The sequence below is a fragment of the Colobus angolensis genome, unplaced genomic scaffold (assembly GCF_000951035.1).
Source record: "Colobus angolensis palliatus isolate OR3802 unplaced genomic scaffold, Cang.pa_1.0 Scaffold281, whole genome shotgun sequence".
Taxonomy (NCBI): domain Eukaryota; kingdom Metazoa; phylum Chordata; class Mammalia; order Primates; family Cercopithecidae; genus Colobus; species Colobus angolensis.
Window position 1 is genome coordinate 2,496,005 of NW_012116055.1, and position 72,089 is coordinate 2,568,093.

Genomic DNA, 72,089 nt, shown 5'->3' on the forward strand with positions numbered 1-72,089 from the left:
ATGTTGCAAAGAGATTTTTATCTTTTAACATATATTTTTGCCTTCTTTATGACTAGAAAAAGAGGAGAAACTGCAATCAACTTAACTACTCTTAAGCTGGCTGCTGCTTAAGTGTTGCAAAATCAAATTTAAACAATTTCCTCTTGCTGTCCTCTGTGGGTGGTCTAGCACTTACTATCTATTATCTTTTCGTTCTCCTCCTGGTGCCTCAGCAGAAATTTAAAAAAAAAAAAATCTCCTTCACTTCCTTACTATACAAAGTAGAATATCTTATAGATACAATATTTTGTTAGAAGCTTTTTAAAAAAGTGTCTCCACAGTAGCCAGTAAGAATTGGCTCTCTACCCATTTCTAGTCCAGGAATGAGAGCCCCATTTTTATTTGTTCATCATTTTCTTCCAACTGGCTGAGAGAACAGGAAGTTACACTGATACAATCTGACAGTGTGCCTGGTAGTATCCACCTAAACAATACATGGTTTTCAGGTATTATTAGCACTAACTTTTGCATTCCTTTTCTAAAAATAATATCTAGCTTTAAATCAGCTATTCCATCAAATATAGATAATTTAATTCGGAAAGAATGTATTGACTGAACAAGTTTGCTTGGTCACCTTACACATGGGGCTTCTGTCATCCATCATTTCATGATCCAGTAAGTAGAGTGGTCTTGTGTTTCTATTGTATGAAAAAGAGTGAGCTAGAATCTTAGATTATGACAAGTATGTGAAACATACATGCATATTATGCTCATGTAATTTGTAGTCTATTAAAGTTAATACTAGAAAATGACATAAAACAAATACCTTAATTCCTTCAGTAATGCAACAATTATTTAATGTATTGAATACTTATTAGATGCCAGCTACTGAAAATACAGAAGTAAATGGAGCATTATTTCTGTCCTTAGGTACCAAATTACAAAAATTCCTTTGATTTATTCATTTTCACTCATTGTATGCATTACAAAAGAGCAATAAAAAATAAAATCATATCATAATTTGAATATACCACCTAAACTTTCCAATGTAGCTCTAGATAGATTCTAACAAGGCCATTAAAATTTATGTCTCAATTTCTCTTCCTTCTAGGACCACTGGGATGGTGACATCACCCCATGGCTAGACCAGATGGGAAGGCCCAAAGCAGCAATCAGTGTGAACTTCACTCCCATGGTTCTGTCCAGTTCTGTGTGTTCTTTGAAACTTAGGTGGAGGCAATCGTGTCTCTGGGGCCTGTGCACTCTGGTGCACTGACTTCTGTTGAGTTAGCTGGGTTAGACCTCCTTCCCAGTGCACTTAGAAGGAAGAACATCAAACCAAAGAGGATTATTCTTGAGGCTTAAGGTCTAATGTAGTTTGTTTTTCTAGGTTTTAGACTTTTCTTGGGAACCTTCAACCTTCCCTCTTTCCTACTTGTTCCTTTTGGAATGGGAATGTCTATGCTATGTCTGGTTATATTTTGAAAGCATATAACTTGTTTGCTTTCACAGGTTTACAGCTAGACAGGAATGTTGTCCCAGGATAAATTGCACCCTAAATCTCATCTATATCTGATTTAGATGATATGTTGATGATATTTTAGATTTTACAATTGATGTTGGATTGATTCCAGACTTTTGGGGCTGTTGAGATACAGTGAATGTATTTTACATGAGAGAAGAACATGAAATTTGGGGGCAAGGGATGGAATATTCTAGACTAAGTATTTGTCTCCCCAAATTCATATGTTGAAACCCTATCCCCCAATGTGATTGTATTAAGAGTGTGGCCTCTGGAAGTAATTAGTATTAGATGAGGTGATGAGGGCGAGACCTCACGAGTGGTAATAGTGCCCTTATAAGAGTTCTAAGAGAAATCGCTTCACTCCGCTCTCCGCCATGTAAGATTACAATGAGAAGTTGGCAGTCTGCTGTATGAGAGAGAGTCTTCACCAGAATCCAACTATGTTGTCACCCTGATCTCTGACTTTCAGTTTCCAGAACTGTGAGTAATACATTTCTAGTTTTTATAAGCAACCAAGTTTATGGTATTTTGTTACAACATCCTGAACTAAAAAAGACAAATGAGTATAGCCAAGAAGACAGGTGACTCCCTCTACCCCCATCTTCAAGTTTATAGCTGTGATTTCACCTCTGAAGGGGGAGGCCATCAGCCTTTCTCATCCTCTCCCCACCCAAACAACTATTATAGAATTTCCCTTTTCCCATCTGGCCCCTGCTTGTAGGATGCAAACTTCAGTGCAAATGTGGCAGGCCAAGAACACTGTGCTCTGATTGCCCCCATTCAGATTGCTCATGAGGAAGATGTTTCACACTGAGAAAGGTATGTGAAGAAGACCAGGAGCTATTATCTCTATCTTCAGGCCTGCTCATAGTGATGGGATATTATTCCGGAGAACTGAGAAGACATCTGGTCTCCTAGATCCTTTGTGGTGACACAGATGTTCTGTCCAGAGGAGAGGAGTCATGATTTAATGAATAAGAGCTTTTGCAGTCAGTTTAAGGAAACTGACTTTATTTGAAACAGGGCATGGAAAATTCCATGCCTAAGATATGTGTCAAAATCACTGGAGATCATGATTAATAGTAATTAAGAGGGTTTTCCTAGCTCCAGAATACTAGCAGCAATCAAAACAACAGAACAACAAAACTATGACGAAAAGAACCTGATTAAAGTATAGCCAAGTGTTGTTCTTCTGGAATCACAGGCAATTCTGGAAGTCAGGAAGGTTGTGCACATGTACTAGGCTAAACTCAGGGCAATGAGAGCAGGACATGGGCAGACAGGAAAACGTCAATCTGCCCACAAATCCATCAGTATAGCCTGGAAGCCTCACTGTCAAAGGCACTGAAACACACCATCTACCAAACAAGGATAAATAGTAAGCTACTATAAACTAGGGTCAACTCCTAAAAACTAGGATTAAAAATAAAACCAAAAGCATCCTTGGAGAGGTAGAAGACTGTGTGCACGTCCAGGGCTGTCCCTACTCAGAAGTGGTCAGAAAGAGAATATCAGAGTTACTACTCCCTGGCTGAATGTGAGGCAAAAAGTTAAAATCCTTGATCTATGATAGCACCTCCAAGCCACACAAACGCAGCCAATGGTAAAACATAAAAACATAACTCACTGAAGAAGCATAAACACCATGCTGGGCAAATAAGAGGCTTCTGCTGACTCAGGAGGGACCCTTTGGTAGCCAGGCAAAAAGACGAAATCAAGGAAAACAATCTGAGAAAGGGCATACTCCAGAAGAAAGAGACTTTACAGAATTAGATTAGCCAAGTCATCAAACAAGTATACAAAGAGACAAGCAAACAACAACAATATTAACCCAACCTCGGGTGATCAATATTCAAAGTTGCTACAATATATTATCTAAAATGCTTATTTTTTAAACAAAAAATTATGAGGTATATAAAGAAACAAGAGAGAGGATCCCAGGCACTGCAGTAAAAAAAAAAAAAAATCAGTCAATAAAAACTGTTTTTGAGGAATCCCAGATGATGTTGGAGCTTAGTAAACAAAGACCTCAAAGTAACTATAATAAGCATGTTGAAATGCTAAAAGGAAAGCAAGCGCAAAGAATTACAGACAAAAAAAAAAACTTATGACGGCAATTTCTCATCAAATACATAATTTCAATAAATAAGTAGAAATTATTTTAAAATATTTCTGGAATTTACATTAAAGTAATAAAAATGTACTGGTATGGCTGAACAGTATATGGGAATTGGCGGAAGAAAAGATCCACAAAATTGAAGAAAAATTGATAGAGATTATTCCATTTGAAAAATAGTGAAAATAAAGAAAAGAAAAACAAACAGTCTCAAATAAATTTGGATTCTCATTAAGCACACCAACATACACATAATAAGAGTACCACAATAATATGAGAGGTAAAGAAATATTTTTGAAGAAATAATAACAGAAAACGTCCCAAATTTGGTGAAACACATTTATACATTCTGATGTTTGAAGTTCTTAGTAAGCTGGATAAACACACAGTTCCACACTCACACATATCATAGCCAAATTGTTGAAAGCCAAACATAAAAAGAAAATCTTGAAAGCAGCCAAAGAAAACCAACTCTTCACACAAGGAGCCCAGTACAATTAACAACTGATGTAATAAATAATTGCAGTTAGAAGGCAATAGAGATGACATATTCCAAGTGCTGAAAATTAAAAAATAAAAATAAAAAAAGTGCCAAGCAAGAATTTTTACACTTGAATAGCCTACAAAAATAGATCTTTTCCAAATAATTTTACTATCTAGAACAATAGAATAAATGTATTATAAAACATTATCCTAAGGTTAAATGAAATCTCCTACACTTCCAAAATAAATGCTCTGAATCCTAGCAAAGGAGAGAAAATAATGTAGTGTAGTAGAAGGTGCACAGAACTTTTACTTAGAGAAAACTGAGTTTGAATTCAACATCTGCCATTTCTTAACTGTCTTGAAATGGAAAAGATTCACAGTTTCAAAATCTCTGAAATAGAAATTAAAATACCTACATCGCAGGGTTATATAATAATTAATAATTATGACCCACCATATTAGAATGTGAGATTTGAGAAAAAATTGTGGTATGTAAATGATTATTATTTAATTAAAATTGTACATTTCCAAATGACTCACTCAATGTAATTCAGAAGTCCCTGTCTCTGCTTTCCACAGATAGTCAGGATACTCAGGGGATAAAATATTATTAATCAACAAAATTATTCATAGAAAGTAAATATATTTTTTTCTAATTAACAAAGCTTCAACACTTAGTATATTTTCATGAACACTCTGTTGCTAATGCTTAACTACAGTAGAATCAGCTGATGTTTGAAAATATTCTGAGTATTTCTTTGTTCCAGTATCTTAGGTAAGTTTTAAGATGTGGATATAAATGCAAATTTGTTTCAAAACTGGAATTTGAAAATGAAATCACTGAAATCCACTATATCATGACACAGAGGCAGAACATAAATCATTGTAACTTCACAAGATTTTGCAGAGGTTTTAAGTTTTCCCCAAATTATCCAGTTTCTCTTATTACTGGCCACCCAGAGATGAAGTTATCTGTCTCTCTTGAAGTTAGAATAGACCATGTAACTGAGTCCTTGTTAATAGAATATGAAAGGAATTATGTGTGAAATTTCCAGACCAAGACATTATGAAGCAAGTGTGCCCACCCTGTATTTTCTTTTGCTGCTGGCTATTGTCAAATAACACCAATGTATGCAGGAATAGCAGAATTACAAGCTTTACTTTGTTAAACATCTTGCAGCAAAAAGCTAACCACCAAACACACATATTAATATCAATGGTTAAATAAACAAGGAAGAAAACCTCTAGTGTGTTTGAGCAATTACATATATTAGGATCTTTTTGGAACTACAATTATTTCAACAGGTACAAAGTACGTATTAGCATGGAACTAACCAATAAAAGACCCTTTAACAATTGAAGTTAAACATATTTTATTCATTAATTTCTAGAGTAATTTAGTATATAGTAATTAAGTCATCTCTTTGTGTTAAACTTTGTATCAATACCAAGAATAAAATATTAATTAATGATCCCAGTTATTAGAAGGCTATATTATTTCATTCTCTGGATAGACATCTTTCTTCCAGTGGCAACTCAAATAGAAAACAGTAACAAATAGAGTAGATATTTATCCATATATATCAGTAATCACTTTGAGTATCAACTTGTCTTGTATCAATTAAAGGACAAAGATTATCAGATTGGATTAAAAATAATAAGTAAGTATATGTTGCCTATAAGAAACTCACTTTAAAGACATACATAGCTTAAGAGAAAATGAATAGAGAAAGATATATCATGCTAACACTAATCAAAAGAAAGTATAAATAACTATATTAATTTCAGATAAAGCAGACATCAAAGCTAGCTAGGTAGATAGATAAGGAAAGACACTGAATAATGATAAAGGGGTAAATTCTTAAAGAAAGCATAAGAATCCTTAACATGTATGTGCCTAACACTGTCAAAATATGCAAGGCAAAAACTGATAGAATTGTAAGGAGGAATTAGAGGAAACTACTATTGTATTTGGGTAATTCTACACCCCTCTTTCAGAAATGGACAAATCCAGCAGACACAAAGTGAGTAGTAACATAGTTAAACTCAAAAATACCTTCAATTAACTGTATGCAATTGATATCTGTGGACTAATTCATCTCACAGCAGAAGTATACACGTTCTTCTCAAGCTCACATGAAATACCAGATAGACAGCATGCTGGTACATAAAACACATATTAAAAACTCTAATGATAGACATTATATAATGCCTACTCTCAGAACACAATGGTATTAAACTATAAATTAGTAAATTAAGAGTGATTTGAAAATTCCAAAATATATCTAAATAACACATAGTTGACTTTATGTCTGTCTTTGATGAAATTTAAGTAGCACTGTGATGACCATATAAGTTGATATGTGGTTTCTTTCTTTTTTTTGAGACAGGGTCTCACTTTGTCACCTAGCTGAAGTGCAGTTGCACAATCATGGCCTACCTCAGCCTTGATCTCCCAGGCTAGTGATCTTTCCACCTCTGCCTCCTGAGTAGCTGGGACTACAGGTGCATGCCAACACATCCAGGTAATTTTTTGTATTTTTTGAAGAGACTAGGTCTGGTCATGTTGCCCAGGCTGGTCTTGAACTCCTGGGCTCAAGCACTCTTCCCACTTCAGCCAATGTGTGGAGATAAGCATGAGCCACTATGCCTGGCAACATGTCTTTTTGGTAGACCAAGTTATTTTCCTTTGGTATTCATCAATGATGGATTGAATAAACAAAATGTGGTATAATACACGATGGAATACTGCACAATGGTAAAAAATAACTAAATTATGTCCTTTGCACCAACATGATGCAGCTGGAGGCCATTATCCTAAGTGAATTAATACAGAAAACCAAATACTTCATGTTCTTACTTATAAGTGGGAGCTAAACATTGCATAAACACGGACATAAAGATGGAGACAGTAGACACTGGATACTACCAAAAAAGGGAAGGAGGGAGGAGGCATTGCATGAAAAACTACCTGTTGATACCTGGGTGATGGGATCCTCAGCGTCATATAATGTACCCATGTAATTAACCGGTACATGTTTCCCCTTAATGCTAAACAAATAAATAACACTTGGATCAAAAGAGAAATTTCGAGGATGATTTAACAACTTTGAACTAAATGAAAATAAAAATAAAATATCAAACTTTGTGAGGAGCAGTGAAAACAGTGCTGAGAGTGAAAGTTATAGAAATGAATGCATGTATTGGTAAAGAAGAAAGAGCTAAAATTAATATTTTAAGCTTCCACCTTAGGAAACTAGAAATAGAAAAGCCAATTAAATCCAATGTAAGGAGAAGAAAATAAATAATAAAAATTTCAGCAGAAATCAATGAAATTGAAACAGGAAATCAGTAAAGAAAATCAATGACTTTTAATCTGGTTCTTCGAAAAGATAAAATTGAAAATCCTCTAGCCAAGCTAAGTAAGAAAAAACTAGAATATAAATTAATAGTATCAGAGATAAAAGAGGGGCCAATGCTACACATCCCAGAAATATTAAAAGGATAACAAATGAATACTATACTCCAAACTTACACATTCAATAAATATGAATAAAATGGGCCAATGTCTTGACAGACAAAATTGTCTAAGACTCACACAAAAAGACATTCATAATGTCTATCAATGAAACTCAGTCAATAATTAATTAGTTTATAAAGCAAAAAGCACCAGGCCCAGATGTATACATTAGTGAATTTTTCTTATCTTTTATATAAAAGAAATTATACCAGTGTTCTGAAAACTCCTCAGAAGGTAGAAGCAGAGGGGCTACTCCCCAATTCATTCTGTTTTCAGCAGTACCCTGCTACCAAAATCAATCAGAGTCCTAACAAGAACAACAACAACAAAATCTGCAGATCAACATCTCTGATGAGCATAGATGTAAAAATTCCCAACAAAATATTAGCAAATAGAATAAACTATGTATAAAAATAATCCCACATTATGACAAAGTGGGATTTATCTCAGATATGTAAAGTTAGTTCAACATTCAAAAGTAAATTGTTGTAATCCACCACATCAACAGGCTGAAGAAAAAAAAATCACATGGTTATATCAATAGATGCAGAGAAAGCATTTTACAAAATGGAACATCTATTCACAATAAAAATTCTCAGTACATTCTAAATAGAAGAAAACTTCCTAACCTAATTTTTAAAACCTACAAAAAAGGAAAAACAACAGACAACATCATACATCTTCATGGTAAGAAAACCATTCCCACTAATAACAGAAACAAGGTAAAGATGTCTCCACTTGTTACCCCCTTTCAAAATCACACTGGAAGTCCTAGCTAATGTAATAAAACAGGAAAAGTAAAGAGAAGGTATACTGACTGTGAAGGAAGAAATAAAATTATTTTTGTATGCAGATGACATGACTTTTTATCTGGTATATCCAAGCAAATTAACAAAAATCTCCTGAATCTAATAAGTGATTATAGCAAAATTGCAGAATATAAAAATGTATAAAATTAGTTGCTGTCCTACATATGAGGAATGAAAGTGGAATTTGAAATTAAAAACAATACCATTTACACTAGCATCCCAAATATAAAATACTTGGTTACAAATCTAACAAAATACAAATAAGATCTATATGAGGAAAACTACAAAACTGATGAAAAAAAATCAAAGAACTTAATACGTGGAGAGATATTTTATGTTCATGGATAGGAGAACTGAATAGTGTCAGAATGTCAGTTTTTCCAAACTTGATCTGTAGAGTCAATGCAATCTGAATCAAAATCCCAGCAACTCATTTTATTTATATTAATAAACTTATTCTAACATTTATACAGAGGGGCAAAAAGTCTTATAGCCAACCTAATAATGAAGAAGAGAAAAGTTGGAGGATTGACACCACCTAATTTCAAGACCTACTCTAAAGTGCTATAATCCTGACAGTGTATTATTGGCAAAAGAGTAGGCAAAACTATTAATGGAACAGAATTTAGAGCTCCAGAGTTCTATATTCTGTTCCATTAATAGTTTTGTCTACCACAAATACAGTCGGCCAATCTTTGAACAAAGAAAATACAATGGAACAAAGATAGTTTTTTAAATAAATGGTCCTGAAACAACTGGACATCCACTTGCAAAAAAAAAAAAAAAAAAAAATGAATCTAAACACAGACTTTATACTCTTTGCAAAAGTTAACTCAAAATGGATCACAGACTAAATGTAAGAAGCAAAACTATCTTCTAGAAGATAACATAAAATCTAGGTGACTGAGAGTCTGGCAAATTTTTAGATATGACAATGAAGGCATAATTCATGAAAGAAAGAATTGATACACTAGACCTTATTAAATTTTTTAAAATCTGCACTGGGAAATACAGTGTCTAAGGAATACATAAAAAAATAAGGCACAGACAAGGAGATAATATTTGCAAAAGACATACCTGATAATTATTATTTAAACTATATAAAAAATTCTTAAAAGTCAACAATAAGATAACAGACAACCAGTTAATAATTGGGCCAAGGACCTTAACAGAGACCTCACCAAAAAAGATATACAGATAGCAAATAAACATATGAAGGGATGTTCCACACCATGTCATCAAGGAAATAACAATTAAAAGAACAAATATATACTACAACCGAACTATTAGAATGGCCAAAATACAGAGCACTGACAACATCAAATGCTAATGAGGATGTGAATCAAATTGAACGCTCAGTCATTTGATTCTGAAAATGCAAAATGGTACAGCGATTTCAGGAGACAGTCTGGTGGTTTCTTACAAAACGAAATAAACTCATACCATATGATGCAGCAATCGTACTTCTTGGTATTTATCCAAAGGAACTGAAAGTTTAGTTCTACGCAAAAACCTACACAAGGACGTTTATGACAGTTTTTTTTTGTTGTTGTTGTTTTGTTTTGGTTTTTTTTTTGAGACAGAGTGTCGCTCTGTCTCCCAGGTTGGAGTGCAGTGGCGTTATCTCGGCTTACTGCAAACTCCGCCTCCCGGGTTCACGCCATTCTCCTGCGTCATCCTCCTGAGTAGCTGGGACTACAGGCGCCCGCCACCACGCCTGGCTACTTTTTTGTATTTTTAGCAGAGATGGGGTTTCACCGTGTTAGCCAGGATAGTCTCGATCTCCTGACCTTGTGATCCGCCCGCCTCGGCCTCCCGAAGTGCTGGGATTACAGGCGTGAGCCACCGCGCTCGGCCTGGTAGTTTTAATCATAATTGTCAGAACTTGGGGAAGAAACTAGCCAAGATGTGCATGTGTATTACTAGTGAAAGATGTTAATTTTAAAAGGCTGCATACTGTTTTAACTCCAACTGTGTGACACTCTAAGGCAAAACTGTGAAGACAGTGAAAAGATCAGTGGTTGCCTGGTGTTAGAGGAAGGGAAGGTGTGATGAACAGACAGAGCACATAGGATTTTTAGGATAATGAAAATATTTTGTATGATATTATAATGGTAGATATGTCATTATACATTTGTCCAAAACTCACAGAATATACAATAAAAAGAGTGAAGCTAATGTAAATCATGGACTCTGAATGATGATGATTACAATGATGTATGACTGTAAATTCATCAGTTTTGACAAATGTACTGGGAGATGTTGATAATACAGGAGAGTATGCATGTGTAGGGACCAGGGTTATATGGGAAATTTCAATACCTTTCTTTTAATTTTGATGTGAACATAAAATGGCTCTAAAAAACTAAAGACTTTTCAAAAAGGTAATATAGTGGACTTTTTGGGATCAAATATTTTAGCAGAAACCACAAAAAGAAAATAGCTTTATTAATAATTTAGAGGCAGTTAGATAAGACTTAACTCGTGAAATGAAGAATAATAAAGTTGACAAGAATTAGAAGAGATTGGCTATGTGCAAAAGTTATCCACTATTAGAAAATGTCTGATATGTACTATCTCTTAAGAATACATTACCTTAAGAAAATAAATCTTAATAATTCCTCTGGAACATCATTAATAAATATCAGGAATATTATTCTAAGTATAAAATACCTTTTATAAAAGGGTATATACTATATGAATCTATTTGTATAACATTCTTGAACAGGAAAAATTAATCTGTGGTTAAAACAAAATTGGATTTGCCTTAGAGTAGGAGATTACATTGATGGGTTGAAAATGTATATGAGAGAACATTCTGGCAGTAATGATAATGTTCTAAATTTCATCAAGGTTCTATGTTATTTATTTGAAGGGTATATATATATATGTGTAAAGAGACAGCAGTTGCACATTTAAAATTTGTGCATTTCATTGTAAAGTTTATGTCATTTTTTAAAAGTACACATATATTAAACTTCAGTTAATGATTTGCATAATGTGAATGTTCATATCTGGCTGGTATTTACTGTAAAATTATTTCAAATTTGATGTATTCTTGAAAATTTTTCATACTAAAATACTGGAGAAAATGAATAATGAATGTAGGAATTGAGAATAAAGCAGAGGGGAAGACATACTTTTTTCACTTTAAATGGTTTTAAAATGTTATAATATGTCTATTTCACTTTTGCAATTTTTGTTTTAAGATGAAGAACCAGTCCAGTCTAACTGTGATACATCAGCAGTGCCTCAGAACCAAAGTTAAGAGATATCTGTTCCAAGTGATGTACATGAATATGCACATAAAAGTGTCTTATACTGGATAAATAATCTTGCTTGCTCAAGTGTAAAGTTAATTTTTCAATACACAACTGCACAGAAGTTTCAACATGTTTATATATATAACAATTCATTAAGAGGAGATTTAGCAACCTGTGTTTTCTAAAGATTGACTATAAAACCTTTGTTTTTCACGAATTAAAGTTTATTGAGCACAATAATAGATATGCTGAGCCTAGACATTATACAGCCAAAGACATAAACCTCTCTACTGAATTTAATTAACTCAATTGTACAGCTATCTAAGGTTGATGAAAGGGAGTCAACAAGCTTTCAGACCTACAAAATTCAAAAGCGGATGTTTTACTCTACAAAAAACAGGTGCAATTCTCAATATAGATGGCCCTGTTTATTAATTTAATGTCTCAGTACCATTATTTTTATGTTATGAATCATACAACCTGTTATGAATCATGCAACTTAAGGAAGTGAATGTAATTAATTGTCTCTATGCAATTTGTCTATAACAATGAATACATAGTTATGGGGACACATTTGAATTATAGTGAGAATAAGCCATTATAATGAAAATGAAGTGGTAGGAAAATGACCCAGACACAAAATACACTTATTTTGAAGAAATTAATTTTCTTTGGATTTGGAAACTCAGTGATTTATAGCCATCTATCACAATATTATGCAAGCTTACCAGAAGACAAGATTTGTTAAAATCTAATAAGTTTAAATGACTTATCTTTTGATAAATACCTTATGATAGATCCATAAGGTATTAGTATAGCAGAGGTAGTGCAATACTCAAAATAATTGCCTGAAAATCTTCTTAAACATTGCATTGGATGAATTTAAATAACCAAGAACTCATGTATGTACAATGATCATAATATGTAATTAAATTAGGCTGTATTTCATTAATGTGGGATAGCCAAAGTAGTATCAAATAAAATAATTTGAAGAGATCTTTGAACTGTTACAATACATTGGTAGAGAACTCACTCAGTCTCTAGTATGCAATGTATTTCTTCCAGTTTGTATGGTATTGTCATCACTACTTTGTAGAAGCACTTCAGGTTTTAAAACTGGGCTGCTCATAGTAAAATTATAAGAGCACTCATTTGATAAATAGGAAAATATTGAGAAAATAAATTAAAGGATCATTAAAATTGTATTCATTTGTAGGGTACTATTTTTGTGTCAATAAATGGCAAGTGTCTAAGACTGAAAGGAAATACATATTATCCAAGGTAGGAAAATATTTTATGTAAATATCAGATAAAATAATATGTTTCTACTAATAGTGATAAATGTAATTGTATAATACATTGAACTTTTACAATAAATTATTTTTCTAGAACATCATTAATTATACTTTAATATGCCAATGAATAATATGATAAACCTCTGAGTGTTAATAAATCATTTAGCAAATATTCACTAGTATTGTCAGTGATCACTCATCTCAGTCACCAGATATTTATGATTTGCATCCAGATTTATGAAGCAATAATACTTTAGAAATCTGAACTATTGGTTTGGCTAACTAAAAGTTTACAAACATTTAATGTCTCAATAACTAACACTCAGTGAAACAAAAGCCACTGAACTAATACCTCTAACAGAAATATTTGTAATCATATAATAGTAAAAAATCTTGAACTTAATGTGTGACACTTCTAAAAGGCAACTTAAATATTGTCCATTCTTTTATAGCTTTATACATGTTATCTTACAAATTTAGTGATTATTATTGTTACTAAATTAAAATTCAACATTGCTTAAACATCTTTGATTGATAAGTCCTAGTTAAAGCCAGGGATTTGTACTGGGATATAGACATATCACAGTTTTACAATTGCCTTCAGAAATAGGTAACTATGAGTAATTGGGGATATCCATCACCTCAAGCATTTATCATTTCTTTTTATTAGGAAAATTCCAATTCCACTTTTCCAGTCATTTTGAAATATGTAATAAATTATTGTTAACTATATTTGACCTATTGTGCTACCAAACACTAAGTCTTATTCCTTCTACCTAAATGTATTTTTGCACCAGTTTACCATTATTTCTTTTTTCCTCTCATCCACATTACCCTTCCTCTGGTAACCATCATTCTGCTTCCTATCTTCATGAAATCAAATTGTTTTAGCTTCCGCATGTGAGGGAAAACATGAGATTTTTGTTTTTCTGTGCCTGGCATAGTTCACTAACATAATGACTTCCAGTTTTATCCATTTTGTTGCAAATGACAAGATTTTCTTCCTTTTTATAACTGAATAATATTCCATTGTATATAAGTCTCATCTTTTCTTTATTAATTTATCCACTGATAGAAACTTAGGTTGATTCATAGCTTGGCTATTGTGAATAGTGTTGCAATAAATGTGGAAGTGCAGATATCCCTTCAAATATACTAAATTCCTTTTCTTTTTTGATATATACTTTGCCGTTAGATTGCTGAATCATGTGGTAATTCTATTTTTACCTATAGTTTTTTTAGTAACCTTCATACTGATCTCCATATGGTCTGTACCAATTCACATCTCCAAAATGGCATACGTGGGTTCTCCTTTCTCCATATCCTCACCAACATTCATTATTGTCTGTCTTTTGAGAAAAGCCAATTTAACTGAGGTAAGATGATATCTCATTGTAGTTTTAATTTGCATTTCTCTGACAATTAGTGATGTTGAACATTTTCTCACATACCTGTTGGGCAATTGTATGTCTTTTTTTGGCATATTCTTAATAGACAAATCAACCTTACATTGTTGGGATAAACCCCATTCAGTCTTGCTGTATTATGCATTTTATGTATTGACAAACTATTTTTATAACATTTCAAAAGTAAAGAATAAATAAATTTTACATATTTTAGGGTTGGGGCATTCACAGCTGTCTGACAGAGTCTCATTTTCAGATATATAAAGGGTGATGGGCTACAAAAACACATGTGTACCTCCTTTAGTTCAAATTATGAAAATATTTTCAATGACAGTTTTTATTCCCCTGAATCATCATAATTCCTGCCAATGGCCCATCACTAATTCATCAGAAAATGAGTTTTGCTCATCACATCAGTTATGTTTTTCTCTATACCACTTATTATGTACTCTTTGCTAAGTAGTGAGGTAAAAACATATAAAATATCTAGCACAATTCATTAATTTACAGATGAGAAAGCTGAGTCTTTGGAGATATTATTTGACTTACCCACAGTTATACAACTAACTTGTCAAAATATCAAAATCAGAATGGAGGTTTCTTCTCTCCTGGGCTCAGATTTTTAGTACTTGAAGGTAGCTCCTCAACTTTCTATGCTATTACATATCTTCTTATATAAATAAACTACAGATTTGTATTACATTGTATTTTTATGGCTATATGATAGATAAGAGAAAATGTGACTACGTTAAAAGTAAGGGTTGCTAAGATCAATTTTGTTATAGCTGTGCATTTTCATCTGAAAGTCACATTTATAGAAAAGGAATTAGGAGGAAGAACTAGAATGTAGTTGTGATATTGTACAATAAATATTTGGTCCTTTTCCCATTTCCTGACATTCAATCTCTAAGATCCTTAGAATCTCCAACGTGATGTCTCTTTGTATACTAATGAGTTAACTGATGGCTGGCAGCCTGTGAGTAGCTTCAAGATGGAGGTTATTCACTTGAAAGACCAAGGATTGATTAGAGGCTTGGGACTTTCACCTCCACTCTTCAATCTCTGGGAAGGGGAGAGGGGCTGAAGATTAAATTGATCACTAATGGCCAATGATTTAATCAATCATGTTTATGTATTGAAGCTTCCACAAAATCCCCAAAGGAGAATGTTCAGAGATTTTCTAGATAACCGAACACATGGAGGCTCCTGGTGGGTGGCACACCCTAAGAGGGCATGGAAGCTCTTTGTCCCCTCCCATACCTCATTCTATGAATTGCTTTTTCTATATCCTTTACATTATATTTTATAGTAAACCAGGAAACCTGTTTCTCTAAGTTCAGTGAGCTACTCTTGCTTGGGCCCCATGATTAAGCAAACCCAAGGACGGAGTTGTGGGATCCTTGATTAATAAGCAGCCGGTCAGTCAGAAGCACAGGTAAAGCATCCTAGGGTTTGTGATTGACCTGAGAAGTGGGGAGCAGTCTTGTGGGACTAAGTCCTTCACCTGTGAGATCTGACACTATCTCCAGGTAGAGAGTGTGAGAATTAAACTGGGTTCAGAACACGTAGTTGACGTCCACTGCAGAACAGATGGCTTGTTTGGGGTACAGGAAGAAACTGGATATTTGATAAAAGAAGGCTTCTGTGCTGATTGTTGTAGTGTGAGAGCAGACTAAAAACAAATTGTGTTTTTCCTTGCAGTAGTGATGATTCCCACTGGAATAGACAGTCAACTTAGTTACTCTCATCTTAGCCACCTGGTGAGTTACCCGTGTCAAATACTTTCATTCTTTACTTATCATTATAAATATAAATTTGTATGTAGTGTATGGTCTAAGTTTTGGCAAGTATATTTTGTTTCTTTTTTTGTGTATCAAAGGGGGGTAATAAAATTCATTAGTAGGAAGACCAGCTATAAATAAATCACATTGCCATTATGATTACTAAATCATCCAAAGCCTCAGAGGTAAAGAGTTCCTCACAGAAATACAACCCCAAATAATTCATTGTACTATTTTCAAAGGTGATTAAAGGAAGCCAAAGTCTCTTAAAATATACTATATTACAACAATAAAAAATAGATTTGTAAATTGTATTAATTGGTTAAGTCTTGAACAAGATAGGCATTCATGCTATTGTCAGTGCATTAAAATGTGATTAAAAGCAAACAGAAAATCATTCTTTCATATTTTAGATAACTTATTTATTGTGAACTAGTTTTATTTTAATTGTAGACAAAGTTAAAACAATTTTCCCCAAAAATAGAACGCCTACTGAATGTATAGAAGATATCTGTGAGAGTGTGAGTTTTCATGTGTCTGTAAAGTGAAAGTCTCCTTCAGATGAAACAAATTTGTGTCATTTAAAGCAATTTATTTCAGAATGCTTCTACAATCCAACAAAAATTAGAGAACAAACTGGGTTAAAATCTCAATTTATTTTCTTAAAGTTTATAAGTTCTCTGCTATTTATTTTGAGGATTCAGGGCATTGTGTTATAATCAGGAGACTATCCTTAGACAACTATTATGGCCTGTTACTTGGATTGGGCCCCACGATTATAGCACTTTTTAATCTCTTTCTCTGTCTGTTCCCATCTCTCTTTGTCTTTGTCTTTCTCTCTTTCCCTCTCTCTAAATATATACCCTATATCTACATCTATATCTCTATCTCATATCTCTTCTTCTCTCTATAACATCTTAAATATCTTTCTGTTGTAAACTTAGAAATCCTTGAGGCAAATCTATGCAAATATATACTTGTCCCTGCATGTATGTGAAACTTTTTTTGAGAGTTTTACTTATAATTGCATAGTTTGCAATCTCGGGAGACTTGACAGAATATTGCCTTCAAATTGTTTAAACTCTTTACCATCCTCTCCTCTACACACATATGCAGATCCCCAGCCTATAAATCACCGGGAAGCACGTGGGTAGAGTTTGGAAGGGCTTGTCATTATATTCCTCATGGGCAAAGAACAGAATCTTCATGGCAATGATAGTTGTGAGCCTTGTCTTTCCAGACTCTACTGCTCTTTCTTTTGGAGGCTTGAGTGATTGTATAAAATATGTCCAGGGAGTATAGAATCCATAGTACTTAATGTTTATTTAGATGTAGAATATGTTTTCAAGTTCATCTGCCTGAATAACTGGATGAATACTAGTGAAAAACAGGTAAAGTTAAGACAGTAGCCAAAACTGATGTTGCTGGGAAAAGGGAAAATTTTTTAAACTATCTTTCACCTCATTAGTACTTACTAGGGCTTATTTCTGAGCTCAGAACTTATAGTATGGTCATTCCAATCCGTGGTAAGAAATAACTGAGACATGAGCTATTTTAAGGCATTTAAATGATCATATTATTTTTAAAGATAAGTAGAAACTGTGAAAAGTGTATTAAGATGTCAAGAGGAATAACATTTGTCACACAGCTGTTTCTTAGTTTCATAAGAGGAAAAGACATGCTAGCTTAGACTTTATAGCCATCAATGCTTACCACTTAAAGATAGCTAATGTACTGACCATAGCATAATTGTAATGAAAAATGAGAACTTTTGTTATATACCTCACCCCAAACTTTTCTTCATTTAAGTGTACCTTTCTTGGATTTACCAGCTTTCTTAAAAATGTCAGATAACTACTGCCATGTGAGTGATTATATGTGATAATGTAAAGAACTGTAAACAAAAATGAATTATTGTTTCATGCCAGTAATTTCTAGAGTAGTATGTTATGTGCAAACAACTAACTGAAACAGACATAGGTATCAAGGGTTTGGTGTTGCTGTAAGAAAAACAAAAACAAAAAACTATAATATGTGGCATTTGTCCAGGGAGGAGACAGCAGGCAAAAGGCTGAAAGGGCAGTAAGAAAACTTTTGGTGTAGTTGGGATAACAGTGGGATTGCTGTGGGAGGCTGAAGAAACAGCAAATTCTAGTCATAGTGGTACAAAAATTGCAAAACTGTCTACTGAGTTAACTTGAAAAATAGAAAATGAACTTGTGGTTCTGACTAATAAGCTTTCTAGCACAACGTGGAAAGTGTCAATTTAATTTTTTAGCTGCATATGATAAAACTTTTAAAAAAGTGTGAAATGAACTAAAGAAGGAATTGTTTAGCTTGCAAGATGAATTTAGAATAAATATGAAGTGTGTAGGACAGATTGAGTAGAAATATAATTATTTTCAGAAATTCAGTGTTTCCTGGAAGCTTGAGATTCTTAAGGTAAAATCAGCCTAAAGATGAATTGTATTAAGAGTCTGATTATAAAAACATTTCAGTGCTTTAGAAAGTTTTAAAGCTGTGATTATTAGACCATTACAAAGGTACTTATAAAAATCTCAAGAATATTGTCCCTCACTGGCCTTGTATAACAAAAGTATAAAGAAGCCTGTCTTGGCCGGGTGCGGTGGCTCACGCTTGTAATCCCAGCACTTTGGGAGGCCAAGGCGGGCAGATCACGAGGTCAGGAGATCAAAACCATCCTGGCTAACACAGTGAAACCCTATCTCTACTAAAAAGTACAAAAAATTAGCCGGGCACAGTCGTGGGCGCCTGTAGTCCCAGCTACTAGGGAGGCTGAGGCAGGAGAATGGCATGAACCCGGGAGGCAGAGCTTGCAGCGAGCTGAGATGGTGCCACTGCTCTGCAGGCTGGGTGACAGAGCGAGACTCTGTCTCAAAAAAAAAAAAAAAAAGAAAAAAGCCTGTCTTGTGAAAAATTTTAGATGTGGTCTTTGGCACACGGAGGTAAACCCCAATAAAATTGAGACAACCTAGACAATTGAAAGGGAGTTTTCCTAACTAAATCACCCTTGTATGATCCTCTTCTCACAGCTCCACTGAACAGTGCCCCAGTAGGAACTCTTTGTGGGGGCTCTGGCCCCCTCATTTCCCTTCTGTACTGACCTAGCAGAGGTTCTTCATGACAGTCCTGTCCCTGCATCAAACTTTTGACTGGGTAACCAGTCATTTCTACAATCCTCTGAAATCTAGGTAGAGGTTCCCAAACCTCAGTTCTTGACTTCTGTGCACCTGTAAGGCTCAACACCACGTAGAAGTTGCCAAGGCTTAGGGCTTCCATCCTCGAAGCCACAGCCCAAGCTGTATGTTGGCCCCTTCCAGCCACAGCTGGAGCAGCAGGGACACAGGGCACCAAGTCCCTAGGCCGGCCGCACACAGCACAGGGACCCTGGACCCAGCCCATGAAACCACTTTTTCTTCCTGGGCCTCTGGGCCTGTGATAGGAGGGGCTGCCAGGAAGTTCTCTGACATGGCCTGGAGACATTTTCCCCATGGTCTTGAGGATTAAAATTAGGCTGTTTGCTACTTATGCAAATTTCTGCAGCAGGCTGAATTTCTCCTCAAAAAATGGGTTTTTCTTTTCTACTGCATTGTCAGTCTGCAAATTTTCTGAACTTTTATGCTGTTTCCCTTTTAAAATGGAATGCTTTTAATAGTACCCTGGTCACTTTTTGAATGCTTTGCTGCTTAGAAATTTTTTCTGCCAGATACTCTAAATCATCTCTCTCAAGTTCAAAGTTCCACAAATCTCTAGAGCAGGGGCAAAATGCCACTAGTCTCTCTGCTAAAACATAACAAGAGTCACCTTTGCTCCAGTTCCCAACAAGTTCCTCATCTCCATTTGAGACCACCTCAGCCTGGACCTTATTGTTCATATCACTATCGACATTTTGGACAAAGCCATTCAACAAGTCTCTAGGAAGTACCAAATTTTCCCACATTTTCTTGTGTTCTTCTGAGCCCTCCAAATTGTTCCAACCTCTGCCTGTTACCCAGTTCCAAAGTCACTTCCACATTTTCAGTTATCTTTTCAGCAACACCCCACTCTACTGGTACCAATGAACTGTATTAGTCCGTTTTCAGGCTGTTGATAAAGACATACCCAAGACTGGGAAGAAAAAGAGGTTTAATTGGACTTACAGTTCCACATGACTGGGGAGGCCTCAGAATCATGGCAGGAGGTGAAAGTCACTTCTTACATGGTGGCAGCAAGAGAAAAATGAAGAGAAAGCAAAAGCAAGAACCCCCTGATCTGATGGGTTCATCAGACCTCTTGAGACTTATTCCCACAACACATGGGAATTCTGAGAGATACAATTCAAGTTGAGATTTGGGTGAAAACACAGCCAAACCATATCACCAAATATATATCTATTTAATAATCCAGAAAATACAACCTTATGTACTTACTCAAGAAAAGTGAAAATATTATCTACAGAAAGACATATATATCTGATTTGTTCATAGGATGCTTATTCATGACAGCCTCAAATCAGAAACAACTCTGTATCCGTCAATAGGGAAATACATTAAAAACAAAACCAACAAGCAAATGCCCCAAACCTGTGGTATATTTGTAAAATAAAGTATTACAAAGTAAAATGATCAATAAAAACAAAAAGATGAGTGTCACAAACATGTTTTGTGAATGTAGTTTTCCATAAAAGAGTGTATAATTTATAGCTTCACTTAAAGAATTGATGAAAGTAGGCAAAACTAACCTTTTTGATTCTGTCCGAATCAAAACAATTGTAGCCTCTGTTGAAATTTTGACTGGAGAGTGTCATGAGAAAATATGTTTTTAATAGATATTCTACATGTTTATGTACACTAATGAACTAATGAATGGATAATTAGATGATTGATAGAAGATAGATAAATGATAGATAGATAGATAGATAGATAGATAGATAGATAGATAGATAGATAGATTTTTTTCCCCTACAAAGCCATTAAGAAGTATTGAACACAAGGAAGTCTGCTATAAGAGCAAGCTAATTGTAGTGGGAGAAAGGATTGGTAACTTGAAAATAATCTAATAGAAATTATTCAAAATGGATCATAGACTAAATTCAGAAAATAAAATAAAATAGAGCTATGTGGAATAATAGCTAACAGAATAAACTATGTGTATTTGGATCTTCAGAATAATAGGTGGACAAAAAGGGAGAAAAAAATATATAGAGACAAAAAATGTCAGAATTTGTTTTTTTCAAAATTGATGAAAGAACATCTATACACAAGCCCACAAAGCTGAGTGTGTCCTAAGCCAGATAGTTAAAAAGAAACAAAAAACATGTTAATAATATTTATTTTGGACACTATTTATTTAATGTTGTCTCCAGTACAAGAGAAAATAATGGATAGTGATGACTAGATGACTGTATGTGTGATAGAGCAAGTAAAATTAGAGTTTAGGTTATGGGCATGAGTGTACACTGCAATGTATTTTCAACTTTTGTTTGTCTTTGAATACATTTAATACAATGTTGAAAAATAGACCAAACTACTCAAATAGATATTTTATAAAATGGCATAATATGGAGACTGAATAACATAAGAAAATGTACACAGTATTATTAGTTATCAGGAGAATGCAAATTAAAACCACAAAGCAATACTATTACATACCTACCAGATGGTTATGTTTTAGAAGACTGAAACTACACATTGTTGGAGAAAATGTTTGGCAACAGTAGCTTTTACACATTTCTGGTTTGAATGTAAATGATAAAACCACTTTAAAAATGTGATGTCAATTTCTTATATGTTTTAACATACACCTACCTATACCCCTGCATTCCTTCTCCTAAGTATATATCTAAGATGAATAATGCCTATGTACATAAAATATCTTATACAATTTTTTTTTAAAATTTTACTTTAAGTTCTGGGATACATGTATAGAATGTGCATGTTCGTTACACAGGAATACATGTGCCATGGTGGTTTGCTGCACCTATCAACCCATCATCTAGATTTTAAGCCCCACATGCACTAGGTATTTATCCTAATCTTCTCCCTCCCTTTGCTCCCTACCCCACAACAGGCCTCGTTGTGCGATGTTCCCTTCCCTGTGTCCATGTGTTCTCGTTGTTCAGTTCCCACTTAACATTTTTATTCTATTGGAGAAAAACAAATCTAAATGGTTTTCAATGGCAGAATAAATAAACTGTGGTGTAGCTTGAAAAGTATACAAATTAATTCAGATTGGCACCAATATGAAAAGGATTTGCTATGTGAGGAGGGCATTAACTAGGGAAGGCTATGAGAAAACTACCCATGGGAGTGCGAATGTTCATCTCGGTTTGGTTAGTGATCGTCTTAGGGTATTAATATGAAAAAAACACAAATAAAATCATTTTAACTAAATAGGAATGCTTAAATATTTTTGAATACGTAATATCATATCCTGAGTTGAAATCTCTGTGCCACGCATTCTTCATTTGCTCTGTCACTCATCCTCTTAATATATATTAATTAAAGATTTACTATGTACCAACCAGTAAGCTTAAGGATAGGAGTTCAAAGTAAATAAGATATTAACTCTGCCTTCAAGAGCCTCTCAATTCTGTAAAGAAAACGAGCACAGGAATCCATAATGTTACTAATTCTTTCTATATTAACAGTATTTAATTGTATATGGTGCATCTTATATTGAATTTGTAATTATTTTGGGAACATAACAAGGAGTAAGGAGCATATCTAAATGATTTCTTCCTGTCTTATTTTAATATACTTAATTGCCACTACCTACACTAGCGCCCTCCTTATAGTCCAGATACAAGAAATATATGTAGCCAATCAATCTGGTGCTTATTAGTTCTGTTTTTTTTTTTTCAATCCTAACCAGTAGATACAAAATTAACCCTAATCCTTTCTACTGCCAGCTTCTAGGAAAAGATGGGTTGATAATAAACTGCCTTTTCTGAAACTCAATAATAAATAATTTATTGGAAATACCAAGACTAATTATAGGAAAAACAATAAATTCTGAACCAAAGTCAGAATGGAAAAACTGAAGAGAGACTTGCAGAGAAAATACCCAAACTTTGACATAATTTTTCCACCATAAAAACATCTTCCATTCTCACTTCTGAAGGAAGAAGTTTCTTCCTTACCATTGTATTTCCTCTTTTCAGTCTGCAACATAAGACCCAGCTTGAAATTGTATTTTCCCCTGTCTTCTACTAAAAGCACCCAGAATAGTAAATTCCCTTTTTCAGTGGGCTCCTGCCATACATTTTTCTTTCAGTGAAGTTGTTTTCAATTCAGATGGAACCATCCTCCTCTCTGTGAATTTAGTTATAATGAGGGCTAACTAGGTGCAAGGAGAGATGCTTCATGGGTTGTTTCCAGGGGATTCAAGGTTAATGTGTAATATTTTCAATTCTTTTTTCAAACAGTAGCTTTCATATTATATTCTTCTGAAATAAAATGAGAGCGTGTCATTTATGCAAGCTGTAAGCACCTTCTTAATTGTAGCATCGATTCAGAGATGACTAAGTAACTGAGCTAAGAGGTCTGGCAGAGTAAGGGTTAGGCTTTATTTTGAAATTTCTTTCTTAAGAGTCCAAAGAATTACATTGCATGGTTATAAATTTATAGCTCAAATAAGAAATCAAGTCATGCAAAGCAAATACTGTTCTTGTAAAAAGTCACATAAATAGAGAAAAGCTGAATCAAGTGGAAAGCTTGGCAGATATGTAAATATGCTCACCAAAGCTATTTTCTTACCAAAGCCAGATTGATGTCCCTATACTTAAAAAACAAACTATATTACCACCTGGAAATATCCACCTTTATAAATATGTATACCTAAAGAAAGAATGATCTAGGCAAATGTACATTATGTAATGTATGCTGAATTTTACCTAGTGATAAAAGTTGAAAAATGTAAAGCCAAATAACAGTGGATTGGGAAGAGTTTTTAGACACAGCACTGAGGAGGTCCACTGCTTGATGGACCAGGAACACCAGGTTCTACACAAACCCTTACTCATTTTCCTACCAGAAACATTTCAGAGGCATACGCAGGTACACTGTCTAGGAAACAATCCACTTCAAGGAATCTGTGACTGAAGCGGCTTGCATTCAGAACTCAAGAAATAGCCGTTTCTTAATCTGTCAAGTTGTTTCAGAAGATGTGTTTACTGTTTTACACTGGGATTGGGATGGGTCATCTTAATCTCCACAGTAAGTAGCCAGATGATGTCTTTACAGGAGCCCATATTCTCAGATATTTTATGCTTTTTCTTAATGACAAAATTCTCTCCTGAAATTTTCATCCCCCACCCACATGTGCAGCCTGATCGCTTGGCTGAGGGAAGGGATGTGTTACTTTGATAGGTGTGAATGCATCTATGGGAACATTTCCTTGAGATACTTGTTTGTTAGTGTTGTTGTTGTTTCATTTGTTGCCTGCCTCTCTAGGACTAAAAAAACTTTCCTGATGATCTTGCAATGTATTTTCCTTAATATAAAAGAAAAATCAGGTAATATTTCACTGGGGTGGAGTTGATTATAGACATTTGGGAGCTTTTGTTCAAATTAAGTATTTTCTCACCCTGGGTGAAGACTTTGTCACTTGGCAGCATTGAATAAGAAGATAGGTCCAGGAAGAACTCCAGGAATTTACTGTTTAGCCAGTCTTCTCTAGCCAAAGTGCTTTCTCTTACTCTAGCAATCTGAGAGAATGGATGGGAGTGCCATTTGGCCTTTTTCAACTAAACGTCCAACATAACATAACTCCTATAAATATAAAAAGCAAAGTTTGGGCCCTTGTCAATAAACTCATGGTAGAACAAATTAACACTAAAGCAAAAGCTTTCACTGAGTTATCAAATTTATTTTATCTATTCTCTTGTCTCTGGAGACTTTCTTTTCTCTCTTCATTCAACTCTCTGCCAAAACATTTCACTCTTGAAGACAACATAGATTTATGTTTCAGAACTGAAGCAGTGTTATATTGCAGGCTGTCTTCTGTCTTGAGCAAGGTTTTTCTTATGTCAGTAAAACAGAACATCAATTAGTTATTTTTTGTATGTAGTTTTGTGAAAATTATATGAACTCTTTCACTTACTTTTATTGTAAAGACTACCTATATTTCTTCAGCATCCCCTACATGACTTTCTATTCTTTTACTATTTTAATATTTTCTCTCCATAGTTTTAGATGTTTTGCCTTGAGAGTAGAAGTTTTCTGATGAGCCATGGTTTCATCCATATTTGCTTTCTCTTGTATTTGACAAATACATAATATGAAGTTCTTTATATAGTTTTAAAATCAAGCATGTATAAGAATCACATTGACTTACTAGGATGTATTCAATTTGATTTTTATCATGTGACTCTTTCAAATAGATTATTTCCATGGAAGCTAGCCAGATGTTTCATTGATTTCAATATATTGAACCTTGGTATAGTTATAATGATATATTTTGTGATAGTTTCAAATTTATGGTGAATAATTATAATACACTAAGTAGCATAACACCAGGTTTAGAGATTTTGTTAGTATTCTTTTTTAATGAAAATTTCCCCACCAGGAAAAAATATGAAATAATAGTTAATTTCTGATGCAGCCCCACTAAATACTCAAATCTATAACTTAAATCACTGATTTCATTAAAGCAGTCACACATGGCCCAATTTAAATGTCAACTTAACATGAATTGATGTGTATTTTTTTTCTGGATGACCACATAATGTATTATTTCTAAATTTATCAATTCTAGCATTATACACCACAATTTATCCTAACAACAATCATGTTAGTCATCAATCCCATTAATCCCCAGTCTGTCCAAAAGTGAATTTCCTCTTGCACTATTTTCCTTTCTCCAGCCTGTACTCAGTAGCCCATCATTATAAGAACTGTTTTCCAAAACCTCTTAGCTCCCTTGCTCCTCTTCTTCTCATTTTCATAAAGTCACAGGCTTGCCATGTATTTTCTCAGTTTCTTTATCCATATAGCTGAGTATTGATGCTGAAAATCCCACAACTCCATAAATTGTTTGGAGTCAGACTCACAAATGTGCATGACTTCAAAGGCCAAGCAAAACTGTCTGCTTATTCTGCTAGTAGGAATTTTCCCAACTTCAAAAAAAGATTGTTTTGCATCCTTTTTCACATCTACCTGTCACATCTACCTTTATTTTCAGTCAGTCTTAACCTCAAACATGGAAGTCACCAGGTTTGAACTCCTAGATCTTTCTATCAACAATTCCTAGCTAGTCTGCCTAATACTCAAGTCCTTTCATCACTTGAGCACCTCCTAACTCATCTCTTCCCTTCCACTCTGTGCACTTGAAGGTTGGCAGTTTGTCTTGAATGCAAAGGCAAATAAAAGTAATTCAGGGGCTGCTAGTGTTAAAACTGTAGTATAAGTTCTGCAAAATAAGAGACAATGGAATGTTTGTTGAAGGAATGATTGATTCCCATTGAGACAGGCAGGCTGACTGGTTTACTGTTTTGATGTGATTTAGAGAAAAAGAACAAAAGCTCCTTACTCAAACTGTAGCTAACCTAACTTCCAGCCAATCACCAACAAAAGACCCAAGAACCTATTAATCTCAAATGCTTGCTTTAGGGGGCTAGGAAGTTACCCAGTACCCCTCATGAACACTTAGACTTAATCTTCAACTCATAATTATCCCTCCTTCATTTTAGTGCTGTGAACCAAAAAGTATCTGAGACAACTCTCAATTAATTTACAAAATTTGTTTTAACAAGATTCAGGATGTGCCCATGATACAACCTCAGGAAGCCCTGATGACATGTGCCCAAGGCGGTCGATGTATAGCTTGCTTTTATACATTTTAAGGAGACATAATATAACAACCAATACATGTAAGATTTACATTGCTTCGATCTGGAACGGCAAGACAACTCAAAGCAGCGGTCATAGGTAGATTTAAAGGTTTTCTGGTTAGCAATTTGTTGGAAGAGTTATTATCAATAGAAAGAGATGTCTAGGTTCTAATAAGGGGTTGTGGGGGTCAAGGGATTATCATGCAGCTGAAGCCTGCAAGTAGCAGGCTGCAGAGAGAATATGTAAATGTTTCTTTTTTTTTTTTTTTTGAGACGGAGTCTCACTCTGTCGCCCAGGCTGGAGTACTGTGGCCGGATGTCAGCTCACTGCAAGCTCCGCCTCCTGGGTTCATGCCATTCTCCTGCCTCAGCCTCCTGAGTAGCTGGGACTACAGGTGCCCGCCACCTCGCCTGGCTAGTTTTTTGTATTTTTTAGTAGAGACAGGGTTTCACCGTTTTAGCCAGGATGGTCTCGATCTCCTGACCTCGTGATTCGCCCGTCTCGGCCTCCCAAAGTGCTGGGATTACAGGCTTGAGCCACCGTGCCCGGTGGTAAATGTTTCTTACCAGACTTAAGGTCAGTGTTGATGTTAACACTGGTCAGCTTTTCTTGAATTCCAAAAAGGAGGAGGGTATAGTGAGATATAGTTGACCACCCTACTACTATCATGGCCTGAACTAATTTTTTCCAGTTAACTTTGGAATGCCCTTGGCTGAGAGGAAGGGTCCATTCAGATGGCTGGAGAGCCTTAACATTTTATTTTTGGTTTACAATGCTAAAAGTCATGCCCAGGGGTAGAGATTTAAAATGCTAATGTTACATGCAATGTATGAGAAAGCATGTGAAGTGACTACACAAGTGCTAGGGAAACCCCTCCTATATATACCTTGATGAAACCTTTCCCTATAGGGAGGCCATATACAACTAACCTACATACTACCCTTGGGAAATAACCTGCCTTTTTTCTTTCATGGTGCTGACTTCCTCATGCAAAAGCTGAGATAAATCTTTCTCTGGTCTCTGTGCTGCCGTGTCTGATGATCTCTCTTGGTTTCTCTCCTTGCAGCTGATAAGGACCCAGGGCAATGATAAGACTATGGTTGAAGAAGGTAGACAAATTGAGTATTTGTAAGACTGTTGAATATGTATAATGTATCGGGGGAACCCCCACCCCCGATATTTATCATGGGTTCTTTTCTATTTCCCTAAGCGTCTCGACTGGTTTGAGAAATAAAGGGAAAGAGTACAAGAGAGAGAAATTTTAAATCTGGGTGTCTGGGGGAGACATCACACGTCGGCAGGTTCCATGATGCTCCCCAAGCCGTAAAACCAGCAAGTTTTCATTAACGATTTTCAAAAGGGGAGGGAGTGCATGAATAGGGCGTGAGTCACAGAGATCACATGCTTCACAAGGTAATAAAATACCACAAAGCAAGTGGAGGCAGGGCGAGATCACAGGACCACAGGACATAGCCTGATAGAAATGATTTAAGTAGCTAAAACAATTTGAGTTTCTTTCCTTTTTTTCAGTTTGAATTCTATTAAAATAAGTGCATTTTATTCTTAAATTTAAATACCAATACCTGCAAACTTTGTTGTATACGTCTAAGAACTAAAATTAAAAAAATAAACTTTAGATATTTAGGTTCCTACTTAAAAAAAAAAAACCTAACATTTGCTCCTTGAAGAATGCTGGTAACTTTTAAATCTTTTAAAAAAATGTTTAACTACAATTGTTTTAAGATTTATAAAACCATGCTTTCTTGTTTTGGTTTGTTTTTGAGATAGGGTCTCACTCTCTCATCCAGGCTAAAGTGCAGTGGTATGATCACAGCATACTGTAATCTTGAACTCATGGGCTCAAGTGATCCTCCTGCCTGAGTCTCTCAAGTAATTATTTTCTTCAATGAGGCGTCTGTTAAGGTCTTGTGTTGATTTATTAATCAGTTTGTTTGTGTTCTTATTGTTGAATTTTAAGTATGTACAAGTTTTAAATTTTAATGGACACTGTCAACTTTTCTGTCAGTAAGTTTGTATTACTTTCTGTGTTACCCAAACTTCTTGAGTTTAAAGTGAATTGATATTTTCCATTTATTCACTTTTTAGAAGATAAGCTCTATCAATTCTTTCAGCGTTTATGTTTTTTGTTATTGCCTTCTCACTTGTTTATAGGTAATTTGTATCTTCTTTTAGAATTATTCAGTCTTGTCCTTTACCTATGTTCTTATGTCGTTTGTCTTTTTCTTATTCACTTGAGTTTTAAAATATATTCTAGCTATTTAATCTTTGTCAATGATATGTTGTAAAATCTTTTTTAATTTGTCAATTGTATTCTATGTTTTTTTTTATTTTGCCCCACATGTGGACCTTAAATTTTTGTGAATTCTCATCTGTACATCTTTTTTTTTTTTTTTTCACAGCCTCTAGGATAAATAATGAATTTATAAAAGTTATCTTTATCCAATAAGCTTAATACTTTTTTCTAATTTCATTACAATTTATTTTATTTGTGACTGCATATCAGTATTATTAAATGCCAAGCGTTATACAAAACTAGAAAATTGGAAGAAAAAATGCTATATATTTTACTTCCTAGAAATAAAAAAAAATCAGCAATAAAATATTATATTAACTGCTATCTAAAGTCAGATGCAGGTGTAGTGATCACAGTACAATATGAGTATATGCTACAGTACCTACAACTGAATGATGTAGTATGAGAAAGACATTTTGAAAAGTATGACGCCAGAAGCTAAACCAGAAAACTCATCCAAGTGTTGGGGAGAGGGGCTGCAAACTTTATTAAAAGACTTTCTCAAGTTAATGAAAGCCCTAAAAAAAACATGATATTAGCAATAGCATGTTGAGAATCTGAAACACAGTATTCTAACTTCTGAATGTTAAATAATAATCCTTGGGGAGGAAAGCAATGCAATATATTTCATAAGGCAATAAAATAATTTTGAAAGACAATAATAATGCTATCAATAAATGTAGGGGAGAAAATTATTATAGTGGTATATAACGCGCTTAACAAAAATATTATTTTGTTTTTTTGTCTTTTGTGATGTTGGAGCTATTAGTCAAACACTTTTAGATTTGTATTTTTTTCTTATTCTAAATTGATATTTAATTTTATACCTAATTCTGTATTCATAATTTTATACTCCTTTTCGTAAAAAAGTTCATCAAATTGAGTAGGCTTCAGGCCAGCCCTTATCTAGGTCTTCATATCTCTCATGATGAGTCAAAATTTCTTGTTTTAAGATTTGACTTTTCAATATGAAGGTACAGTTTTTCTCTCAATTCAGTATAATTTCTCTTTATTAAATCTCACGAAGATTTTTTGATTTTAGTTTTGTTTATTGGGTGTTCTACTTTGTGAATTATTTTTATGGTCTTTGCCCTTCAAGTATTTTATTTTTTTCAATAATTCCCTTCAAATATTTACCTGTATCATATAAGTTTATTATGACATCTCTAATCTTTTCTGTGTCAGATATTGAATTTTTAGAAATATCTAATGGGTTCCTCCCCACTATTAGCTACTCAGTAACTCCAGAATACATTAAAATCTAAAAAGTAGTAAACATTTTTGATCTCTTGACTCAGCTGAGAATTATTTCTGTTATTTTGGTATCTTCTCCAAATTATAAACAATCTCTTACTTGAGGTATATTAGTAAAAACTGTCAGAATTTCATAGTTTCACTTTTTTCTTTGTCTTGAGAATGACTTTTAGTCTGGAGTAAGGGTTTAGAAACTTGTCAGGCCAAAATATCCAGTACATTTCTTTCTTCATGTAGTTACCCATGCTCCAATTGTTTAAAATACATTGCTGTTATTAGTAAGAAATATAACATATTTATGAAATGATTCCATCAAAATTATTTGGATGTTTTCATATATTTATTCTTATTTTTCATGTGTCAGTGTTTATATAAGATTTATTTTCGATGTGTGGATATGTATATAGGAAAATTCAGAGATTAAGCTGTATAAGATTGGATAATTGGCCAATTTGTGAGCATTTACAGTGTTTTTAATAATTTTTATCTTTCAATTAGAAACACACATCAGGCATATCATGCACTCTGTCATCATGTTTTCAGTAGTTATACATGTACTTTATTCTCCTTATCTTATTGAGTAGTTTGTAAGACATTTGTTTAAAATCCTTTCTGTAAAACTTGGAGGCAATAAGGTGGGGCTCTGTGTTCACGTTCTTGTTGAGTTCTTAGTAGTCTGATTCTTATGCAATTCACCTACTATATTTCTACAAGCAATGTAATTTGGGAAAAAAATCAGGTACTGAAATGTTTATTTTTATAAATGAGCTAAACTTAAAAATGATCCGAAGAGTAAGTTCACAGCAAGCATTCATTTCTTTTCCTTCCATGTAATTTGCATGCAAGTCAGTCATTTTCATATATGTTTATAAATCCTTTTCTTGATTTGTTCTCCTTCTTACAATAATTTTAATATACAATTATTTTTACTCTGGTTAATGGAATTTTTTAAGTGCCCTGAATTCCATTTCAGAATGATGAAGGGAATTAAATGTTTATGTTACATAGATATTAATATTCAATATTCATCAAACGCATGCAAAATAAGCAATTAAGAATATGCAACTGTATCCCATTATGAACATATCCTTGATGCGCCTTCCAAACTTAAATTCCAAATTCTTTCTGCTATTCAGCTAGAAGTTTTGCTAATATTTTCTTAATGGAAAATTGTATTTTCTGAACTGATTAATAATAAAAAATTTTCCATTTTTTGAAATAGCCTATTTCTTTTTAACTTTTTAATCATTCAATTAACTACTCCCCCAGCCTATACCAAGAATTATATAGTAATTCTTTTTTAACAGTTAAGAAGTCACAGTAGGTTTGGGTTATAACCAACATACTGTGGCTTACAAGATAATATGGAATAGTGGCTAACCCATGAGTATAGTGAGAATGCTTTGTAAAAGTTATAATGGAATAATCCCTTAGCTAATAATTATTATTGTAGTGTAGCTATTTGGCTATGACAAAGTAATACTAGTTGAACCTCATTTGACAATATATGATGGAAACCTAGTACATAGTGTTGTACATATTTTCACTTGGTTAAACAACCTTTAGAAGATATGCTCAGTGATTTCATATTTCAACTCTAAATTCTTAGTTTTCAACAGTAGGTTCAATGCATTATTGGTAGATTTTGCGACCTAGGTTTTTTTGTATGCTCATTTTGGTAGGATGTTTTCAACACTCCTATTTTGTCCACTTATCCTCTGTAATTTTAGAAAAATAAATTGCCTTAGTAAGTTTTGTTAGATAATTTCAGTCACTCCATTATGTGAAAGACTTAATGGTTCACAAAACATTTTTGTTTCTGCATTTCAGATATCCACTTTGTTTGAAATAAAGCCAAAGAGAAACCAAGATATTATTATTATTTTAGTGAGAAGAATTTGAGGCTATAAACTAGATTTATTAATGCATTCAGTTATTCAACACATGTTTATCAATAGCCTATCACTTTGACACACACATTGGATAGAGCAGTGGACAAATGGATGATGACACACATCCTTGCTATAACAAGGATCATATTTTACAGAGTAAATACAAACACTGTGTGTTGTGAAGACAGAATATTTGCAAAGGGACATTTATTATTAAACCTGCCATTTAGGGAAGAGCTCACTGAAAAAGTTATGGAATAAAAATCTGAGCAACATGAAGGAGTGAGTGATAGAAATCTATGGTAGAAATTTCAGCCAAAAATAAGAGTCAGTTTGAAGAGAATAATGCTGCAACATGTTGGGGTAATGTGATGAAAGTCACTATAGCTGTACCTGAGAAAGTAAGGTGATGAATAGTAAATGCATTCAAAGAGGTAAGGGGGGACCAGATTGTGTAGGTCTTACAAAATGAAAAATAGCATAATATACCTCATGGTTTTAAAGGATACTATTGTTACTGGGGTGAAAAGGGACATATAAAGATTAGAATAGCATTAGGGGGATGAGTTAGATGATCAATGAAATAATCCAGACAAGAATGACGATGATTGGATCATGGCTGTGGCAATAGAGAAATTAAGATTTTGTTGTATTCTGTATATATTTTCAAGTTACAATGGATAGAATTTGCTGAGAGACTGCACATGGGATTCATGAGGAAGACAGGGATTCAAGATGACTCCGAGAATATTATGATAAGGGTAATTGAGATCTGTAAGACTTCAGAAGGTTTGTTTGAGGTAAATGGTTAGAAACTTGTTTGTTTATGTTGATTTTAAGAGCATCAGGAGGCATATGAATGGATATATTGGGTAAGCAATGTATATGAACCTAGAGTTCATACATAGAGATCTGAGATGGAGGTATATATTGGGTATTCATCAATTGATAGATGCATTATGTTCTGTGAGACTGAATAAGATCACAAATGGCCTGAATATCAGTAGAAAAGAAAAGAAATCCAAAGACCACATCCTGGTGCACTCTAAATTCAAGAGACTGTTTCGATGAGGAAAAGAAGTATGAAGATCCAAAAATATATCAAGAAAATTAAGCAAGGTTGCTGTTTAAGAAGTAAAGTGTATAGAGTCTGAAAGTGTTTCAAAGATGTGTGAGAAATAATGTCAAATGTTGCTGATAGATCAATAAGTTAAGGACAGAAAAATAATGAATTTTTTTTTTTTTTTGAGATGGAGTCTTGTTCTGTCACCCGGGCTGGAGTGCAGTGGCCGGATCTCAGCTCACTGCAAGCTCCGCCTCCCGGGTTTTACGCCATTCTCCTGCCTCAGCCTCCCGAGTAGCTGGGACTACAGGAGCCCGCCACCTCGCCCGGCTAGTGTTTTGTATTTTTAGTAGAGACGGGGTTTCACCGTGTTAGCCAGGATGGTCTCGCTCTCCTGACCTCGTGATCCGCCCGTCTCGGCCTCCCAAAGTGCTGGGATTACAGGCTTGAGCCACCGCACCCGGCAAAATAATGAATTCTTTAGTAATCAAAATGAAGATTACCGGTGCACTTGATTAAAGCATTTTAACGTTTGTTTATACCTCATTTCTAAGTGGCAAATTTCCCAAAGCAAATCACATGTTTAAGCCCAGATCCAAAGGGTAAAGAAACTCCACCTTCCAATGAGAAAAAAAAAAAATTCAACTTTATATGGCAAAAAGTAGGTATGCAGGAAAAATTATTTTTGCCATTCTTGCAAACAATTTAACATGACCTGAAATCCTATAGACGTTAAAAAGTTCATAAAATGACATTGTAGACATAATGCTCCATATCAGTCATTAGAGAAATGAATATTAAAACCACATGAGATGCCAGTGCATGCCCTCTCAAGTGGGTTAGTACTAAAAAGAAAATGGCAAGTGTTGACAAGGATGTGGAGCATCTGTAACTCTTGGATATTGCTAGGGGAATGTGAAATGGTACAGCCACTTGTGCAAGTAGTTGGTCAATTTCTTGTATAATTAAAGATGTGATTACTGTATAAGCCAGAAATTAAATTTACAGGTTTTTAGCCAAGAATAAGGAAAACACATTTATGTAAAACTTCTATGAGAATGTTCATAGGAGCTTTATTTATAATGATCCAAACTGTAAACAACCCAAATATTCATCACAAATTGTGAGCATATCCAAATTATGAATGATTAAGTAAATTATGGTATCTCCATTCAGTGGAATGGTACTTACTGATGAAAATCACTTAGTGTATGATACACTATAGAGCACAAGTATCAAATGTATTCTGAAAGTGAAAGAAACCAGACACATAAGATTACATATTTCATGATTTCATTTATTTGAAATTCTCAAAAAGACAAAACCATAACAAAATAAAGAAGATTAGTTGTTTCCTGTAGCCAGTAGGTAGGGCTAGCGAATTGACTGAAAAAAGATACGTTACCAAACTCTTTATGTTACTATTTATGTTACCAAATGATTTATTCCTCATTTAAAATGACCTTGGTCAAAAATGCATTGCATTGTGGATTTATAATGGGTGAAATTTATTATACAGAAACTGATAATATAACTGATCGAAATAAAATAAAAATAGTAAAGGATGCTATGAACAAGCTTATGTAATAACAATTTGGATAAAGCAGACAAAGTTCATGAAAAAAACACAACTTATCAAAACCAATTCAAAAAATAATAGAAAATGTGGTCATCAGCAAAGCCTAAGTCCTGTCCTCTTGCTCACCTCCCCGAACAGCATGAGCTTCACCACTTGCTCCACCTTCTCCACCAACTACCGATCCCTGGGCTCTGTCTGTGTGCCCAGCTATGGCACCCGGACAGCCAGCAGCGCAGCCAGCGTCGATGCAGGCAAGGGCTCTGGTTCCAGGATCTCTGTGTCCCACTCCACCAGCTTCCCAGGTGGCATGGAGTCTGGGGGCCCGGTCGTGGCGATGGCCAGGGGTCTGGCAGGAATGGGGAGGCATCCAGAACAAGAAGGAGACCATGCAAAGCTTGACTGACGGCCTGGCTTCCTACTTGGACAAAGTGAGGAGCCTGGAGATCAAGAACAGGAAGCTGGAGAGCAAAATCCGGGAGCACCTGGAAAAGAAGGGACCTCAGGACAGAGAATGGAGCCATTACTTCAAGACTGTTTAGGACCTGAGGGCTCAGATCTTCGCAAATACCATAGACAATGTCCGCATTGTAAAGCAGATCGACAATACCCCACCTGCTACTGATGGCTTTAGAGTCAAGTATGAGACAGAGCTGGTCATGCGCCAGTCTGTGGAGAACGACATCCGTGGGCTCGGCAAGGTCATTGATGACACCAATTTCACTCCGCTGCAGCTGGAGACAGAGATCGAGGCTCTCAATGAGGAGCTGCTGTTTATGAAGAAGAACCATGACGAGGAAATAAAAGGCCTGCAAGCCCAGATTGCAGCTCTAGGTTAACTGTGGAGGCAGATGCCCCCAAATCTCAGCACCTCACCAAGGTCATGGCAGACATCTGGGCCCAATATGACGAGCTGGCTCGCAAGAACTGAGAGGAGCTGGACAAGTATTGGTCTAGGCAGATTGAGGAGAGCACCACAGTGGTCACCACACAGTCCCCTGAGGTTGGACCTGCTGAGGTGATGTTCACGGAGCTGAGACGTACAGTCCAGTCCTTGGAGATCGACCTGGACTTGATGAGAAATCTGAAGGCCAGCTTGGAGAACAGCCTGAGGGAGGTGGAGGTCCACTATGCCCTACAGATGGAACAGTTCAATGGGATCCTGCTGCACCTGGCGTCAGAGTTGGCACAGACCCGGGAAGAGGAGTAGCACCAGGCCTAGGAGTACCAGGTTATGCCGAACATCAAGGTCAACCTGGAGGCTGAGATCGTCACCTGCTGGAAAATGGCGAAGACTTCAATCTTGTGATGCCCTGGACTGCAGAAACTCCATGCAAACCATACAAAACACCACCCTCCTGATAGTGAATGGCAAAGTGGCATCTGAGATCAACAACACCAAAGTTCTGAGACATTAAGTCGGAGAAGCAGGGTACTCTTTGGGGAGCAGGAGGCCAATGAAAAGTTCAGAGGTCATTGGATGTCAAAAAGAAAAAAAAAAAGCAAAGAAATAATAGAAAAATCTTAAAAATCCTGTAAGAAAATTGAATTCTAAATAACGCTTTCCAAAAACAACAAATTCCAATCTCAGATGATTTGCAAGTAAGTAAGTAAATTTGTACAAATAAGTACGGTAGAAATATCACTAAAATCGCATAAACTCAGAAAGAACTAACAAAAAGGAACACTTGCCAATTTATTTTAGGAGGACAGAATAATTTTCATATGAATATTTGACCCCTCCCAAAAAAAACTAGATAAAAAAGGAAAAATTGCCGAACAATGTTTAAACAATTGCATGATTAAACCAACGAGTCCCGAACAAGTTATTAGCCATTCAAATCCAATGATATATAAAAACTATACTGCATCATGTATAGATAATACAATGTGTGACAATATCATATAAATGAAAAATGCAATATACTTGAACATCAACTCGTGATTCAATGCAATATGCAACTTAATAACAAGTATTTTTTTCAATAGGTGCAGAAACGTTTTTGATAAAATTCAACAAATGGGCATGATAAAAATTAAGTCTCAGCAAAATAAGCATGGACATGAACATTTTTAATCTGAAAAACCACATCAACAACAAAACCCTGTGCAACTAAAACATAAGTTATTAGAAAAATATTTAATGCTTTTCCTCTAAAATTGTGTAAAAGCCATATGTGTCCAGTAACAATATTTTTGCTTGTCACAGACCAGAGTCCTAACTAATGCAAGAAGACAATATAAAGAAATAGACTATTAATGTAAGAAATGCATAAGGCTGACATTTATAAACAGCTAGCATAATGGTTTCATAGAAATCTAAATGATACATTATTAACAAACTAATTTAGAAAATTTGACCTGTACATAATGAATATACAGTAGTCCACCACTTATTCATGGGAGATGCTTTCCAAGACCCCCAGTGAATGCCTGAAACTTTGTATAGTACTAAAACCTATATATACAATGCTTTTTCCTATACAAATATACCTATGATAAAGTTTAATGTATAAGTTAGGAAGAGTACTAGATTAACAACAATAACAATAGAACTCATAATAATACAAAACAATTATAACAATATGCCAACATCACTACTCTTGCACTTTGAGGTCATTATTAAGTAAGATACAGGTTTCTGGAACATAAGCACTGTGATAGTGCAACAGTTAACAGATAACCAAGAAGGCTACTTAAGCGACCATGGGGTGGTGAGTGGCTTCTACAGCATGAATCTGCTGAACACAGGGGGGGATTCACATCCCAGGCAGGAGGGAGCTGGATGACTTGAGAATTCATCACTCTACTCTGAACAGTGTGTAATTTTAAACTTTTGAGTTGTTTGTCTGCAATCTTTCATTTAATATTTTCAGACAATGGTTGCCTGTGGGTTACTGAAACCTACAACCATAAAAAGCATAACCATGGATAAGGGGAGACTACTATAGAAATAACTCATTGTTATATTTTTTGAGACTTTTATACTGACAAATTTAATTCCAGGCTGGATTAGAAGTTGTTCGGATTTTGGGCATGTAAACCATCAGTTGATGTCCCATATGTTTATAGACTGGAAAAAAAAAGTCAGAAGTTCTGCTATCCTCTAGGAGTGCAGGTTAACCATCATCCTCTTGGGACAGTCACAGGAAGGATAATGAGAAACAATACATTTCAGATGGAAAAACAAAGAGTCCCAACAATATTTGTATGGGGTTACTTCTCTCAGAAATGAATTTGAGTATAATAAAGAAATGTTCTCTTCCTTCAAAACAAGGGCTATCTGGCTTTGGAATTGTTATGAACCAATGACATCTGTCTGCCTCCCTTTCTTTCCCTTTCTGAATGCAGATGCTTACTGTAGTTATCCTTTGTCCTGTTGATGTGCATTGGCTGTGTGTAGGAAAATAATTTCTCTTTTCAGTCCATATTTCTCCATATTTAGATAAACCACATTTGTAACTTCTGTGCAGATGGTCATGAACTCTGACTTTGAGCCTGATGAGCTGATGGCATAAGAATGTGATGGTGCCTTCTTTGGGGGGAGGTAAGGAAAATATATATTTTGCATATGAAAAGGAGGAAAATGAATATTTGTCTCCATGAGTGTGGAAAGTGTTCTATTGCATTCTTTATAATTTTTGACTCTATTTTTTCAGTAATAAAATTATATAATACACTCATTACCATGTGAGATCTTTGCCTCTTTAACTTTGGACTTGGTCACATGACTTCCTTTGTTTATGGAATATGAGCTAAAGTGACACATTCAAGAAGAAACTTGAAGTTACATTTTGTGATTGAGCTCAGCCCTGCTTTATTCCTTTTTGCTTTGGTAATTGGCATGTTCACAATAGGGCTGCCCTCTTTCCAGAGATAAAATTCTCTGGGAGCTATGCCAAGCACTACCTACAAAAGCTGCAAAGGCAGCAGTTATAGTTGAACTGCAGATGGTGACATGTGAATTGAGCAAGAAATGACCATAACTGTAACTAGCTAAGCTTTGGGAGTTACGTATTACAAAGCAATGCTGACAAGTACATAAATCTGCCTCACAAAATGAACCATTAAATATTATCTATTCTAAACTGAGTCAGACACTCTGAGAAACAGTTGAATATCGACAGAGAAAATAAAGCCTCTGGATATCCAGCTTCTTATAATTTACACATATTCATTGAGTTTTAATTTTAACTAAGGAAGCATTCTGGGATATACAAATACAAATGTGATCCATTTCGTGTCTTCAAATAATGTAAAATTTTAATGTGGTGAAAATTCAGAACTATAACTGCTGCAAGATGTGATTTTGTAGTTAAAACAATGGAAGCACAATTCTGGTGTAAGAATACCAGGAAGTGAGGAGAAGACTACCTCCAAACTAACTATCAGGTGACTGACTATCAGGTGGTGATCTCATGAAATAAAGAGGGTTTAGGAATTGCATGAGAAAAGGTAAGAAATGCTAAATGTGATGCATTTCCTTCTACTCTGTCGACTTAATTCCTTCCTTTGCTTTCTAACATTAAGCTTTACTTCCCTAATTTTTTGTTGTTTGCTTTCGCCTTAGTCAGGAAATTTGTTAGTAAGAAAAAGGAGACTGCTATCAGATGGAAAGAAATACTAAAAGCCGAACTGGGACTTAAACCCAAGTCTTCTATTGCCATTGAAAAATCATATTACACATGTCTTGAAATTCCACAGCAACTAAAACATAGAAAGTAGCTCCAAACTATTCATTTTACCTAAGCACAATTTTTTTTTCAGTTTAATAATTAGTAGGGAAAAGCAAAGAAGCAAAAGAAACTAAAACCTGATTCAGAGAAAAGGTCTTTTCTTCTCAAGTTGCAAAAATATATCAAATTAAAACTCTCCAAATTTTAAAAATAATTTATAAAAAATATAAATAGTTACATATTTATATAATGTATCAATATAACACTGGAAATATTTAATACTGTGAAATCTATGCCCATTTCAAACAATGATACCATGTGTAACTCAACTCTCAACATCTCAGCTGAGTGTATATATCAGTTTTTAAAATCGCCAAAATCAGAACATGATTGCTTGCTTGAGTTAAACAAGTCCCTGGAATAAAATTGTGCTCAGTGTAATAACTTCTTCAGGTTTATTCAGATATGTCAGGGGTTGACAAGATAATTTACAGATTTGAAGAGTTAGAGGGTTTATTATAGACAATCCTTTACAGCCACATCTCATTAGAAGTTAGGAAACTGAAGACCAGGGAGATTAAATTACTTTCTCAGAGAGAGAGGTGATTAGTAATATAGCCAGGCTTCTATCTTCTAATGTCATTCTCTATTCACTATACCTCAAGTGTAGATATACAAACAGGCTAACTTTTACTTTCTCTTTTTTTTAAATTGTAAACCTGGTAGGTCAACTCCAGCAGGTGGATGCTGACCAGGATGGCCCTGGGGAAGTTCTGTCTTTTTATATTGCTCTAAGAGTCACTAGGTCTGTGGCTATCCTGTTCCATCTCCAGGGTAGAAGATAATTCTCCCAAAATGCTTCTGTATTCCTCTAAAAAGAAAAAAGGAGTGTGCTGTAGGAAAGCAATCTCAGAATCACCAAATGCATTTGAACTAAAATGTTTTGTGCCCATTTATTTAAAAACAACACAATTATAGATTGTAACTTCCCAAGAATATGTGTACACTTTTACATATGAGTCATTGGTGTGGTAAATACCAACTTAATGACCTTGGTTTTCTGAAGTGAAAGAAAATTTGGGGCTTTTTGGGAGTAATCAGGAATTGATATATTCAGAATATGGATATATGGCTATAGTATTCATCCTCCATCACTAGGCTGTGTCCTGGTCACTGTGATAACAAACGAAATCGTGTTAATTTGGCACTTTAGTATTTTAGGAAACAAAAACCTCTTTCTTTTAGGGCAGAAGGGCTAATTGCAAGGATATAACAGTTTTGTAAGCTGATAAATAAATTAATTATAATTTATTTCTTTCAGGGTTGAACAATAAATCTACAATATGTTTGGTTACTCACATCTTTTTGTCATCCCCTCTGAACTAAGTATTAATTCTTTCCTACTCTCCTGACTCCTCCAATGTGTACTTCAGCTTCTCTCGGGGTCTTATTTTCTTCCTGCTTGTATAATTCTTTCTAGATTTGTTGCATTTCATATGTGAATTTTACACTCAGAAACTCTTGAGAATCTGATGCTGACTGGAAAGTCACTATATATTGGGAAGATTTACTTCACCAGACACCTTAGTAAAAGAAGTGTATCAGTTCCCTAATCTGTCAATGGTAGTCTTTAGATAACAAGCTGATTTCTGGTTTTCAGTCCAATGTGGAAAGGATAACAAAGCCATGTGATTAAATCACGGCAACAGAAATACAATTATGATAATAATAATAGGTAAACTTTTCTAAGTGCTTAATATGTGTCAGGCACATTTCAAAGCACTTTGCATATATTTGCCTATTCAGTCTTGAAGTTCTGAAGAGTTTAGTTGTTTGTCCAAGAGAGCATAAATACTAAGGCATTACTTTTGATTTTTTTAAGACAGGAACTTTAGACTTTGAACTACCATATATTTAGCACTCTCCTGAATTCACAGGGATATAAAACTAATTAAATCACTTTGAAAACTATTACGTGATATTTGCATGTACATTATAGGTAGTAATACAGTACTCTACTATAATATAGTACTCTACGACCTATGTTTGCCTTCCTAAATTGTGTAATGTCTGTGTCCATACGACTGGGATTGTTTGGAACTTCTAATAGATAAAATGAATACCAACATTTGGAGACATAATTGCTCTTTCCTCAAGATTATCTTGTCATCTCTTTTCTATGTGCAGCAGCCCCGCTTCTCTTATGAAATAATCCATTCACCACCAAATATGGTGGTTGTTATGGAGGTCACATAACCACAGTAACAAGCTTGTGATTAATTCCTGAACAATCGTGTGACCTCTGGTTACAGATATTGAGCTAGGAATGGACATGAAGTCCAACTTGGACCAGTCAGAGCTTTTCCCTTTGATGTTATATATAAATAGTAGAGAAAAGTATCTGTCATTCCTCGGAAGCAAGTATATTAAGATAGTGCAACCTGGAGCTCCCTCTAAGCACAACCTCACACGATGCTATTATGAGGAAAACCAAGCAACGTAACATCTCCCCAAGCAAGGACCCCCAAACCAGAAAGACACCAAGGAAAAAAGGAAGGACTTAGAGAAGGCTAGTTTGCTGAGTACATGAGTTTGTTACAACTTACATACAGGGCATTACTGGGTAGCAGCAGGACAACTTCAGTGATCTGTCCCACTACCTGCCTCTAAGTTGCTTTTAAGATAATTTTTCAGCTATTCACCTACTGTGTGTAATGAAACTGTTTTTATTTTCGTATGTTCTCAAATATGTATTGGGATGTTTAGGTTTTTAGGGACACCTATTCCTCCTCTAGGCACCATGGCCTAGAGGGTACATTTCTCATAACTCACCATAAAAAAGAAGTGAGGCTATGGATCTGATAATTAGCTTGATTTAATTATTACATATTATACACCTATATCAAAACATCGTAGAGTCACACAGGTATGTAAAATTATGAATTCTTAATTAAATAATATCAATAAAAAGAAAAATTAAAATAAATTTTAAAGTTCTTATAGGGAGGAAAAGTTGCTATGCAGTGTATAGAATAACATAATACCTTGGAAATCAAGAAAATGAAAGTTTAATTTTGTGCTACCAACTTATCCTGTGAGCTATTTGATGCTTGCTCATTTTCAGTGATACAATCCATAATTCAAATTACAGAGTAAAGAATCATTAATTAATCCATTCTTTTATTTAGACATCTAGTTCAGTGTCCAATGTAGTAGTGAAAAACAGAATTCTAAACAAATAAGCTTTAAAATAAACTATTATAAAGAAATAATAACTAGTGTACATCAATCAGTTAAGTAATAATACATAAAAAATAGGAAAATGCATACGCACCTTTATTAGTTCTTCATTCAGGGATTTGTGAAGCATGAGTACAAAATAATGCAATATATAATATCCTGTTCTGGTCCTCAATGAAGCAAGCAAGTATTATTTTTTTCCCTCAAGCTATTGTTTTACCACAAGGAACAATCTTATCTAATTAGTGTTCATTACTATCTAAAAGTCAATAACTATCCACGGAACTGGGACTAAAAGAATCCTCAGATTCATTTCTAGAGAACATAATCAATGAATGCAAAGATGGGAATTTGAGAATTCATCTTTCTGGCAAATAAAATTTTATCACATGTAACTCATCCACCACAAGCTTGTATAGCTAAGCCCTTGACAGATTAAAAGTTTATTGTCAAAAATTGATTGGGTCTGTTTTGAAAATTTAATCTAAATCATCTCTTAATTTGATTTTAGAAATATTTGTTTTTGTTACATTTTTTCTTAATTTCATCCTATGGCACATTTAATTCCCAGATGTATTTTTCAGAGTGTCATTAATCACTATAGAATAGAATACATTAGGCCTGATCTTAAGTTAGAATGAACGAACTATATTTATTTCTTTTTAAATATGTTAACTCTTTTATATTAATAGGAAATGGGTTTTGTTGCAAAATTACGTTAACAAATTCAGTGTTACAATATGAAATCCATGAACATTAACTGAAAATCTTGATCTCAGACATGCTGTAGTATTTGGAATTTTATTTCGACCAATCTCTTACTTGTAAAAATCTAGAGGTAAACCATTGATTACCAATGTCAGTGGCTTTCTTACTCAAATGAACAGTGAAAAAAATATTCAGCCATTATTTACACAGAGCTTTCTGTCAATTAAACCATTTGCTAACTTGTTTCCTTTGAAATGTGTTTCACATTTACTCCTATGCTTAAATGTTTGCCATAAATCCTTTCTTATTCATGGTAATTGAGGTTACCTCTCTTTTTGCTTTCTTGACATCAATACCAATCGATATTGCAACTCTTGATCATTTATATTGATGAATAATAACACAGGCAATCTAAACCAGTGGAAAATATCATGTATGGTGCTTTGGAAGACAGTGCCCACAACAATTTTCTTATGGATGCTATTTTACACAGGTGATCAAATAAATTAAGCTGCAATCCTGTGACACAGAACAGTAATATATACTATTAAAGCAGACATGTCTCTTTGATTAGGACAACTATTATAAAATTAAAATGGCTTGCATATTAAATACTTTTACAAAATAAAGCATTGAAAAATGTCATTCACATATGACAAACCTTGGCATAACACATAAACTTCTGAAAATCCATGGTGCAAAGGAAAGAGGATATCATTTAGACCACTGAACATCTTGACGTTTGCAATAGCGCTTTGTCATTCCTGTGAACTTCTAGGAAAAAGTCATATTCTATGTATTGACTCACTCCTAAATGTTCTTCTTTGGTGTCACGGATTTCATTAAACATCAGCATGACATACATAATCCTCTGCTATAAAATAACTCTTTTTATTTTACTAAAACTTGACACTCTCAGCAGGTCTGCAATTAGGAAGGAATACAGAAATGATGTTTATGTAAGTGTATCTGATTGTATCTCTACCATACATATGACAGGTTATAAAAATTATAAGAATGATTTAAAAAATTACAAAATTTTGTTATTTTTAACAGTACTGCACTGAACATTCTTATAGGTAAATATTTTTGTACGCACTTTTTTCTTAAAGTAACTATCTAAAGATTAATTAGACGGATCAGATAACACAGATATTTTTAAACCTGTCTGTAATTATTATGTTCTTTTAATCCACTGGCTGTCTGGACATAAATAATTGGAATCTATCCTGACATATGGATAAACTGGCCCCTAGTGTTCTGTCAAAGTAAGATTTTTGAGTTATTTTTAAATGCACAACAAGTTATTGTTGACCATAATCACCCTGATGTAACGATTATGCGTTATATGCCTATATCAAAATATTGCATGTATTTCATAAATACATATACCTACTATGTACACATAATTTTTAAATACGATTTTTGAGACTATAGAATTTAGGATGTTGGCAAAATTATTAAATTAATTCAACCGTGAGGGTAGCTAGTGAGCTGATTATCTTTTCCCAGTTAATATCTCTCTAATTTATTACATACTTTAACGGCTGAGTCTCTGTAGTTGTTTGAAATATTAATAAATTAATCATGTTGTTATTAATTCTATTTTGTACAGGGAATGTATATAAAATATCAAGGTATTTAAAATTAAGTTCTCTTAAAATTATACTAGAATTTGTCATTTGCCCGCTTTGCATTTTGATTAACCTTCTATAAGTAACTCAGAGGCTTAAGCTTTTGAGGATGGATTTACAGGATTCAAAATTACTTTACAACATATTAATTAGAGTATAAATTAGCATTATCATTTCTGATAGCTTAAAAATATATATGCCAACTGACCCATTAATGTAATCTTTAGATAGTGATTTTAAGAAAAAAAGTGCATACAAAAATATTTACCTATAAGAATGTTCATTACAGTACTGTTAAAAATAGGAAAATTTTAAGGAAGAAGTTCAACCAAAAAGAGTAGGTTTAAATAAATTATGACCCAAGGGACTATTTTTCAATGATAAAAGGTAAAACTGTATATTCTATGAACTTGAATATATAAGCACATTTTATATTCAATATTTTGTAATAATTCTAAAAAAGTAATTTTTGAAACTATAAATATTATGAACTGGTTTAATATAAAATTTGAATATATAAATATTGGAATGTTTACTAATGTAAAGAGGAATAATTTCTAGAAGATATGTCTCATTTTAATTATCTAATTTTTCTATAATAATTATGATTTGTTCACCATGGAATTATGCCATATCTGCATTTAAATTGTACAAGTTTACTAGAACTAACTTACTCTTCAGAGACGATGGTTTTCACATGCCTATCACAGTGAAGCATCTTACCAATGTTGACTTGCTAAATCTATCAGCCCTGATACCCCCTTTATCATTGGAATGCTAGTTATATGAAGTAACATATCCTGAGGTCTGGAGAGTTTGATGCAATTATCCAGGAAAAGAATAAAAGAAGTGTTGGGTCAGTGAGGTGGTAAGGAAGATGATTCTTTGAGCAGTTGGAAGCATACAACTGTAGCACATTAAACAAGGCAAGAAGCAGGAAAACATTTATAAAGTGCTCGATTATACAGGGCTACAGAAACTAACTGAATAAATTCAGATTTCATCCAAAAAGGAACTCAGAACTTCTAAAAGATTGTCAACAAGGAAACAAAACCAAGCTGCGTTAATTGACTTCTCTGTAGTGAACAAATTTGGAAATCAAGACATATACAGTAGGAGTCATGTCTTGTAGTACAAGTAGAAGATGATATTAGGTCAGAGAAAAAAATAAAAATACATACATAAATATAAAAATATTAGGTTAGAGGAATTGGAAGCCATGGTGATTTAAATGCATAACTGAATTTTAAGATATATATATATAGAAAGAATAAACACAATGATAGATATCTTTATTTTAGTATTTTGATAATATTTTAAAGTTTATATATTCAAAAAATCGTGGTTCAATTAAATGTCAGTAAAAAAGAACATTCATTGTCAGAATCCTTGAGTTCATAATTTTGTATTAGGGTTGAAGACATATTTTACTTTATAATTCATTTATTAAGAATTTACTAATAAATAACCCTAGGAACATAGAAGCAGTAATCTGGTAAATTCAAAGCTTCATGATATTTTCTCAAATAATGAGTTGCATGTTTTAATTCATTAGGTCTATTGGTATGTGAGATTGTGCATTTAATGCAGACAATTTCTGCTGTATAATGAAGGTATTTGTATTCATTTAACTTTCCTACTTCAAAAGGTAGATTGATGACTTTTTCAATGTGATTATCATTTAATTTTTCTTCCACATTTGTGAAAATAGAAATTGAAGTTCATACAGAACTTTAAAATAGAATTCTGGGTCACGGTCTTTGATTCAGAGTTTTGCTTAGATTATGACATAGGATAAATGTTTAAGGCATAAAGGTTTGTATAAATTAGACTTCAATTTGTTCTATCAAACGGTGCACTAGACAATTTTTTCAGGAGACTATTAACATTATTGGAATGTTGGATAAAAATATATGTATGAATGGTGTGGCAGGTTGATTCTAAAGGTAGATGTCATTATCCCAACTCCTGATGTTTGTGCTGTTGTGTGATCATCTCCTTTTAAGATGTGTAGTTCCTGTGATGTGCTTCTAACCAAGAGAATGCAGCAGAGGTATCTGATTATGCATACATGATTAGTGATGGCATCTTGCTGTAGTGTCTTCCTTTCCTTTTGTGGCTTTAAGGAAACAAGTGGCCATGTTGAGTGATCACTCATGCCAAGAAAATTTGGACAACTTCTAGAAGCTGAAAGTAGCCTTCTGTTGAAAGTCAGCAAAAGCCAAACAATAACAATAACAAAACAAGCAAAAAACCCAAACCAAAACAAAAAACAGAAAACAAACAAACAAAAAACAAGAAACCTTCAACACCCACAAAGAAATGAACTCTGCCAATCACCTGAGTGAACTTAGTAGCAAATCTTACCATGGTGAACCTCAGCTAAGACTTCAGCCCTAGCCAACACTCAGCTAGGTGGTACTCAGATTTCAAGCCAGAGAAGCAGTGAGAAAATAAATACCTGCTGTTTTAAGCAGGTACGTTTGGAGCAATGCTTTTGTACAGCAATAGAAACTAACAGGGATGGTTTGTGAGTATACTCAAGGGCAAATAAATGATGAGAATTCATCTTCCAACACAGTGACTCCAACTTAATAAGGTTGGAGTCTGACCAGGATGAAGAAAGCCACAGTAACTGTGTAAGTCACATGTTGGGTGGCATCTTGGACAGCCTAGATTCCTGAATGACTGTGTGAGCTTCCCTTCTGACAAGGAACACAGCTTTGGACTGTTGTGCAAAAATAAAGTTCTATTTTATTTGAACTAGTATGAATTCTGAATTGATCTGTCATAGTTGCTAGAGTTAAAATGCCCAATACATTGTTTCAATATTTAACAATATTTGCTTAGTTACAAAGGTCATCACTAAGCTGCTAATGAGGTTTATGTATGTGGAAGAATGATCTGAGATTGTCATAGCTATTTTTGGAATCACATATGTTATTGCATAAAGCAAATTAAAAATATTAGGTAAAATTGAGGAAAAAAAAAAACTAGTGAGATAATTGGAATTAGTTCAGATTGCCAAAGGTTAAAAGAAGTTTTATTTTATGTGAGAGAGATTAAAAAATCACAGTGGAACTTTTGTTAGTAGTGGTGATGTTAAGAGTAATTTAACAGACTGAAATTATTGGCATCTCAGTTTTATATATTTAATATATTTATTTTTAGGATCATCCTTTACAATTCTAACTGGATCTTTTATAACTTGACTGTAAAATTGTATTTAAATTTAGTCATTCAAAACTTAAAAACAATACTTTATTCATTTCTAAAGGTAAAATTGATTAAAAGTAAAATGTGTTCTCAAAGCCTCCTGCTGAATGTCACAGACATACTATAGCCACGGAAAATTTAAAAATTAGAAAAAAAAATTCAGTGAACAAAGATGGATCTAAAATGAATCAGAAAGTATGTTTTCTCATTAGATGAGGAGAATAAGGGGAAATTCATGGGTTAAAAATTAATAAAGATTATGCTGGTATACTTAACTTATGTCAGATAAAATGAAGGTATTTGTAGGGGGAATTGACAATATTAATCTTTTAGCTTCAATTTTAATTAAATAAAAGATGTGAAATAGTACAACTTTCCAAAAATAAAGTTGGCTGTGCTTCCAAATCATAATCAATGCTTGAACTTATTTATTAAATTATAGGTTTAAAGTTATTATTATAAGTGCAATAGTTTCCTGTTGGAAATCAGCTTAAATTTTTTCTCATAGCTTTATTAAGGTATAATTGACAAATAAAAATTGTATATATTTATGATGTAAAAAATGATGTTTGAAAATATGTATACATTGTGAAAAGGTAACTTATACATCACACCACATAATTACCTATTTTTTGTTTTTGAAAACACATTTAAAATCTACTGCTTTAGCAAATTTCCCATATAAGTGACAGTATTATTAACTAAATTAACCAGGCTGCATATTAGATCTCCAGAACTTACCCATTCTGCACAGCAGAAACATTAAACCCTTTATACCTCTGCGCGCACACACACACACACACGCACGCACACATTCTCTTTAATTTTCATTCATTGATGAACACATATGTGGTTTTCATGTGTTGGCTACTGTGAATACTGCTGCAACAGATATTAATAAAAATGGGAGTGCAGCTATAAATTTGACATACTGGCTTTATTTCTGTTAGAAATATATCCACCAGTGGGATCGTTGCAGCATGTAGTAGTTCTATTTTTAATTCTTTTGAGGGGCATCCATACTGTTTACATTTCCACCAACAGTGTACAAAAGTTCCTTTTAATCCACGTCCTTGCCTACATTTGTTATCATTTTTCTTTTTGATATTAACTATTCCAACAGGTGTGGTAACATCTAGTTGTGATTTTGATTTACATTTCCATGATTATTAGTGATGTTGATTATTTTTCATATACCTGCTGGCGTTTCTGTACCTCCTTTGAGAAATGTCTATTCAGACTACTTGCCTATTTTTAATTGGGTTATTTGTTTTCTTACTATTGAATTGTGTGGGTTCCTTACATATTTTAAGTATCAATCCCTCATTAGATGTATGGTATGCAAATGCTTTCTTTCATTCCATATGTTGTCTCTTCACTCTGTTGATTGATTCTATCACTGCGCAGAAGCATTTTAGTCTGATGCAGTCCCATTTGTCTATTTTACCTTTTGTAGCCTGTACTTTTGGGGTCATATCCAAAATTTATGGCCCAGCTATTGGCAAGAGGCTTTTCCGCAACATTTTTTTTCTAGTAGTTTTACAATTTCAAGTTTTACATTTAAGTCTTTAATCCATTTTGAGTTGATTTTTGTATATGGTGTGGACATAAGTGTCCAATTTCATTCTCCTGCATATGGATATCCATTTTTCTCAATACCATTGATTAAAGACACTATCCTTTTTTCACTGTGTCTTCTTGGCATCTTTGTCAAAGATCAATTAACTCTAAATGCATGGATTTATTACTAGTTTCTCTGTTCTGTTACACTGATTTACATGTCTGTTTTTATGCCAGTATCATGCTGTTTCGATTACTATAGCGTTGTAGTATATTTTGAAACCAGGCAGTGGGATGATCCCATCTTTGTTTGTCTTGCTCAAGATTGCTTTGGCTATCTGGCATGTTTTGTAATTCCATGGGAATTTTAGAATTATTTTTCTACTTCTATGAAAAATGCTGTCAGTATTTTGATAGGTATTGCATTGAATCAGCAGATATCTTTAGTAGAATAGAAATGTTCATGATATTCCTTCTTCCAATATATGAACACAAAATATCTTTTCATTTATTTGTTTCTTATTTAATTTCTTTTATCAATGTTTAATTAATTTTAACAGTGGTCCAATTATTTAATTAACTTGATATTTCAATACTGTATTTTCAATAGTTTTACATTTCTAATGTCATTAATGTGATGATCTATTTATAACTGAGAAAGAGATATAGATTCAATTTCTTTTACTTTTTAACATCTTCAGAATAGTAGAGCATTTGCTCTTTTATGGGTCTGAATTTTAGCATACCGGCATTCCATGGTTACAGAAAGCATCTCTACTTTTATTTTTCATATTTCTTATTCATAGTGTGTTGCACCTTTTCCCAAGATGGTTCATCACCAAAACTTCATTTCAATGCCTCTGGACAATCTAGGGAAATATTATTAAAAATCAAATCAGAAAATTCCTACAGCTTTTATACTTGGTACATAAGAACTTTAATACTTAATACTTCTTTTAACCATAAATTAGCAACACTAACAAAATGCAAAGCAAAACAAAACATACTGCTGGAGTTAGTGATGTTGGGGAAGAACCATAGGCAGTAAAAGTCAAAGAAATTAATATCCCTGAATAATAGCTGAGTTTGAAAATAAACGTTTTAGAAAAAGATTTGCTTTGAATTCTCAATGACGTACAATGTGATGTTGCTTTTATAAAAATAGAAGTCTAACATAAGAAGAAAGCAAGCAGGAATGCAAAGACATAAATCTGAGAAGCAGATTGCAGCAGGAAATAACTTGCTTAATTAAAAATACAATACAGAGAAATAAAAAATGTAAGAATGACTATACTTCCCATTGACAACCATAAAATCTTAAAAGGAAACAGAAGAAATGGAAATAGAAATTTTAGAAGGTAATCTTTATTAATTCCCTCAGAATTGTTGCAGTAAAAGACAAATACAAAAAGAGAAACTAATCAAAACCAAGGATTACTGAGAAGAGGACCTAACTACAAATAAAATTGTCCAATAAATACACAAAACAAACAGATAACACAAAATAAATCAAACAATAATATCTCTATGCTAAAGATGACTTGAAGCTCTAAGGCAAATGCATTCATCTTATTTCTGGCAAAATTAATGCAGAATTAATGGAGTCTGGCAAGATGCTTGAATTCTGAAGATTTGAGAAATAATCCCCCATAATCACTCAAGCAGGTAAAGAGATTTAACAAACAAACAAAAGTAACAGAAGTAGAATTAATTTCCTTTTCTTCTGGTAAATAGTATATTCCAGCCAGCAGCATTTACAAAAGTTTCTTTTAATAGTTATAAACAAGAGACACATACTCTCATGTCAGTATGTAACTGTTTCTACTATATCTCTGAATGTTTTCAACAAACTCTATCAGTATGGCAATGCTGGCCTTCTTGCCATGAAGATGGCAAGTTTAAACATGTCAAGAGTCTTTCTGCATCATGATCTTTGTACTGTTTTCTTTAACTGAATCATTCTTTCTACAAACAGACACATTGCTCATTCATGGCAACCATTTAGATCTCAGCTCAAACATCACCTTTTGAAGACTTTCATGAACATCCATCAAAACAGCATCACCTGTTACTCATTTCTTTGTTTTATTTTTCTTCTTAGGACTTATCAATAGCTAATAGCTTATTAACATTTATTTTCTGTTTTTCATAGAAGACAAATTTTGAATGTTTACAGTTATATCACCAGTTTACATAGTACTTGGGAAATAGTAAGACTCAATTAATCTTTGCTAAATAAATAAATGAATAGGAAATACATGGATGGGGGAATCCACCAAATGAATTTGAATACAGACTGACTCAAACTTCTATTTTACATAAAAAGTAAATAGATGGCTTGAAATTAAGACAGCATTTAGAATTGATACTGCTAAATACCCTCATGATAAAAGTAAGTAAATTTGAGAATAAAATAAAGATTTCTCAAAGAAACCACTGACTTAGCATGGAGATATGAAGCATTAAAGGCTACAATTAAGTGAACATAGGAACATTAGAAGTTAAAAACTCATCAATGACTTTTCTTTTTTTTTTTTTTTGACCTTTGAACTTTTTATTGGCCACCTGCTTCCCAAAGAGAACCTACTTCTGCTGGCTTAATGTCTCAGAACTTTGGTGTTCTTGGTTTCAGACACCATCTTGCAATCCACTTTCTAGCGGGTGGTAGTCTTTTGGATGGTTTGTATGGAGTTAGTTGCTGCTGTCCAGGGCATCACCAAGGCTGAAATCCTTGCTGTCTTCCAGCAGGCAGCAGTAGGTGGTGATCTCAGCCTCCAACTTGACCTTGATATTCAGCAGGGCCTCTTACTCCTGGGCCTGGCATTACCCCTCTGCCTGGGTCTGTGCCAGCTCCGACTCCAGGTGCAGCAGGATCCTGTTGAGCTGCTCCTTCTGCAGGGCTTAGCAGGCCTCCACCTCCCTCAGGCTGTTCTCCCAGCTGGCCTTCATATTTCTCATCAAGTCCAGGTCGATCTCCAAGGACTGGACTGTATGTCTCAGTTTCATGAGCATCACCTCAGCAGCTCCAACCTCAGCAGATTGCGTAGTGACCACTGTGGTGCTCTCCTCAGTCTGCTGAGACCAGTACTTTTCTAGATCCTCTTGGTTCTTCTGAGCCAGCTCATCATATTGGGCTCAGATGTCTACCATAATCTTGGTGAGATCCTGAGATTTGGGGCCATCCACCTCCACGGTTAACCCAGAACTGCAATCTGGACTTGCAGGCCTTTTACTTCCTCTTCATGGTTCTTCTTCATAAAGAGCAGCTCCTCCTTGAGAGCTTCGATCTATGTCTTCAGTTGCAGCCAAGTGACTTTGGTGTCATCCATGACCTTGTGGAGCCCATGGATTTCTCTCTCCACAGACTGGCACATGGCCGTCTCTGTCTTATACTTGACTCTAAAGTCATCAGCAGCAAGACCAGCATTGCTGACCTGCAGAACAATGTGGGTATTGTCCACAGCATTTGTGAAGATCTGAGCCCTCAGGTCCTGAATGGCCTTGAAGTAATCGCCCCAGTCTCTGACCTGGGGTCTCTTCTCTAGGTGCACCCTATGTTTGCTCTCCACCCTCCAGTTCGGTCTGCAGGCTCCTCACTCTGTCCAGGTAGGAGGCCAGGCGGTTGTTCAGGCTTTGCATGGTCTCCTCCCTCTGGAAGCCTCCCATTCCTGCCACATCCTCCAGGCCATCCCCGCGGCCAGGCGCCCGGGTCCCAAGCCTCCCCGGAAACTGGTGGAGTAGGACACAGAGATCTGGCAACCAGTGGCCCCAGCACGTGCACAGACGCTGAGCGCCTTAGCTGTGTGCATGGACAGAACCCAGGGGCTGGTAGTTGGTAACAGTGGAGTGAGTGGTGAAGCTCATGCTGTCTGGGAAGGAGAGCAAGAGGACAGGACCCAGGCTCTGCCAATGACCGAATTTCCTGTCTTTTTAGTATACAAGTTTTGTTGTTGTTGTTGTTGTTTAGTAAATGGATGTTGAATTACTTTTTTTTTTTTTGCATTTAAGTTGGTTATATAGTTTTTCATCCTCACATTGTGCATTAAATGTCTTTGTTTTCTGTTTTTAAACTGTTGTAGTTATCTTGTAAAGCTGGACATGTGATTCAGTAATAACATTATTATGTGTATTCTGGAAAAACGAATATGTGCCCCCAGCGATGTGCACAGTAATGTTCACTAACATTTGTACATAATCACTTCTCTGCAAAAGTGTGGAAAACAGTTTGCACATTTGTCAAACATGAAATGGAAAAACAATTTTGTTATTGTTAGACAATGAAACACTAAATCTGTATAAACTACAGCTCCATGTGTAAAAGTGGAGAAATTGCAAACATATTATTAAGCACATCTACTAATTGCTGAATAACACATATACTATGATTTATCTTTATAATTTTTAAAGTTAGTTATGCTAAGCAAGTAGGTAGCAAAATTATAAAGAGTTGAAATAGGATTATAAAAATATTTGCAATAACATTTAACATTGGGAAGAGAAAGGAGGTAATACTCTAAGGGCGGATAGAGAGAGGTGAAGACATGTACTGGTGATCTGCTAATTCTGAAGCTGGATATAAGAGGGATAATTTTATTGTCTTTGAACCATTCCTATACATTTATACACTTTTAAAAATTAAATGTATATATCACAATTAGATACTTTGAAGAATAAATGTATAAATATATAGTTGACTATATTAAAGCAAAATTTTATTTCCATTAGGAAACAAAAAATGCAGATACTGTAGAAAACTAACATTTTAAAAATAGATACATTTTTTTGCAGGAATAATCCATTCTAACTTTTTCTTTGACATTTTATTATGGGGTTATTATATACCATTTATTTATCACTTGCTTTTGCCAGTCTCCCTCAACACAGTATACCCAGCCCATAGTATATTGCCTGCTAAATAGTAGTTGCTCAATAAATATTTGTACATTAACGAATGGAATAATGCATGAAAAATGGTGAAATGCAGGTGGAGAATGGAGAACTTACATAATATCTTCAACTTATCCTTACACTGAGCATCACACACCATTATTTAGGAATATTTAATTTTTCCTAACCAAGGACATATGTGATACAAGCAAACTGCATTGCATCCTGTAGTCACAAAATGAGCAACAGCAACAAAAAATCAAAAATATTTTGGGAATAAACTGAAAGAATAAGCTTACTTATTTGGCTGACTCTTTGCAGATGCATTTCATAGTTCTCTTTGAATTATAGCCCAATTTAAAGGAGACATTAACTTTCTGCAATGTCTGCAAAAATGTCTTTCTGCCATAAAACATTAAAAATCCCACATTTTCCTGGGGGAAATATTATTTCTCAATTTGTTATTGCAATAACAGAGACCATAGCTATGAGTGATCATCTCAGAATGGGGAATAAAATTACTGATACTTTTTATAATTTCCTGTAATGATAAATGCCTTGCCAGTAGAGTGGTTTTATCCCCTTTCAACAGAAGCATCAACTCGTTGCACTGCTTATCTTTGTCAGAAATATTCAAATAGTATTTGCACATATACTATAATTTCAGTTTAGAATCTCAATGAAAAACATAGCTCTATTTAGTTCTGACAATGGTTAAACAGTTATGATACAATTTCAGAAAGGTTATTCCATAATGCATTCTTTAGTTTTGTATTAGGGATTCTTTAGTCTCTCTATATCTGTAAAGAAGAAACTACAGCTGAAGTATACTTTTCAACCTTCCTCTCTGCCTTACAGCAAATAATGAATTTAAGTACTGTGGAACTGAACTGCCAAGAAATTGAAAGCTGCTTGCAACTACCACATTAACATCAATATTACCAGGAATGAAAAGGCAGACATAAATAAACCTGGCCACATTATGCTAATTATGTATTTTCTAAATATACCAAAGCATTAGTGTCATGTTACTGTTTATATATCACAAGGCACTTATCCCATCTTCAAGAAGGCTTGCTGACTTATATAATGTAGATGAGAGATATGACCATAGATTCTAGTATTAAGTATTGATTGGTAACCCTAGACTAGCCTACATGAGGAGGTAGAAAATGGACATCTAGTGAACTGGTAGTGAACGTGTTTCTCTCCCTCTGGTTATTCCCTTGTTTGAGTTTATACAATATGTAGGTTGGTGCAAAAGTAATTGCAGTGTTTGTCATTAAAAGTAATGGCAAAAACTGCAATTACTTTTGCACCAGTCTAATACATTTTCAAATATTTATTTAGAGGGCAATTAGGGAGAACATGGTGGTGTCTCTTTCTAAGCAACTCCATCAAATAGATCTGACTCTTTGTAGGGAAGACTTTAAATAAAGGCTGAGAGTTAATAAAAAGCATTCTAAGACTCCAGGAACTGAAAGGAGTGTTTCAGAGTCTAACAGAAGAATAAAGAACATTCAGTAACAACTCAGCATTTTGAGGATTTTCTAATTCTTGACCTGCCTAACCCAATGGTTCTACCAATAGCCTTGGAGATATCTCACAATGAAAATAAAGCTAGAGGACAATAGCATACTTGAGCCCCTGAGCTTATAGGAAACCAATATGGGCCTCCCACAAAAAAACAGCTAAAGAGGAAGAAGTAATATATGTCTGATTAGAACTGAGGTCTCACATAAATGCAGACGAAAGTTACTGGTAAACTTGGGCTGCTGTGGCCTGAAGGAATTTGTATTGCACTTACATTATTATGTATAACCATATTCATATTCAAATGCTATTAAACCAGACTACAGTAATTAAAAGCTTATAATAATTGGATATATTTGAATTTTGCTACAATTTAAATATACATTTTTTATCTGAGAATGATGCAAATTCATGCAACACATTAAATGTTGGAGATTTGTAGACTTTAAGCAAATTTTCTTCATCATACTTAAGGATTTTTTTTATACATTTGGAAGATTCAAGAATATTTCAAACATACAGAAAAGGATATAAAATAATATGAAAACACCTATGTATTCACAGTTACAATTTTTCAAATATTTATATATTAACTTCAGATCTATTTTGTAAAACAATAAAAATACAGGGATTCCATTAAAATATATGGAACCTTTTTCTCCATCCTTTCTCCCCAGAGTTAACTACCATTTTAAAGTAAGTAAACTTCCTTGTGATCTTTCTATGTTACCCATATTTCTATATTTCTATAAAAAAATACAGTATTGGGACACTTGTTTTAATATGTTGCCTAGGTGACAGATACCTTGGTCTTTCTGCTTTTATTTGGAACAGGATATTTTCTGTTCATAGAAAAGGATTGAGCTCATCCATCAGCTGGAAGTCCTGAAGACTTGATACCCCTAGAGTAACCCTAAACAAATGGGAAGTGGGTGTTGGTAGAAAACACAAGATTTAATCACTGTAGATTTTGAGTCATATTCCACAACAGTTCTGTAGGTACCCAGAGGAAGTGAGCAAGAATTTGCTACAGCAGTAACACATACCCTTAACATACCTCATATTGGTTTTCTTCCCTTTTATTCTTTCTTAGATCCCCACTCTTTCTTCTTTCTGTGTGTATCTTTCAAGCAAACTACTTGCCCCCCAATTTTTGTTTGATGGTTTACCTTTTGGGTATCCCCACTGTGAAACATGAAGTCTAACAGGCCCTTTATGCATTTATTTCCTTGATTTTCTCTAGTAGTTGTTTCATCCCAGGGTGAACAAAAGTTCTCTGAGAAGCAATTTGGAGGAAAGACACTATATTCCAGTGAACAGTTTGAAAACCAAGGAGATACAGCCTTTGGTGTAAAATCAAGGTGCATTCTAGAAAAAAAAGAAGGTGGCTCACGTTTCACACCGAAAGTTCCTGCCTAGGTTTCCAATCAGCTTCATTTACAGAAAAGAATTGAAACTCACTTAATAATAATTGTTCAGCACAGCTGAGTTCTAATTGGTTGGCTTCAATGGCTCAAACCAAGTCTTTGTCAGATTTTTCTTTCAAATGACCCATGCGGATGGGGGAGTTCTGGCTGCAGTTGATCATGGCACCAACGAAACAGGAACTGATTTGTCTTGACTGAAGAAACGGAGGCTCTGTGATACTTTTACAACGTCCTGCCGAGAACACAAAGTATGTGACCACTTCCTCACTCCTACGTGGCCACCTAGGTCTGTTTTAACTTTGAGCACCTCAGTTAGTCAAGAGAAGTCCATTTTGTCTGTTGGCCAGATGGCACACTTTAACACAAAGACACAAAAATAGCAATTGCACTGACTCATTTGATATTCTGGGATAAGGAATGTTAATTTACATCTCTATGCTTGTTCTGATCTCACATATACTCTCTGTCGCCTTCCTCCATGACGTGTACCTTATCAGACATGGCATGCTCTCACCCCTATGCCTTTGCCCATGCTGTTGCTGTTACCTCTTGCCTGGAATGATCTTTACCACTGTCACTGCAGTCCTATTCCTCTTTCAAGATTCTATTAAAAATTTAAATCCTGAGACTTTCCTCGTTAACCTACTCTTGAATCTGAATTATAATCTCTTCAAAATTTCCATAATACTTTTTCAACTATTAGGACTGACCAGAATGTTTGGTTTGAAATATTACCACTTGATTACATACCTATGCTTAGTTTATCAATTAATTGATAGCATAAGCTGTGCCTTGGTGATACTTGTCTGTATAATTATCATCTATGTCATATAAATATTTGTATAATAAACCAATAATATCAAATAAAATTAAATCCATTTTTAAAGTTTGTAAATTAATTTTGTAAACTAGAATTAACTAAGTAGACTTTATAGATAAATTGTGATCAAAACTTTTGAATAGTATACAGTACTTTCTGTTATTCTGAAAAAGTGACATGGTAAAATGTAAATCATATTGTTTGCACGAGAGATAAATATGATAGATTGTAAAACTGTAATTGCTCATCTTTTCTAATAGCTACGCCCCACACCCCTGTTTTTGCTTTGTCAGGTGCACTGAGTGCATCCTCATTCCTAGATTGTGGATTTAGCTAAGTTATTTGCTTTGGACAAAGGCATCTGTGTAAAAATGACAATGAATTAGTTATATAACAAGGCCATAAGAGGACACACATAATTCTGGAGTGTTTGTGTATGTATTTGTTTGTGCTTGTGCACGTGCACCTTTGCCATTACCACCAAAACAGTCCCCTTTGGGTAACTGCCATTCCAGACCCTGAAGGAGACACATGGAAAAGACAAAAGGTATTTAGAGCCATATTCTGGAGAAGAGAAACCTAGTTGAGAGCAGGCTGTCAAGCTTCATCTCCGGGAGAAATTCTAGTAGTAGTTTGTATAGTGTAAAAAAAAATGTGAGTCCAAAAATATAGCATGATACAAGAATAAGTTAATTGTTAATACTATTTTCCTATATTTTTCAATTTTACATTATAATTTAAATTGTCTGAAGGTTCAAACATGTCAGCCAGGTTGTATTTTCACTATTTTGACACAGACCCTCAAAAATGATGAATTATGAGCTTCAATGACTTCCGCCTACAGTTGAGTTCAATGAAAACAATAATTTTAAAAAAATATCCAGGTACTAGGGGAAAGGAAAAAGTACCAATTATTTCCCATTGACCCAAAGTTATGAGCTTATCACAAAACCAGCTGCATTCCACTCAAATAATTTAGACATGCCTCTGGCACTAAAAAACTAATTACCCTTTTTTTACACTTAATAAATCACATAAATCATAATGTTTAATTTTGTAGCAGAATATTTCATCTCATACATGGTAAAAAAAAAAATGTAACTTTCCTCAGCAGGAAAACAACAGAACTAGTATTAGTAAATAAGAAGTCACTCATCTCTACATCCACAATATTAGATTATTATATTGTTTTGGGCACTTGAGTTTTATGTTTACAAACTCTGCATCTTTCTTTCAGGTATACTTCTTTATTAAAGGTAGGATGTAACTATACTTCAAAAGTGAAAGCATAGAAACATTTAAGACATATACCCAATTCAAGCCAAACAATGCTGTTCAACTTGGTCTCTGTAGACTCATTTCTGCATTTCAAAATAAGGCAACCATAGACCTTTAAAACATAGTTGTGAGAAAGTGGCAGTCAAGCTTTCAAAATCCTCTATGAAGGAAGCTGAGTATATAGATTTCTGCTACTTGGGTTTCATATGAGTTTGAAAGATATACCATCATATAAAGTTATTGTGAAGTTTCAAACTATTTTTAAAATCCAGAAATATTTCAATTTGGGTTATCTTCTTATTATTGTTTATATTCACAATTTTAGAAAATATTTATAATTATGCAAAATAAAATTTGTTATTGCTGAAAGAAAGACTATATATAATCCTAGCATCTTGGGGTTGCAGAACATATAACAGGTTATATTATGAAGTTTTAACACATTTTTCTATCCCAGTGGTCAGCAAACTACAGACTGCAGACCAAATCTAGGCCACCCCCTGTTTTAGCGAAGTATTAAGGGAATACAACCACAGCTATTAAGTTAGGCATTTTCTATGGCTGCTTTTGTACTTTAGTGGCTCAGATGAGTGGTTGCAATAGAGACTGAATGTCCTGCAAAACCTACAGTATTATTGTCTGGCATTTTACAGAACACATTGACTGAACCCTTTTATATTTAATAATACTTAATATGCATACTTGATGCATAGTAGAAGAGAGGTTGGGGAGGTGCTACACACTTTTAAACAACTAGATCTCATGAGAACTCACTCACTGTAAAGACACTATCACGACGCAGCACCAAGAGGAAAAGCTACCCTCATGATCCGATCACCTTACCCCAAGTCCCGCATCCAACATTGTGGATTACAAGTCAACATGAGATTTGGGCAGGAAGAGAGATTTAAATAATATCAAATCAAATATATAAATTGAGAAAACATAAATGGAAACTTGGAGAAATACAGTTGAAGTGTACATTTTTAAAAAATTTTTATTTGCTTCTATTATTTTCTTTGTGATCTAAGATATATTGTCATCTCTTTAAAGTAATCTGCTATATCTATTATATGCTTTCTGTAAGCCTTATGGTAACTGAAGCATAAGCACCTATAATAGATTTGCTAAAAATAGAGGAATAAATTAAAATATAGTACCAGAAAACCACTTAACCCCAGAAAAACTCAGTAAAAAAAGGAAAAAAGAAAGACTGGAGTTAATAAAGAAACAGAAGACAACAAAAAGTTCTTACTTATTATCAATAACACAGTGTATATGGACTGAGCTTTCTGATTAAAATACCTAAAGTGGTTGAATGCATTTAAATATGCAAAATTATATGCTGCCTACAAGAAACCCACTGTACCTATAAAGACACAAATTAAATAAAAATGAAGGTGTGGAAAAAAAATTCCTTGCAATTTGAAGCCAAAAAAGAGCAGAAGTAGCTATACTTATAGTAGATAAAATAGACTGCAAATCAATGTGTGATTCACCCTATAAACAGAATTAAAAATAAAAACCATATGATTATCTCAATAGATGCAGAAAAAAGCATTCAATTAAATGCAACATCCCTTCATGATAAAAATCTTCAACAAACTAGGCATTGAAGGAACATACCTCAAAGTAATAAGAGCCATCTATTAAAAACCCACTGCCAATGTCACACTTAATAGGAAAAAAAGCATATCCTTTAATGACAGACACAAGACAAGGATGCCCACTCTTACCACTCTTATTCAACATAGTATTGGAAGTTGTAGGCACAGCATTCAGGCAAGAAAAAGAAATCAAAGGCCTGTAAATAGGAAAAAAAAAAATAAGTCAAACGATCTCTTTTTTCTGACAATGTGATTCCATATCTAGTAATTTTTTGTTGTTTTCTGATGGGAGCAGAAGATCAACTGCTTCTAAACCATCGTTTTGCAACTAGCCCTTTAAAATAAATCCTGAAGAGCAAATGAGAATTTCTAAATAGAAGACAAAGTATAGACTATCTGAAGAAAAGTTAGAGAAGGGAATTCTGTTCTCAAGAAACAAGCATGTGCAAACTCATATGGGGTGTGGTCTATCCTGGAAATAAAAGGGTGTCAACAACGTTGAACTGCATGGGATGAAGACAGTTGGGAATCAGAGACTCAGACACTAGACTGAGTTCAAAATGATAGGCACACTCTAAATGTCATGGTAAGGTCTTCAGGTGTTATTGTATGGGTGGTGAGGAGGCAGTGAATATTTTAGAGTGGAATACTGTCATGATTTATTTTAAATATGTTACTTCAAAAAACAAGTTCTGTCAGTTATGTATGTTATAGAGTCCTTTGAGTGACAGAGAGATTGGCTAGAGGAGACATCTGATATGGTTGCAGAAGCATAGGTTACAAAGGAGTAGACACTGAGTCTGAGGAGTAAGAGATTGGAAAGTCACAGGTGGTGGACATTCAGAGCTTATAGTTTATCAATTCAGCCATCTTGCCAAAGCAGAACCCTTTGACTAGAAACTTTACTGTTCCACCAATATGCCCATTTCCTACTTATTCTTCAAAATGTGGAGGGCTTTTGCTTCTGGGAGGAGGTGTTCTCTGGTAAAACTCACACCCCCAGTCATCAGTCTATATTTGGGCTCAGCTCACTATGTGCTCCTTACAGCAGTATGTATGTCTGGTTATCTATCATTTTACACTATGCTGTAAGTAATTTGAGTAAAGTGTCTATGGGTTGCATAATAATCTGTCTTTGTAATACCAAAACTTGTACTCTGGAGTAGAAATTAAATTAACAGATAAATAGAAAGAAGAACTGATAATAATGGTGGTAAGAATGAGACACAAGATAGTTAACATAACTGGAATAATTACTTTCTTTTAAATCTTTCCAGCTCTGACTGCTTTTCTACTATTTTGCTTCAATAATTTGAGATAATGCTTTCTTTCATGATTAACTTTACAAAATACAACATTAATTTTTATTTATGAAGACACATATTGTACTTTAAGTACTACATCATCAAAAACCTGATATAGATTCAGTCACAAAATGTTAATTAAATTTTTTTCTCATAAAAGCTATTTCATATTATTCTGCACAATATAGCTGTATAATTGGAGAGTACAGTGAAATAGTGGTAGAGATTTTCAGTCAATTGACGTGTAACAGAAAACAAAATGAAAATTTAAAAACACAATTTGTTCAATTATTATTAATTAAAATTAGGAAAACTGTACGTTTCACAAACTATTAGCACATAAACCATATTTACATATTTCGGCTTAAAGGCTTAAACACTTCAAAATATAAAACTATGAAATGATATTAATTTATTGATTTTTAATCTACCGAATGTTTAACTTTATGAAATTTATCTGTTAAAAGAGGATTATGCCAATTGTGAATAAACCCTTGGCTTGTATCAGTATCTGTTCTCCATGGGTCTTTTCCAGTAACAGTTAAGTAAGTACCATTTCTAGTACATCGCTGTTTCATACATCTCTCAGTTCTACCCATCTTGAACACCATATGGTCAATTTAGTAATATTTATGCTTTCCTAATAATAAAAATCATGTTTATTTTATAACATTTATAAACTAAATTGTGGGTAAGCAAATAGAAAGTCACTCGATTTTTGAGAAAGGATAAATTATTACTTTTTAGCTAATTTAAAAAATATTTACATCTTCTCATACCAAGTGTTGATAATAGAGGAGCTGGATTGGTACACTGCCGGTGGAAGTTTAAAATGATACAACCACTTAAGGAAACAATATTTTAAAAAGTTAAGCTATATATGAAAATATTTGTTTCATTAAAATCAATACAATTTGCACTGCTCTTATATTCATATATACATAATTTATTTCTGTTTTCATATTGGTTTTATATTTTTATAACACATGAATCATTTGTGCATTTATATGTTAAAATGTATACATAAAAGGTGACCCATTCCACAGCACGGTTTCAGTACAATATCCTCTATGTATGGTAATATTCATGGAAAAAGTCTTAATGATCTGAAAATATTATTTGGATAATACAGTTTTCAATAATAAAAACAATAAATTGTCTAACATCTAGCCAAATATGAATTAGTAACCTCAGATTTGAAAAATAATAATTATTAAATGATCTTAAAATTATTAAATGATCTTAAAATGTTAGCCTCAAGCTAGTGAATGAAGTACATAGCAAAGTGACTGTTTTAGTCTCCAAAGAATATAAAGGGCTCTGCCCTCAATGTTACTAAAGAATGCCATTCTAGAGTGGCGTAATTACCATCCAACCCAGCTGTGCCAACATCTGTTTGCCAGTTCTCTGAGGAAGAACAAATGTAGAAGATAAAATGAAAACGAGTAGAATGCCTACTCAGAAAATGTGCAAGATAAATGGATATGAGCACCAAAAGAAATCCTTTTTCAATGGAGTTTCAATAGTTTTATCAATTGGTGGTAGTAGCTGATTTGAACTATATTCCACTGTTTAAAAATATACAAGGCACACATTTTATTCTTGATTTTATGATGCATATTAAGCTGTCACATTTTTGCTTAACCAAACTCTACCTTAGAGACAAGTTCTATAACATTAGTGGTATTTGTAAAAATAAGACATAAAAATTATTCACAATTAAAATAAATTTCTTGTACTAAATGATGGACATTTTATGGGTAGATAACTAGACTTTCCAAAAGAAAATAATATATATCTAAAGTTAGATTTACTTCAAATACACATTGATAGTTTTCAACACATATAATCATGTTTAATCTTTAAATATATACTGAAATTAAATATAATATTTAATAAGAACTTAGCAAGATATGGTTTTAGTAAAAATAGCCTACCATCATATAAAACACTGTAACAATAATTAAACCATATTGCGAATGTAAAACTTAATGTCAAGAAGAATTGCATCTTGCTGTCTTAAACATTATCCTACAATTTGAAATTCACAAGAGATAATAATAATTATTATCACTCTTAAAAGCATCACTGCATCACTATATTTAGCTTTGCCAATTTATATTTTTCAATATGTAAGACAATGTTATCTGTGAACAACCTATAAAACCAATTCAGAGGTCTGAATTCACTCTATTGGTTTACTAGTTTACCACTTCTCAGCAATAGGGATAAGAATAACACAAAGCAAATGCTGCAGATTTTCATTTTCCTGTAACTTCCGGGCCCACTGCTGTGATCTATGTATAGATTAATAATAGGCCAAGTCTCTCTGATTCACAGCAAAGACCTCAGCATGCTACATCATAAAAAGTGCATAGCTTTCTTACAGCATACTTATTTTAAATTAATATTCATTAACTTCTGAATATTTGGCACAAAGAAAAAGTGAATGTGAAAGTAAGTTGCAAATAAATGCCATTATATCCTCATTAGCATACTCACATCCACTAATGCAAAAAAGATGATGAGAAATAGGCCAGATTCTAACCATTCTTGACTGGATACTAACAGATAAACAACCTGAATTTCATCCTGAGAAATAAATTAGTTTGTACAAATAAGGTATAGTTCTTAACCATAAATAGGAAATAAAATGTGAATTCATAATCATTCTTGTTCAGTATAGGAAACTGTACTAACTCATACCTCCTAAAGGAACTATTGGTTAGCAATGATGAAGACAAAAATTATTATATGAATGGTAAGCACACTAATGTTGAATATACCCTTATATTGGTATTTTATTTAGGCAAATGTCCTTAGGAAATCTGAACAAAAGGAAATACATTTTTATTAACAAAAAAAGATTATATGCACCATTCATAAATAATTTATTTTATATGTATAATGTACATTTTGCTGGCAATTGTTCCTACATGACCATTTAAAATTTGTACATGAGCATAGTTATAAATTTGGAGAAATTCTGAACTGGTAAGGTAAGAGTTCATGAGATTTCAAGTATTTATAAAATGTCAAACAAAAAAGATACTAAGCAATTCAAATGTACAGTTCTAAAGTCTGTATGTGTCTTAGCTGGGAAAAAGGGAAATTTGACAATGTAAAATATGCGGCTGTTAGTAATTGTTTAGCTTTAAAATTCTTGAATAAAACAATTAATGTCCAAATAACCCTTCTGATCCTTATCTTCCTCACATATGGGAATAATTATACTAGCTTTATTTTAAGATTTTGAAGATTACAGGATAACATTTATTTAAGTGTTTAGCATCTGGCTTGGTAAATAAAAGGCACTAAACATCACATGATAAATATCATTACTACTGCTAATACAATAATTATTGCTACAAGTAGTAGTAATAGTAGTAGTAACAGTAGTAATATCAGTGGGAAACTCATCATTAATGTGTTCTTGGGTTTGGAATGTTAGTAATAAGGTCTGGCTTCATTTGTGATGTTTGACCACTGACCTCTTTTAAAGCCTTGCCTCCCCTTTCCCCTTTGACACTGCATTTGAACAGGCTAGTAAGAAAGCCTCTACGTGTCTATATCTCCTCCTTTGGCAGTAATGGATAATTTAAACCTCTTAAGCATGGGAACTTGTCCCCATTCCAACCTACTTGTCACTATATAAACCCAGCTGACACCCTTAGTTTGGCCCAGCCCAGCTCAAACCTGCCCTTACCTGACCAGCTGTCCCCAGGGATCCCTTGTGTGAGGAATAAACTTTCACTCAAATGTTCTTGGTGTGTGAAACATCATCTGCCTTGGCATCCAAACCGAATTTCAGTTGTGGATCTATTTCTGCCTCCATAGGATAGCAACAACAACAACAAAAGTCTGGCAGACCCAGAAGGATGCACTAATAGATGACCACTACTGCTTTGAGTTTTCTTCTCTTGCTCTCCGCTTACTAAGTACAAATCACTGCATATAGTGTGTGGGATGGCTCCTCTGTTTGTTAGTAAGTTTGTACTTTCTATCATCCTGCATTGTGCTCTATTTGTGCAGCCTTGATGCCCCTGTATTGTAAGTTTTGCTGACCTCAATTGGAAGTTTTGATATTTGACATTTAGGAACAGGGGTGTGGAATCAAGGCTCTCTTTAGAGTATTCCTGGGTCCTGTGTCTCAGCCCAGACCTATTTGTGTGTCTTTGAATGAATTTTGCATGTAACTGATCCTAGGCTCAGAGGGAAAACTTACTCTGTGACTGACTGGTTGTTTCAGCCAGAAGTTGACCTCCCTTATATAGAGTGCTCAGGGGAAATACTGTCATACTCTCTATGATATATGAGTCCATCAGGAGGTTAGTCATGAAAAAAAAAAAAAAACAAACAAACATGTAAAGAGAATTAAAGAAAGAAAAAGTGAGAGTGAAAAGAAAAAGCAGCTATTATGTAGTATGCTGAGGTCTGTATTGTAAAAGCAGAATACTTACCTGTCCTTGAATAATTCTGTTACTGCAGCTGCTACCCATGCTTCTCTCAGAAAGGATTTTCATTAAAAGGGACAACACCCATCTCATTCTGTGGCAAAAATGCCTATGAAAAGTGATCCCAGATCTTTATCTGAACCTCACTAAATGCCAGAAGACATCATGATTCTATTGGTTAATTATAAAACAGACTGAAAGTTAAGATGGGCCCCTTAGGTGCTAGAGATATCAAGATACTGAAAGGCTACTCTACTGTTAATTTATGCCTGGAACTCCGGCATTTGATAAGGAAGCAACAAGGGAGGATTCCCTAAATTCTAAAAATACTGGTTGAGAATCCTTGGTGGAGAAAGCTTACTACCTTGAATTGGGTTAAAAAGACCCTCCTAAAATATCTTCTATAACCATTCTACAACAAAAATACAGAGGCAAAATCTGAAACAGAGGTCTGAGGTTTGACTCTTGGAAATTCAAAACTTATTTACAAATTTATGTGACCAGCAGATGGAAAGAGTGCTGATCGGCTCTTGGGCCTATATAAGACTAGCTCTGAAATAACTTTAGCTTCAGTGGAGGCATAACAGTTGCCTTGCTTGTCTTGTGTCTTAGTCCTTTTTGTGCTGCTATAACAGAATACCTGAGACTAGGTAATTTATAAAGAACAGAAATGCTTTTCTGTCATAATTCTGGAGTCTAGGACATATAAGATCAAAGTGCCAGCACCTGGTGTGAATGTTCTTACTGCATCTTCACATGGCAGAGGTGGAGGGCAATACAGAAAGAACAGACTCTTGAAAGCCCATTTTATAACAGAATTAACCCCTTGTGAATTAAACACCCACAAAAGGCCGCACCTCCCAAGAGTGTCACATTTGGGATTTAGTCTTCAGCACATAAATTTGTGGAATGAAATCAGACCATAGCAGTGTGTAATCTTCAAATTACTAGTTTATTGCGGAATTCACTAAACTTGTGGAAAGAGATGTGTAACATCTGCTATCCCAAACATTACAAGGCACATCTCCCAGCCTTTCCATTGCTCCATTGGATATTCATGGCATAGAAAGTAGACAATCCTACCTATATACACAGTCATTATTCTGCCTTCCCTTACCAACTGGAATGTGTTCTAACTTGTTGAATGGATGCCAGTTATTCAGAAAAGTTGGTATGGCTCAATGGCCATATTATTTTTCTGAGCATTCTAATGAACACAGTCTCCCAGACAGTCCTGAGTAGTCTGTCTTTAATAACAAACTAAGCAGCTATTTATCTGGGAAGCATTCATAAGTTATAGGGTTTTTTTTCTGCTTCTTTTAATTAGTGAAGAAGCTACTGTTAGAGATGTTCTACATAGTCTAGACTTATTAGTTGCTATAAGGTGGGCCTTAAGGCCCAGGTCTTTGCTTCCCAAGGCAACAGACCAAGGTAAGTTCCTATGTCTGAGTTTTCACAGAGATCTTCCAAAACTAAAGAATCTTCATCAGAAGACCTGGTATTTGGAATTTCATGAAGTGAACATATTCAATTATATGAATTCAAGGTATAGAGTTAATCTGATGTCCTCATCCCTTGAGGTCCCCAAGTTGTGTGACACACTACTCCATTTCCTTACCTAAGCAATGGCAAATGTCCCAGCCTCATTAGGGGTACAACATGTTTGGGACCCCAGTGATCACCCAGGGATGGTCATCCTTGTATTTCCATAGCGGTGATTGATCACTTTATATTATATTAAATGATCACTTCATTTTTTCTGGTTCCCAAATCATGGAGATCCTTGGAGACCCCACTAAAACACAGAAATCCCTTGAGTATTATCAGACATAAGACTAAAGGCAAATATATCTCTCTTACTCTGAACATTGACACCATAACTTTGTCTAATATCCCAGTAGTCATGGCTTTCACCCCTCCTCGAATTTCCCATTGTTGGAATGGATGCTGTACCCAACCATATAGTTGGAATAAAATTGAAACCTTGGTCCTTACTGTTGGTCTTTCCAAATGGGATCCTCTGAATTTGCTATCACACCTCTTAAAATTCTTAGTATGATCCAATTGAAGTTGAAACTGAGTCTTCAATGATTGAAGCCTATTTTACATGGTTTATTAAGGGAAAGGGTAGTTATTCCCACTATCTCTTCATTTAACATACAATTTAGTCTATACTTAAACCTGGAAAGAATGAATGGTGTCTTATAGTCGATTAGCACAACCTTAATGACATGTTGCACCCATTAAGACCCCTGCATACCCAAAATGATTGAAATGACTAGTATCATACAATCTTCTACTTGCAAATACTTTGTTGTTACAGATTTGGCTAATGTGTTATATTCAGTGCCTATTTCAACAATCTCTGAGGCTCAATTCACATTCAGTTTTAAAGGAACACAATATGTCTTTACTTAGTTGACCATAAAGTACGTCAACAGTCTGGCCATTCTATTCAACATCTGTTAGCAAGACCTTAATTGGAACTAGCTGTTTCCAGACACCTAGGTATTATACTACATTAATTGCATGCTCCTGTGTGAAAATTCACTTGATACTCTCACAGAGAATATATAAACATTCATCATTTGACTTCCTGAGAGGGTGTGGGCTACGTATGACTACATATGCAATCTATGTCCCATATATGATTTAGTGGCCTCTAACTTAGTAAAAGTCGTGGGCATCATATGGTCCACTGAAGGCTGTTCCATTCCTGATGTAGGGAAAAGGCAATTCCTAACATTGTCAGACACCATCACTGTCAAGTAGGCCCAACACTTACTAGGTCTCTGGCTCCTGAAAGCAAATATTTCCCATATTTCATATATACTAAGACTTGTATATGTGGTCACATGCAAATGAGTCCACTTTGAATGGGGTGCTTTATAACAAAAGGCCCTAGCCTTATACGGGATGACAATATAGAAGGCACTTTCCTTAGTGCCTGTTGGAGACCTTCAAAAAGGAAGCTCTTGTGACTACCTGCTATGCTTCTTTGAGTTTCTAGAAAACTCTTGATGGCTGTAAGTTGCTTCATATGCAAAAGGATGCCTTCTTCATTTTGCTCCTGAGTGATTTAAATGACACCTCACAAGTCTGTCACAGCACAGAGGCCTCCTTGCTCAGATGGAAATGATACCTACAGGATGGAGCCAAATCTGTGCTCTCTGGTATATTCAACCTGCAGAAAGAGATGTTATCTCCTGCCATTAGTCTTTTGCCAAGCAGGGAAAGTCACCTCCCTCATATTATTTGGTTACCTGAGAGACCACTTGGGATAAACAGAGTGAACACAAAAGGAGTTCATAAATTTAAGAACAGAAACACCCAGTCACATGTGATGGAGTTCACTGGAGAACTTTTGCTTTTCATCTGTGTGGGATATTCCTAATAAAGGATGAAACCCAAGATTAAGTAAATTGGTTAAAGTCTAGACAGGCATGTAGGAATTAGAGGATGCCCTACCCCACCAATGACCCAAATTAAATATCTTTACAGATTTCTGGGCCATTTTCAATTGGATAATAATTGGCTTGGCCACTGGTAATATATATATATTTTTTCAAGGCTGTCCTTTTAGGGAAAAATATCTTTGAGAATTCCTAGACTCCTATAGTGAAGCGTCAAATGAAAATCATACCTATGTCTGCCCACACCAAAGTACAGAGTTCAGGCTGCTGAGGCCCAATTTAATTCTAAAGCTGATATAGAAACATAAATTATTGGTTTAAGATTTTATCCCCTGTTGATTATTGGTCTTATTATTCTTGAATACTACTTTATCACTTTGCCTTAGATTTTTCTTCCTGTTTTGATTTCTACTCTCTGTATTCACACCTAAACATGCCTCTTAAGCTCCTGCTCCTAAACAAACCACACCAATATTGTTCCCCAGTGTTCTATATACTTGTCAACCGTTCTTATTCTGCTGACTATATTGGAGGTCAGTGGTGCTCCTTTAGGAACCTACACTATTATTCAACAAAATTTCTAAAATGATACCACTCAGTAAATGTCCAAAATAATATCCAAATATATGATTAAAATCACTAAAGCCCTCAAAACCCTAAAGGAGAGGCAAAACTCTGGTAAATATGGGTTATGAATGATGGTCTAGCCTTAGACTATCTACTAGCCAAATAAATCTTGGAAACAAAAGTATTAAAATTTAGATTTCAACCGACTGGTGTATTAGGGTTAACCAGTGGGACAGAACCAATATGATATCTATATCTAGGAGTTGATTAGGGAGAATTGGCTTAGAGGATTACAAGGCGAATTCCCACAATGGGACATCTGCAAGGTGGGGAAAGAGAGAAGGTGAAAGTATGGCTCAGTCCAAGTCCAAAAGCCTCAAAACAGGGAATCTGACAGAGCAGCCCTCAATCTGAGGCCAAAGACCCAAAGATTCTCCAAGAGGCCACTGGTGCAAATCTCAGAGTCCAAAGGCTAAAGAACCTGGAGTCTGATGTCCAAGTGATGGCAGTGGTGACTCATCTGGACTGGCTGCTGCAAAGACAATGGCTGCAGCAGAGGAAGTGCAGCCGGGGCTATGCTCTCTATCGAGCCAGTGGGGGCCTGGAACAGGCGGGAGCCCCATCCTCTACAGATTTGGTGGGGCGAGTGTAGCT

General features: G+C 34.5%; 2 pseudogenes; one reads left to right on the forward strand and one right to left on the reverse strand.

Moving 5' to 3' along the window:
• Positions 1 to 35,253: 35,253 nt before the first annotated feature.
• LOC105516449 lies at positions 35,254 to 36,529 on the forward strand (annotated as a pseudogene).
• Positions 36,530 to 52,742: 16,213 nt separating this feature from the next.
• On the reverse strand, positions 52,743 to 54,009 carry LOC105516450 (annotated as a pseudogene).
• Positions 54,010 to 72,089: the final 18,080 nt, after the last annotated feature.